This window comes from Phodopus roborovskii, unplaced genomic scaffold, assembly GCF_943737965.1.
Source record: "Phodopus roborovskii unplaced genomic scaffold, PHOROB, whole genome shotgun sequence".
In the NCBI taxonomy this organism is placed as follows: Eukaryota; Metazoa; Chordata; class Mammalia; order Rodentia; family Cricetidae; genus Phodopus; species Phodopus roborovskii.
Window position 1 is genome coordinate 16,803,409 of NW_026126558.1, and position 61,549 is coordinate 16,864,957.

At 42.3% G+C, this 61,549-nt stretch overlaps 3 protein-coding genes across 4 annotated transcripts; 2 read left to right on the forward strand and 1 right to left on the reverse strand.

The window, feature by feature from the left end:
- Window positions 1–15,918: 15,918 nt before the first annotated feature.
- On the forward strand, window positions 15,919–23,713 carry Duxb (double homeobox B). Its single transcript, XM_051201802.1, has 4 exons — window positions 15,919–15,937; window positions 18,799–19,071; window positions 22,362–22,498; window positions 23,213–23,713. Exons 1-4 carry the CDS (start codon window positions 15,919–15,921, stop codon window positions 23,711–23,713), a joined length of 930 nt encoding a protein of 309 aa, XP_051057759.1.
- Window positions 23,714–32,907: 9,194 nt separating this feature from the next.
- Window positions 32,908–39,930, reverse strand: Terf2ip (TERF2 interacting protein). The gene is made up of 3 exons (XM_051201766.1): window positions 39,230–39,930; window positions 36,866–36,990; window positions 32,908–34,195 (listed from the first exon to the last, which is right to left on the reverse strand). Exons 1-3 carry the CDS (start codon window positions 39,888–39,890, stop codon window positions 33,800–33,802), a joined length of 1,182 nt encoding a protein of 393 aa, XP_051057723.1. The 5' UTR covers window positions 39,891–39,930; the 3' UTR covers window positions 32,908–33,799.
- Window positions 39,931–40,054: 124 nt separating this feature from the next.
- Kars1 (lysyl-tRNA synthetase 1) lies at window positions 40,055–60,529 on the forward strand. 2 transcript variants are annotated; one of them, XM_051201758.1, is made up of 15 exons: window positions 40,076–40,166; window positions 42,864–43,038; window positions 45,789–45,945; window positions 47,833–47,998; window positions 51,964–52,057; window positions 52,389–52,575; window positions 52,675–52,800; window positions 55,440–55,559; window positions 55,927–56,089; window positions 56,179–56,352; window positions 56,503–56,588; window positions 57,383–57,468; window positions 58,052–58,178; window positions 59,724–59,867; window positions 60,267–60,529. In XM_051201758.1, exons 2-15 carry the CDS (start codon window positions 42,893–42,895, stop codon window positions 60,363–60,365), a joined length of 1,875 nt encoding a protein of 624 aa, XP_051057715.1. In that variant the 5' UTR covers window positions 40,076–40,166; window positions 42,864–42,892; the 3' UTR covers window positions 60,366–60,529. The 2 variants fall into 2 exon arrangements, with proteins under 2 accessions (XP_051057716.1, XP_051057715.1); XM_051201759.1 differs by lacking the exon at window positions 42,864–43,038 and having other exon boundaries at window positions 40,055–40,166.
- The last annotated feature ends 1,020 nt before the right edge of the window (window positions 60,530–61,549 follow it).

A 61,549-nucleotide genomic window follows, 5' to 3' on the forward strand; every position in this document is an offset into this window, starting at 1 on the left:
ATATCTACTGTCATTTTTGCTCCAAATAAAGTTACTTTGCTACTTGACAAAAGAAAACTTCTGACAAATGCTTGGGGCTCTATATCACATGAATACAGGATAGTACACACACTGCAGAGATCTAGAAAAGTCACCAAGGTTTCATCTGTGGTTTATATTGCCTCGGTGTATTTAACAAACTGCCTACTAGGTTTTATGGGGTTGGGGGGTCCTTAATCAGGTTTTCAGTTGGTCAGTTGATTGGTTCATTGGGTTCTTGATCAGTGTGTAGCCAAAGGTTTCTGTCCTGCCAGGTACCACAGCTTTTAATCCCAAATAAACACACAGAGGCTTATATTAATTATAAACTGTTTGGCCAATGGCTCAGGCTTCTTACTGCCTAGCTCTCTCTTAATTATTAACCCATTTCTATTAATCTATGTATCTCCACATGGTCTTGGCTTACCTGGTATTGCCTGAACCTGTTGCTTTCTAGGCAGCTACATGGCATCTCCTTGACCCTGCCTACTACCTTTCTCTATCCCTGTTTGTATTTTTTACTGGCTAAATACTGCCTTTCCAAGGAAGTCAAACTGTCTCTATTTGTAGATGATATGATAGTTTACATAAGCAACCCAATAAACTCTACCAAGGAACTCCTACAGCTGATAAACCTTCAGCAAACTAGCAGGATACAAGATAAATTCAAAAAAATCAGTAGCCCTACTTTTTTCAGACGACAAAGAGACAGAGAAAGAAATCAGAGAAACATCACCCTTTACAATAGCCACAAGCAACATAAAGTATCTTGGTGTAATGCTTACCAAACAAGTAAAAGACCTATATGATAAAAACTTTGTGACTCTAAAGAAAGAAATTAAAGAAGATACCAGAAAATGGAAAGATCTCCCATGCTCTTGGTTAGGTAGGATTAACATAGTAAAAATGGCAATCTTACCAAAAGCAATCTACAGATTCAATGCAATCCCCATTAAAATCCCACAATTCTTCACCGACCTTGAAAGGATATTAATCAACTTTATATGGAAAAACAAAAGACCCAGGATAGTCAAAACAACACTATACAATAAAAGAACTTCAGGAGGCATCACCATTCCTGACTTTAAGCTCTACTACAGAGCTATAGTTCTGAAAATAGCCTGGTATTGGCATAAAAATAGACAGGTAGACCAATGGAATCGAATTGAAAATCCTGATATTAATCCACGCACCTATGAACACCTGATTTTCGACAAAACAGCTAAAATTATACAATGGGGCGAGGACAGCATCTTCAACAAATGGTGCTGGCACAATTGGATGAGGGTGTGTAGAAGACTGCAGATAGACCCATGTCTGTCGCCATGCACAAAACTCAAGTCCAAATGGATCAAAGACCTCAACATCAATCCAGCCACATTGAACCTCTTAGAAGAGAAAGTAGGAGGTACCCTTGAACAAATTGGTATAGGAGACCGCTTCTTGAACATAACTCCAGGGGCACAGACACTGAAAGAAACAATTAATAAATGGGACCTCTTCAAACTTAGAAGCTTCTGTAAGGCAAAGGACACAGTGGACAAGACCAAACGGCAGCCCACAGACTGGGAAAAGATTTTCACCAACCCTATATCCGACAAAGGGCTGATCTCCAAAATACACAAAGAACTCAAGAAACTAGTCAACAAAACACCAAATAACCCTATTAAAAAATGGGGTATAGAACTGAAGAAAGAATTCTCAATGGAGGAAATCAAAAAGGCTGAAAGACACTTAAGAAAATGCTCCACATCCTTAGCTATCAGGGAAATGCAAATCAAAACAACTTTGAGATACCATCTTACCCCTGCCAGAATGGCTAAAATTAGAAACACCAGTGATGACTTATGTTGGAGAGGATGTGGAGAAAGTGGAACACTCCTCCACTGCTGGTGGGAGTGCAAACTCATACAGCCATTTTGGAGATCAGTATGGCGGTTCCTCAGGAAAATGGGAATTAGTTTACCACAGGACCCGGCAATCCCCCTCTTAGGTATATACCCAAAGGATTCACATCCATGCAACAAAGACATCTGTTCAACTATGTTCATAGCAGCACTATTTGTAATAGCAAGAACCTGGAAGCAACCTAGATGCCCCTCAATTGAAGAATGGTTAATGAAGATGTGGCACATCTACACAATGGAATACTACTCTGAAGAAAAAAATAATGGTATCTTGAAATTTGCAGGCAAGTGGATGGCACTTGAAGAAACCATCCTGAATGAGGTAACCCAGTCACAAAAAGAGGAACACAGTATGTACTCACTCATATATGGATTTTAGACCTAGATCAAATGATCACCAGCCTATAATTCACATCACCAGACGAACTAGGATACAAGGTGTATTCTAAGAGATTCATATAAAGTCCCTCACAGAACTGGGAAGGGACAAGTCCCCCAGAGCTCAGGTGAAGTGGGGGAGGACAGCGAATGGAGAGAGAAGTAGAAAACGAAGGGGAGGAAAGGAAAACATGTGCAACCAGGAAGATTGAGCCTGGTTAGGAATAGAAGATAGGAAAGAGAAAGAGAGAGACAGAGACAGAGAACATAAAAGAGGGAGCCAATATTGGTTTGAAGATAAAATTGAACACAAAGAAAGGTCTAGAGAACTACAAGACTGCTCCCAACTAACAATCTCAGCTTCCATGGAAAGGCTATCATAAATGCCCTTCCCGGAGAGTGAGATCAACAACTAACTTCTCCATGGAGCCCTCATCTAATGCCTGTTGAAAATAGGAGCAAACACCCATACATAAACACTGAGTCGAACTAGAACCCAGAAGCAGATGGAGAGAACAAGACCATGTGGCAGAAGCACATAGAGACAGCTTACCTGAACAAGGAGGAGCTAATGGCCACTAGACTGATAGCTGGGAAGCCAGCATGGGACTGACTCAGGCCCCCCTGAATATGGGTCTCAGCCAGAAGGACTGAGCAGTCTAAGAGACATTGGAGCCAGGATGTATCCCTGGTGCACAAAAGGACTTTGCAAACATATCCCCCATGGAGGGATAACTGCCTTAATCTAGAGACAGGAGAGAAGCCCTAGTCCCTACTTCACAGGACCTGTCAGTTCTACATGACCCCAAATGGATGGCATTCCCCTACATATGGAATTGGGGTGGGGGGATGGGAGGGGAGGGTGTTTAGAGTGCCTGTGAGAGGGCAGAGAGCGTAAAAGGGAGGGAGGGAGGGAGGGAGGGAGGGAGGGAGGGAGGGAGGGAGGGAGAGGGAACTGGGATCGACATGTAAAATAATAAATTAAATTTAAAAAATGCTTTGACTCCAAATTTTAAGTTGAAGGACAAGTTACTGGGAAAAAAGGATTTCTATTTTTGTTTCCACAGAAAATGAAAAGATGTGAATTCCTTCCAGACTAATGTGGTTTGATCATGCCAGACCGCCTGAAACAGAGTACAAGCTGATCCTACATTCAAAACAGCTGGACAAAACAGCCCTACAGACTACAGCCAGGATATCTGAATCTTCTTCGAATCCCCCATGACAGCGCCCCTTATCAGCAGGAAGTAGTTTGGAAAGAACGACGCCCAAATTCCCAAATATTGTGTATAAATGTTTGTTTTCATTTAATTGGACTTTGTTATATAAAATAAAATAAAATAAAATAAAAAATTATGGACACTACCCAAAGTGAACAAAACGGCGAGATAGAAAAGCCAACAGATGGCAGAAAGAAGGTAAGAGGAAGACCAAGCAGTAAATTTCATTAAATCAGCAGAAATAATATAGAAGATTGGAGATGTTCAAGATTTTAGACTCTAATTGCACTATTTCTTTACTTAGGAATTTGCTAACCTACCTTAGCTGTAGCTGACCCAGCCCTAGAAGTCATCCTCCAAGTCATAGTACACTCCACTCTCCACAGCTCAGACTCTGATATTTCTCTACTCACATTCAATAGACTCTTTTCCTTAAGTTGGTGCTGAAAAAGTTTATCCATGTTTCATGAACATAAAACAGTAGTTGGAAAATAAACTTATTTATTGACTGTGGGTGTAACTAGTTCAGAAAGAATTGTCCTGCGTTTCCATTATGAAGTACACTTTCCACTTGACTGAGAAATAAAAAATGTGATTCACAAAAAAAAAAAAATAATAATACTGCCTTTCCATTGGCCAAAATAGTTTTATTCATTAATCAACAAGAGAAATATATATTCACAGCATACAGAAGGACACCCCCATCGTCAGTGAGCCAGTTGGGTTTTGTTGGGTTTTTGTTTGTTTGCTTGTTTGTTTGTTTTTTGAGACAGCATTTCTCTGTATTGTTTTGGAACTTCCTGGAACTCAAGCTGGAGACCAGGCCTACCTCTACCTTCTGAGTGCTGGGATTAAAGGTGTGTGCCACCAGCACCCAGCTTGATCTAGTTTTTCTGAAAAAGTTTCTTCTGTGCAGTACAGGCTGGCCTATCATCTATTATATAGCCCAGGCTAGCCTCCAACTTGTGCTTCTCCTGGCTCAGCCTCCAGAGTGACCAGACAAAAGGCATGTTGTAACATGATAAATAAAAGCCCTAGAAACATATATTGAGGTTCAAGGTTCAAGCTGAAGATCAGAAAAGCAAAGCAGCCAAGCCACTAGCTCTTACCTCTACCTCAGCTCACACCAAAGGGGCAATCCTCAGACTGCTCCTGACTTCACGGCTCTTCAGATTCAATCAGACTGCTATGCTGTCTTCATTGTGACTAAATACTCCTGAGATTTAATGCCTCTGTCTTTTATACCTCTCAAATCCTGGGATTGAAGGTGTGAACTCTGATTCTCCAGTAGCCCAGGGTGGTCTTGGACTCATAGATCCATCTGCCTTTCTCCTCAGTCCTGGGATTAAAGGTGTGTACCACCACTGTTTAGTTTTCATAGCTAACTTGTGTGGCTGGGTTTGCAAAATTGATCTCCAGTGGCTTTGTTAGATCATCAATAACATATCACACAGCATACATTATCATGTCCATCTTGGTTTTGAATATGACTCAACATCCACACAGAGCCCTGAAAAAAAGATATGCTAGTTCCAGGCCTTTCAAGAAACTTGTTTAATAATCAGGTGACTATTAAGCATATTACTGAGCAGAGACACCATTGCATACATGTTGAGTCAACAGACTTGGTGGCTCATGCCTGTAATGCCAGCACTGAGGAGGATGAGGCAGAAAGATCCCAAGTTTGAAGCCAGCCTGGCTTCATTGTGTGTGAGAGCCTGTCTCCAATCAACAACAAAAACTCAGTCGACTCACTTTGGGTCCCTCTCATTTGTACACAGTGGGTTTGGCATGGGTAGACAGGAACTGGAATGATGAAACAGAAATTTCACTCAGAGTTGTGACCTTATCTGGGTACAAACAGCATGGCTTCCTAATGCATTCCATCATGCTCTGCAGAAACACCTAAACAGTGCAGGGAACTCAGGGCTTCAAGGTTCAGCCAGAGTTTTCACTACCATCTCATTGTAGCTGCCATTTGATGAACAGGCCTGTTCTCAAACCACCATTGTTGGTCCTGAAAGTTCTATGTTTGGTCAACCCACTCCCTTCCTCATGTTGGCAACAGTCTCCTAATTCCCAGAAAACCCCACCATTGTGTACAGAGATTTACGTAAGATTTTCCTTCATCTCATAAAAACCCCAGGTCCCTAAGAATTGGGGATCTTGGCTACACAGCAGATTGCCCTCTCCCCAACCCCTCTTCTGTCTTCCTGGGGTACCAGGCCCCCATGTGATGCAATACAGGCACAAAAAAATACATATGCATTAAATAAATAAAAGTTTTTAGAAAAATTACCTTTTGTCTTGGCCACAGTGTTGATGCATTCTTAAGAGTTCTCAGAACAATACAGGTGGAGTTTATTTTGTAGGATTGAGTTAGGGAGAAGAGTAATGGAACCTCGTTGTAACTGTCCTTTACCATTTATATGAAACCTGTTATTTCCTATGCCCTTGTTCCTGCTCTGATAATCTGCAAATTCTGTTGTTCTTTTATTCTGTGTTAGCCACAAAGCCTGCGGTGTGGGAGAGGATATAGCAGTGTGTTCATAGCCTAGCACATACTATAGTTACTAAACAAAATTGCTGGAGACAGAAAATAATTACCTCCCCTCCCTACACCCCCTTCAGGGGGGGGACATGTTAGCAACCACTAAAGCAAGTGTATGCTTCCTCTGATGTAAAGCGGGAATATAAGGCTATTTATTTTATGTTACTAAGTCTAAATTATCAAGTTTAGAAATAATATTACATCAAAGGCTGATTTTGCAATTGTATGGCTCATTTCATAGAGAACCAGGGGACTGGAACTAAAATATAAATGAGCTTCTTAATCCGAATGTCATACCTCGACAAGCCAAGTAGAAACGCAAAGCTTCTCATGTCCAAGGAACACAAGGAACAAAAAAAAAAAAAGTGTATTTTCAACTCAAACTCAGGAACCGTCAGCCAGTATTTGTTATGTTGTGCTCACTCACTCCAGGAAAATACTCCTCCTTGGCTCTGCTTCCAAGAACAGCTAAAATTCACAGGACCTGGCTGGCAATATGGTACAGCCAGTACAGGTGCTTGACACCAAGCCTGACTATGTGAGTTCGATCCTCCAGGAATCCACATGGTAGAAGGAGAAAACTGACTCCTACAAGTTGTCCTCTGACCTCCACACACAAGCTGTGGCATGCAAATAAATAAATAAATGGTTTTAAAGTTTAATTACACAGGCTAGGTTGAAGAAGGGTAAGAACATTTGCTGAGTCAGCTATAGCCAGGGGACCCTGTAACTCCAGCACAATGGGGGATCAGATACAGGGACATTACTGGGTGTTGTGCGGCCAGCCTAGTTCCAGGTTCAGTGAGAAACCTAGGCAGAGAGTGCTGGAGCAGGCCATTCTACATCCTCCTCTGGCCTCTGCCCACATGCACAGGCACATGCATAGGAAATATGTGTGCACATATAGCACACACAGAGAAAGTATAACAAATAAATTACACATGCCAATTAAAGGGACTGGGCTGTATGTAGCTTCTTGAGATAAAACAATTCCAGAAACAAACGGTGACTCGGTGTTAGTGTTGTCATTGGGCACACTATATTGTGTCACCATTCCATTGGCTACCAGGAGTTTAGTTTTTAAAAACTGTCAAAAGCAGGTATGATAATGTATACATGTAATCTCAGCACACAGAAGGCTGAATGAAGCAAGAGGACTGCTGGGAGTCTGGAGCCATCCTAGGATACTTAGTAAGCACCAGGGTAGCCTGGGCTACATAGTAATACCCTGTCTCAAAAAAAAAAAATGTGAAAATGGAAACATCTCATCAATGCGTGCAATTTTTTACAAATAAATTTAATGGAAAAAACGTTAATTTTTTTAAAAATGTTTTTCCCCCTTACTTCCTGGCCCAAATCCCCCCTCCCCCACAATTCTGTCCTTTGAGTCCCTCTACCCTGAAAAAGCTAAATTTGTAAATGTCAAAAATCACTTTTGGAGGCCAGGTATTGATGGGAGATGCCATTATGTATATACGTTTCTCATACTGGTTAATAATAAAGCACTGTTGGCCAATAGGAAAGGAAGATAGGAGGGACTAGGAGACAAGGAGGAAATAGGAAGAAAGTAAGGAGGAGTCAAGATGGAGAGTCTGAAGAAAGCAGTATGCCGCCGGCTCCCCGGTAAGAGAAAAACATAGATCAGCAGAAATGGGTTAATAATTAAGACAGAGCTAGCCGATAACAAACTAGTAACTGGCCAACATATAATATCTAATACAGAGTCTCTGTGTGTTATTTTGGGGCTGGCTTGGTGGCAGAACAAGAGCCGGCGGCAGGCGGATAAACCATACTCATTACAAATGGCGGGCTGGCGGCGCAGCAGCAGGACTAGACCTGGCGGCGGAGGGGGGAGGAAAAACCTCTTCTCTCGTTACAAATGGGGCCCACGTGGTTAATAAGAACTTCCACTTAAAATTTAACAAAAGCTTAAAAAAGGGTTTTAGAAACAAAAGAACAGAGATAAGCAAGGTTTCTTGGTAAAAGCATTTTTCCCGGTGGGCCCTGTTTTTGCCCCCCGAGAGACAAGCATGATATTTGCGCGGCTCCTTTAAGGGAAGATTCCTGACTCAGCATAAGCGCCGGCAAAACCGCACAGCTTTTAAATAACTCTGCTAACAATTTATTGGTGTGTGTGAGAGATGGCAATGGGTGTGACCACATTTTTACGGGGGGGGGGTGTGCAGGCCAAGGCAGTGAGGGCAGCTTTCAGTGCTGGCGGTAAAATAGCAGCCGCCAACTTTTATAAACCTCTGCAGAAACAACAAAGACTTTCATTTTAACAATGTTGTTGTTTAACAGATAAAGACTTGTGGCCAGATAAAGATAAAAATTTACAGTAAAGACAGATTCATATTAAGAAAAACCTCTAAAGGTTTACAGTGTGTTTTAAAATATACGTAGACAAAGAAAAAAAAAAAATGGTTTTAAAGAGACAAAGAGAAACTGGGTGTTGTAGCACACGCCTTTAATCCCCGCACTCAAGAGACAGAGGCAAACAACCTCGGTGAACCCCAACAAATAAAAAGTAAAAGAAACAGAGTAATAATAAAGCCACATAAAGATGAAAAGCCCAAAAAAAAACTGGTTACTGTATGCTTTTGTGTTGTCTCTGCATTCTTTGACTACTGAGAAAATAACAACAATTGATAAAGGAAATGTTGCTGGATTAATTCAATTTATATATTTTAAAAATGCTTTGACTCCAACATTTAAGTTTAAGGACAAGTTACTGGGGAAAAGGATTTCTATTTTTGTTTCCACAGAAAATAAAAAGCTGTGGATTCCTTCCAGACTTGTGTGGTTTGATCAAGCCAGACCCCCTGAAACAGAGGACCAGGTGATCCTACATTCAAAATAGCTGAACAAAGCAGCCTTGCAGACTACAGCCAAGATTTCTGTGCCTTCTCATGATCCCCCATGACAGTGCCCCCGTCAGGAGTAGATGGGTAGAAAGTTTGGAGCACGATGTCCACAATTCCCATTATATTTATAAATGTTTGTTTTCATTTAAATGGACTTGGCGGTATAAATGGTTAATGATCACAGCCAGTTCTTTTTAAAGGTAAAAAGGGAATTATGGTATAGATATGAATACTTTGTTTTGGAATGGATTTTCATTTATTGATACAATTTAAGGTCAATAAGGTGATATGTATATTTCTCCTCTTGTTTAGGTATTGTGTTTATTGAGCTCAGTTAGAAATGTAATGTATAATGTAGTATAGATTATAGATAGTTACCTATGATAGTTAGAACTTATAGTTAAGTTAGTTAGTATTTCTAGATATACAGACATATATTTGAGATGGATAGGCATTCTTCAAACCTTTCAAAGACCTACAGAATATGGCATCTACAATGATTTAGGGTTTTACTTGACAATGAGACATAAATGCTCCTGGTAACACCACCTGCGTCAAAAAGGAAGATGGACATTAAAGAAACACGTTTTGGTTTTTTATTTGACCAATATGGCAAGACTAGCCATTTGGACAAGATACTCCTCTTGTCTGGACTGTTTGACTTTGTGATGTATAAACTGGACATGCAGGACCCCCAGGAAAGTGACTTCTGATTCAAGATGGACATTGCTAACAGAGATCCTGCTTCATGGAAGAGTCTGCGGGGGGGCGGGGGGGGCACAGACAAAAGTGACTGACAAACTGCCAATACAAGAAGACAGTTTAAAGTTTCCTGCTTTGCTGAAGAGTCTGGCAGACACACTATGGCCTATGGGCTGAAGATAGATTACAGAAGAACGTCAGGTGACTGACAAAGGCAAGATGTCTCTGTCATTTCTAGAGTTTAAATATTATCCTTCTGTGGTCTTTGAGGGAGTTGAAGACAGATAGTTAAGGTTATAGTTTTATTAAAGATAAGTTAGACTTTAGACACAAAGATGGGATAGATGATGGAATGTTTTCTTAAATCTTGCTAAATGTTAATGGACTAAATAATGTTAACTGTGATTCTTATTTGATAACTGTTATGTGATATATTTTGCTATGTTAAGGTTAAAACCCTTCTTTTTATTTAAACAGAAAAGAGGAGATGATGGGAGATGCCATTATGTATATACGTTTCTCATATTGTTTATTTAATAAAGCACTGTTGGCCAATAGGAAAGGAAGATAGGAGGGACTAGGAGACAAGGAGGAAATAGGAAGTAGTAAGGAGGAGTCAAGATGGAGAGTCTGAAGAAAGCAGTATGCCGCCGGCTCCCCGGTAGAGAGAAAAACATAGATCAGCAGAAATGGGTTAATAATTAAGACAGAGCTAGCCAGGGCTAACAAACTAGTAACTGGCCAACATATAATATCTAATACAGAGTCTCTGTGTGTTATTTTGGGGCTGGCTTGGTGGCAGAACAAGAGCTGGCGGCGGGTAGAAAAACCCATTCTCCTTACAAGGTATTGGTGGCACACACCTTTAATCCTAGCTGTTGGTAAGCAGAGCTGAATTCAAGGCCAGGCTGGTCTACAGAACTAATTCCAGAACAGCTAGGTCTGTTACACAGAGAAACCCTGGCTCAAAATACAAAACAAAACAAAAAAATAAATTCACTGTGGGGCAGGCTGGAGAGATGGTTCCGTGGCTATGAGCACTGGCTGTTCTTCCAGAGGATCTGAGTTCAATTCCCAGCACCCACATGGTGCCTCACAACCATCTGTGACCTTCAGGCCTACATACAGATAGAGCACTATATACATAATAAATAAATACATCTTTTTTTTAAAAAAAAAAATCACTTTTGAAAAAAATACTGTTGTACCCCAGTCTCAAAGATCCCCAAAGTCCATCAGGAAGACAGACTCAGTGATGCAAATGCACAGGTTTATTGTCTGCAGGACCCCCACAGGAGGCCCCAGAGACAGCAGCCCCCAGAGGGGGTCCTGGCGACTGCTTGGTTTTTTAAAGGAAAAAAACTGCAGAGTTTCATCAGCTGAAGGGAGAGGTTCCTGATTGGTTGATATTTGGGGAACAATTAGGGAAATTCTTCAAAGTCATATTTTGGCATGAAATACCTGTGTGTCGATTATTCTCATTGGTGGGTGCTGAGGGGGAACATTCTGTGGTTTCTATGGCTTTGTCTTGTTACTGACAGATGGCCTGTTGTACATAGATACCAATAGTTTTCAGAACTGAATATCCTGGAGACTACAGGGAGGTTTTGGTCTCTCCTGGATTTCCTTTGTGGTCAAACACAGTTTCCAGAAACTAAACTAAGTGTTCAGGAGGCTGGGGGGGTTCTGGGGTTTCTTTGGCTTTAGGCTCCAGAAAGCTAGGGAGAAGGATTTGGTATGGAGTTTTTGGCCCTTCAAATACATTTTGATGTTCCTCTGACTTCCCACTTTAAATAATCGAAAACCTAAAATAACAAAATGGTTCTTTGGGTACAGGCACGTGCTGCCAAGCCTGATGACCAGAGTCCCATATGAGTTCAATCCCGAGGACTAACACAGTGAATGGGAGAGCTGACTCTGAAAGTTGTTCTCTGACCCCCATTGCATGTCCACACTGCCGTAAGCATCCCATACATATGCACACATTAGTAACAAAACAGACCCACACTGTCAAATATTGCTTCATATTGCAGGTAATTTTTAACTCTGTTAATAGTAATACCATCTGTTTGTTTCATTGAAAGAGATCCAGCTTCCACAAACAGTGCATTTGTTTGCACACGTCTGACCATCAGGTGGCGCTAATACACTATGAGTGCATCAAGGAAAAGCCATCCGAGCAGAACCAAGACCCCACAAGAGCACAGAAGCTCCAGCGTGCCTGTCAGCTGTATGAAACTCTCCCCAGCTGGGCATGGTCTTGTGACCTTGGGTGGTATTCGAGGATATAGAGTGAGGAAGGTTAACTGAAGAGGGGACTCCATCTGGGCCTCTTCAGGGAGGAGACTGTCCGTGATGTGGTTCTTTGGCAACACCATATTTGGTAAGCAGACCTGATGGGGGATGTCCTTCTGTATATATGTTTATCTTATTGGTTGATGAATAAAACACTAATTGTCCAGTAGCCAGACAGGAAGTATAGGCGGGGCTACCAGGAGAGGAGAATTCTGGGGAGGGGGCGGGGCGAGTTTAGCTGCCAGAGAGACGCCATGTAGCTTCAGAGAAAGGGGACTGGCCACAGAAAATGAAAAGATGTGGATTCCTTCCAGACTAATGTTTGATCAAGCCAGACCGCCTGAAACAGAGTACCAGGTGATCCTACATTCAAAACAGCTGGACAAAGCAGCCTTACAGACTACAGCCAGGATTTCTGAATCTTCTTCGAATCCCCCATGACAGCACCCCTTGCCAGCAAGAAGTAGTTTGGAAAGGACGACGCCCAAATTCCCAAATATTGTCTATAAATGTTTGTTTTCATTTAAATGGACTTGGTTATATAAAATAAATTTAAAAAAAAAAAAAGAAAGGGGACTGGCATCACCAGGAAATACATAAATTAATAGAAATTAATAATTAAGAAAGAAGTAACCAATAAGAAGCCTGAGCCATTGGCCAAACAGTGTATAATTAATATAAGCCTCTGTGTGTTTGCTTGAGACTAAACAGCTGTCGGACCAGACAGGACAGAAAACTCTGTCTAGTAAACTTATAAATAAACTTTATACCCACATCATTGGCCTTCTACATAACTGGTTCACTTGGCAGCCTCATCTGCTGTTAATCCAAGACTCAGCAGAGGCTGTCTAGTGGCAATACTAAGCCAAGGACCACCAGGGCCCTTGTTCCATGCTAACACAATCATACAGATATATAACATATGATTTAAATCACATTCATGTTTAAGGAAATAAACCTGTATCGCCAAGTGTGGTGGTACATGCCCGCAACCCTAGTGCTCAGAAAGTAACAAGGATAAGATGTTCAAGGCCAGCTTTGACCACATAGAGACTCCGAGGCCAGACTATGCTCCATGAGACCTTGTTGCAAACAAAACAAGTAAAAGTAAAATAATCTACATCTAGAAGATATTTTTTTTTCTTTTTTGTGTGTTTGTTTTTGCTTTTGAGACAGGGTTTCTCTGTGTAACAGCCTTAGCTACTGTGGAACTAGCTATGTAGACCAGGCTAACCTCAAACCCACAGAGAACTACCTGCCTCTGCCTCCACCACCCGCTCATAGCTCAGCCATTAAGGCTAGGCTCAAGTCATGAGGATCCCCAGAAATCACCAGGAAGAGACAGACCCACCAATGCAAATGCATAAGGTTTATTGTTCATCCAATCATGACAGGGACCTCAGCTAGCTGGCTGATGCAGCACCCACCAGAGGAAGTTAGTTCATTTTCTACTATCTGGTGTTTAAAGGCAAAAATCACAGGATTACATCTGTAGGTACGGGTTGGTTTCTGGTTAGTTGACATTTGGGAAGCAATTGGGAATTTCTCAAAGTCATATTTTGGCATGAAACACCTGTACACCAGTTATTCTCATGGGTCGGTGCTGAGAGGGAACATTCTGTGGTTTCTATGTTTTTGTTTTGTCCATAGATACCAATAGTTTTCAGAACTGTGTCCTGGAGACTATAGGGAAGGTTTTGGTCTCCCCAGGAGTTTCTTTTGTGGCCAAACAGTTCCCGGGAACCAAGTATCTAGGAGGCCAGAGGGGTTCTGGAGTTTCTTTGTGTTCAGTTTTGGCCCTAGGCTCCGGAGGCCAGGGGATCAGAAGTTTCTTTGTGTCATGTGCTGAGTCAGAGACCTACGTGTCTTTTCTGTAGCGTGGTGTCATGGCTGCTAAAGCAGGGGGCTGAGTGAGGGTCTGGTGCTTTATTAGTTTACCCCCTTCAGTAAGATACTTTTCTTATAGAACTATATCCAAATGAGTGTGTCTGTCGGGGTTCAGATAAAGAAGCAAAATCAACAGTGTTATAAGGGGAAAATGTGTGTGTGTGTGTGTGTGTGTGTGTGTGTGTGTGTGTGTGTGTGTATGTGTGTGTGTTTCTTTAAGCAAGGGTATTATGGATCTGTCCTAGTCTTATTTTTATTCCTATGATAAAATTCCCCAACTAAAAGCAACTTAAGGGAGAAAAGCTATGGTCATCATTGCTGGGAAGTCAAGGCAGGAACTCAAGAAGGTTAGGCATATCACACAAGAGCAGAGAGAGAATAAATTCATACATGCTAAGTACTCCACTTGCTTTTTCCACTCTTGCACCTCCCAGGCCCCAAACCAGGGAACAGTGCTGCCCACTTTCAGGTTAGGTCTTTTCCACCTCAATCAACACAATTAGGGGAAACTAAATCCCTCCCAAGAAAGTCCCCAGGCCAACTTGAACTAAGGTCATTCTATATGGAAACTCTCTTACTCCCCTGTATTATAGAGTCAGAATGACCTTGAACTTCTGATCTTGCTATCCCCACCTTCTGAGAACTGGGATTATGGGCGTAGGCTGCCACACCTGGATTTGTGGCTAACTGTGTATAGAACATATATACATGTGTATATATAAGGGAGTCACTCACACTCTGTTGGGAAAGTCAAGACAGGGCAGTCATGGTGACAGGGACTACAATCAAAGTCAGGAATCAGAGAAAGTGAGTGTTTGCCTGCTGCTCAACTCACTCTCTCCATTGCATACAGTTTACGGTCCGTCCCCCCCCTCAATGGTCTTGCCACAAGTGAAGTGGGTCTCCCCACATGAAGTAATGTAAGCAAACTAAGACTGCACCGGCACGCCCAGACACCCATCTCCCAGTGATTCTAGGTTCTGCCAGGATAATGAATGTTCCTTCTAGTTTTTGTTTGTTTGTTTTTCTGTTACTGTAATGAACACCATGACAAAAAACAACAAAGGAGAGAAAAGTTTATTTTGGTTTACATAGTCAATCATTGGGGACAGCAGGGGCAGAAACTAAAGCAGACACCATGTAGGAATGCTTCCTTGCTCACTGGCTCATGCTCAGTAACTATTGCATACTGCCCAGACCACTTGCCTGGCTGAAAAAAAGAAAAAAGGAAAAGAAAAGTACTGGTCCTATGTATGGTGGAGAAGAAAGTTTATTATAGATATGTGGGAAAACCCAGGCAGAGGCAGAGACATCTGGGAGAATCCAGAGTAGACATGAACCTGAGCCATTCAAGGACAGTCAGGAGGGGAGGGGGACCAGGTACAGCAGTCAGTGGGGCCCAAAAGAGAGCAGGATAACCAAAATGGTTGGATTAAATAGGGAAGGGCAGTTATAGGAGAGGGGAGTCCAGCCCAAAACCTGGACTGAAGAAGTTTAGGGTTGTTGTGTGATAATTTATGTTCTGACAAATGCAGCTTGCCTGGAGATCAGAGAGCAAAGCTAGTTGCTCTAGTTAACTAGTTGCTAGTTGCTAGGGTTAACTAGTTAACCATAGAGGTCAGGCAGTGGTAACACAGACCTTTAATCCCAGCTCTTGGCAGGAGGAAACCGGAAGATTAGGAATTCCAAACCAACCAGGGCTACTCGAGATTGAACCAGTCCAAAGAAGAAACCGATCAGGGTGGTCTTGGCTCACACCTTTGATCCCAGCATTTGGGATCTCAAGCCTTTAATCCCAGCTCTTGGCAGGAGAAATCAGGAAGATTAGGAATTCCAAACCAACCTGGGCTACTGGAGATTGAACCAGTCCAAAGAAGAAACCAATCAGGGTGGTCTTAGCTCACATCTTTGATCCCAGCATTTGGGATCTCAAGCCTTTAATCCCACTGTTTAGGAGGCACACGCCTTTAATTCCAGCACAATGGAGGTGGAGACAGGATATAAGGTGGGTGGAAACAGCACCTTGACCCCATTCAGTCTGAGGATTCCCAGAGGCAGGATCTTGCCCATTCAGTCCGAGAATTCATAGAGACAAGATGACAGCCCCACCTTCAGGTATGAGACTCCGCAGTGGTAAGACGTCTCTGCTTCTCTGATTTTTTTTTTTCAGCTTTCACCGTAATATCTGACTCTAGGTTTTTATTGTTGACACTCATTTGGATTGTGCTTAATAGGGTACAGGGTACGAGGCATGCTATGTCAGCCAAGAGGACCCTATATTAGGTAGCAACTGAGGGATACTGAGAGAACCTGGTAGCTAGAACCACTTTAATATATATCAAATATGCACCTCAGCCATTTGTCCCAGCTTACAAGACTTAATAACCAAGATAGTGATGAACGCTAACCACCACAAGCTGCTGTAGTAACATTTTTATGTTTTTATGATTTATGTTATGTGTATTTGTGTTTTGCCTGAGTGTAAATCTCTGCACTATGTGTATGCCTGGTGCCAACAAAGGGTGTAGGATCCTTTGGAACTGAAACTTCAGGCAGTTGTAAGCCACCATGTGAGTGCCATAAATGGAACCCAGGTCCTCTGCATGAGCAGAGGTGAGATAGTTTATTCTAAAGCCAAATATGAGTGACAATGGCCCAGGAACACAGATTTAGGTTACTCCAAATTTTACACTCCAACATGGTGACAATTTCATGAAGTTGTTATAATAACGGAACAAAGAAAGTCCGTTTTCAAATATTTCAAATATTGGTAGAAACATCAGGGGACTGGTATGGTTCTTTAAGAGAAAATGAACCCGACAGGCTCATGGGGAGTGGCACTATTTTGTTGTCGTTGCAACAAACACAGGGTTTTTCTGTGTGGCTTTGGAGCCTGTCCTGGCACTTGCTCTGTAGACCAGGCTGGCCTCGAACTCACATAGATTCTCCAGAGTGCTGGGATTAAAGGTGTGCACCACCCCGCCTGGTGGGAGTAGCACGATTATGAGATGTGGCGTTGTTCTCACTGTGATAACAATGGATTAAACTTCTGAACTGTAAGCCAGCCCCAGTTAAATGTTTTCCTATAAGAGTTGCCATGGTCATAATATCTCTTCACAGCTATATAAACCTAAAACCATGTGGATTGCAGCAAATCAGAAACCTCTGTTGTAGGTCTCAGATCCTATGGGAAGACATTCTTAGCTTTTAAGTTGGCAACAGCTAAATTTTAAGTAATTTTTAATAAAACTAGACTTGGGCCTTTAATCCCAGCACTCCAGGGGCTTAGGCAGTCAAATCTCCCTGAGTTCAAGGCCAACCTGGTCTACAGAGTGAGTTCCTGGATAATCTCAAAGCAATATAGAGAAACCCTATCTTGGAAAAACAAAACAAAAAGTTAAAACTAACTTTTAACTTTGTTACCAGTTACACCTTTAACAGTGTTAGAAAGGAAGGAAGTGTCTACTAAGTAAATTTCAAAGGAACTCTCTATGAAGGTCACACACACAGAGAAGTTGGCTGTAGTTGTGAAAGAGGCTGTGGTGATCAAGATTATTTGTATAGTCAGGCATCAGACCTACAACATTCCAGCCTCTCCACAATAAACGGTGTTCTAATCAGTCAGTCAGCCCTTGCAGAAGGTTCTGTGTGCAGGATTTTAGTTCACAAGATCACAACATGACATTTGTTTGTTTGTGTGAGACAAGTTCTCACTATGTAGACCAGGCTGACCTCAAACTTCCAGAGATCTGCCTGCCTCTGCCTCTGAAATGCTGGGATGTGAGGCTAGAGGGCCTTATAAACAGAAAGATTTCCCACGGTGCCGGAGAGTGGAATTCCGACAGACTCCATGTGTTGAGTTCTCACTTTATAACAAGCCCTTTTCTCTATCTGGGCATAGTGGCACACTGTTGGAATTCTAATAATCAAAAGGCAGTAACATTACTGAATATCCAAAGCCAACCTGGTCTTCGTAACAACTTCCAGGCCAGCCAAGGGTGTACAAGGAGACCCTGTGGTTACCTTTTCCCAGCAGAAAGTTCTCTTTAGCCTGCTAGCTTCTACTTAACCAAGGGTAGGAAGGGGGCTCTACCTTCTGGTCTTCCAGTACCCCACCCCTTTATCTTCCCCAACTTCCTCTCTGGATTTGTCTCTTTCCCTTTCGTTTTTATTAGTATCACTTCTTGCTTTTCATTAATTTTCCTCTTGCCTATTGTTCCCTTGGGATTTATTTGTAATTTAGTGTGCTTCCTAAATCCTTGTCGTTTGGTTTTTCAAGACAGGGTTTCTCTGTGCAGCATTGGCTGTCCCAGAACTCACTCTGTAGACCAGGCTGGCCTCGAACTAACTCTTACTATCAAGTACTGGGATTAAAGGTGTGTGCCACCACTCCAAGCTCACTTAATCTTCTTATTTGAATAGCTCTACAGAAAAGGAATTTGGAAGCTGGAGATATGACTCCGCAGTAAAGCACTTACTGCTCTTACAGAGAGCCTGAGTGCAGTTTCCAGCATCTACATGGGGTGGCTCCACATGGTCTCTAGTTCTGCTTCCAGAACCCTCTTCTAACCCCTGAAGACATCCACATCCACATGCACACACACTCACACTCACACACACTCACACACACCACACACAAATAAAAAGCAAACCTCCTTTTTAAAAAGGGCTATTGTATTTATGTAGTCTTCAGAACAAAATTTATTAGAACCAAATTCTCAACTCCACTAGCAAGAGACCTGTATCTTCTTAATCTCCCATCTTCCTTTCCTGCCTCACTTTATATATATTTAAATATGTCTATGTTCAACAGGACTTAACCATATGTCTAAAGTGAAAATAGAAAGCAAGATAATTGAACCTAAGGTGGTTTGGCTGGTGTTTTGAGACCAAGACTCACTATATATCCAGGTGAGCCTAGAACTTACTGTGTAACACAGGCTGACCTCAAATATCATATCCCCATGTCTTCCAAGAGCTAGATTTGTATTCAGACACAACACCTGGGTGGATCTATAGGCTTTCAATCTGGAGTCAGTATTCATACTGTGATTTTTCACTCATATTTTCTTTGCACTTCTCCCCAACTCTCTGTTCTTTGTCTGGTATACTACAAAAAGAATCCTTGCAACAAAGAGTGACTTACACCCAGAGCCAAAAGAATATCCTCCAAGAATGGTATGAACACAACCCATATCCTGATGCAGATACCCTGGAACAACTGGCCAAAATTCTTCATGTTCCAGGATGTAAAATAAAGGTAGGAAGCCAAGCAAGATGATGGTATATGACAGTAATGTCCACGTTTGGAATGCTGGAGCAGGAGTTAGGAACTCATCGCTGAGTTCTAGATCACTTAGGGCTGGCTACACAGTGAGTTCCAGACTAGCCTGGTCTACAGAGGAAGGCCCTGCCTTTAAAATGACACAAAGTCAGCCGGGCGCTGGTGGTGCATGCCTTTAGTCCCAGCACTCTGGAGGCAGAGGCCATCCTGGGCTATACAATGAGAACTTATCTCAAGGCATAAATTAATTAATTAGTTCAGGTAGACAGTCAATCTCTGTTGTCAGAATCAACATAAAGACAAAGGTTGAGCTCAGAAAAAGGTGGTGTCTAATGTCTAGACTTCACTGAGCAGACTTCCAGTTAGCTGGAATTAAAACAACCTGCTTCCTTCACCAGTGATGTGTTTGTGTTGAGGATAAAGGCAAGCTACACTGGCTCAGGCTGGCTCAATTAGATCATATTTTGGCATAGCGAAATATGTCTTAAGATTTAGCAAATACAGGAAATTTGCTCACCCATAATGAAAATGGCATATTAAAGTAATAGAATACATACTGCAGAATAAAGGCTTAATACCTAACTACAAGGGAACTGTGAGCTAATGACTTGTACACACTCCTAATTTGGGGGAGGGGAGGCATGTTTCAAGGCAGGGTTTCTCTGTGTAGCCCTGGCTGTCCTGGAACTCACTCTGTACATCAGGCTGGCCTGGAACTCACAGAGCTCCACCTGCCTCTGCTTTTTGAGTGTTTTTTGTTGTTTATTTATTGTTTTGTTTTCAATTACATATATGTGTGTGTTTGTATGTTATGTGCACCTGACTGCAATGCCTGCTAAGGCCAGAATGAGGCCCCAGTTTTGCAGGACATGGGTGCTGGGAACTGAACTCAGCAGGTTTTGTGCAAGATCAGTATCCACTGTTAACTATGGAGCCATCTCTCCATCCTGTGAGTGTGTATTTGTGGTTTGTTTGTTTGTTTGTTTGTTTGTTTTGACACTGGGACTCAAGTAGTCCAGTCAGATCTTGAACGTTTTAAGTAGCCTTGGACATCTCTGGTCATCCTCCCTCCCCCTCCTCAGAGCTGAGAGAATAGGCATATATCACCTTGCCCCTTTTTTGTGTACTGGGGATTGAACCCAGGACCTTATGCATGGTAGGTATGTATTCTACCAAGTGAACTATAACCCCACCCTAAATTACTAGTTCTCAAACTAGTGGCTTTTTTTTCTTTTCAATATCCCAAATGTAATTCATACACATATGCAATTACTTTGATAAGACTTATGTGAAAATGAAACTAAGTTAAATTTCTTCACTTATCAAAAAGAACATAATTAGGTGCAAAAGTGATGACTCAGCCATTAAAAAAAGCATACTGCTCCTGAAGAAAAACCCAAATGTAGGAGCAGACACTCCCTTTTTTGGCATGAGCACCAACACAGGTGCACATACCAATACACATAATTACATATAATTAAAAATCTTCTTGAGGGCCTGGAGAGATGGATGGTTCAGCAATTAAGAGCAGTAGCTGCTCTTCCAGAGGACCTGAGTTCAATTTCCAGTAACCACATGATGGCTCACAACCATCTGTAATGGGATCTGATGCCCTCTTCTGTCATGCAGCCATACATGCAAATGGAACACTCATATACATAAAACACATAAATTAATGTTTTAAATTTTTTTGAAAAGAATGTAAGTATATCAGGTGAGAATAGTAATATCATTCAAGAAAAAAATGTGGCTTTGAAAGAAAATACTAATGGGTGTGTGGGTGTGTGTGTGGGGAGTGCCCATAGAGGCAAAAAGGGGACATTGGATCCCTGGGAGCTGGAATTACAGGCATTTGTGAGCCGCCCAGTGTGAGTGCTAGTTTCCAAATTTTGGTCTTCATGATTGAGCAGCGAGCCCTGTTGACTAGTGTAACTACCTTTTCTTTCACAGTTCCATACACATACATGAGTTCTGGTTTATATGTTAACTGCATGGTTTCAGACTGAGTGTTCGGCTTTGGTCCAAGTGATATAAGAGAGATAATATACTTATCTCATGTATCTATACTGATTTATTATACAATTTACTCAAATTGCAGCAATAAAAAGTACATTCTATAGGAATATCTGGTGACTGGTTTAGACAAGAGGGTTTCATGGATTTGAACTAGCAGTAAGGACGCTAATTCTAAAAAAAAAAAAAAAAAAAAAAAAAAAACCCACAAGGCTCTGCCAGGATTTGAATTTTCAGGTTCCAGCTCTGCTTATGGCATCTTACTTAAACATTTTGATAAATTCACCTAGCAAAGAAGGTAGAACCTTTCAGTATAATTTCTAGATTGTCGTTAACAGCCTAAGTCTTCTCAAGTATCAAGGTATCAGGCCAGGTTCAACTGGTAGAGTCCTTGCCTAGCATACACAAAGCCTCAAATTCAGTCCCCAGCAATGCATTAAACTGAGCTTGCTGTTACAGGCCTTGAGGAGTGGAGGCAGGAAGATCAGAAGTTCAAGTTCATACCCCTGCTACAAAGAGATTTCGAGGCCAGAGTAGGCTATATATGATTCTGTCTTGAAAAGTACCACATTACCAAAATAAAACCTTTGACTCCAGTAACAAAGCAATCAACAAAGAGGTCACTGTGTAGGGATAGAGCAAGGTGTCTAGTCTCATCTACTGCAGACTCTGAAATAAAAACAGCCAGCTCACATCTTTTTTTTTCTACTTAGATTTGGTTTAAAAACAACAGAAAGAAACAGAAGGTCTTAGAGCAAGCCCATCCTGAAGGTAAGAATTCGATGGACAAGCACAGTCCCAAGTATCCCACTGAGAGTAAAAATAACTCTGTCATCTAATTCTCCTAAATATTTCTCCATTCAAGAGCTTGTCACAGCTTGCTCTGGGCTCTGGAGTTTCAAAGAAAACATTTATTGTGGGGCATGGCAGCTCACACCTTTAATTGTGGCATTCCTGCATCTCTGTGTGAGTTCAACCACAGCCTGGTCCATGTAGCAAGTTCCTAACCAGCCAGGATTACAAAGTTAAGGCCCCCACCTCAAGAGAAAAAGAAAAAGAAAAATTCCCAAACGATGTTCCCCAGTAGTCTGGAACAGGCAGATTCTTAGCAAACACAGCTTTGGATTACCGAAGAAGCCTTCTTTTCTACCACCCCAGGGAGACTCAGGGGGTAACTGTTGTGAGCATGTTCCAGTATGAACAGGAAACTGAAAATCCCCTTTTTGTTCCTGTAATCTTAAGCCAGACCACACCGAAGGCCCTTCACAAGAGATCAAGTGGGCTTCCTAAGGAAGGCCTTTCAGAAGAACAGGCTCCCTGACCGTGATGCCAGGGAAATAATGGCTATGAAAATAGGTACCGAGGAATCAAGAATTCAAGTAAGTTACAGTCAAGTAAGCGGTACTGAGTCACTGTTGTAAGTAACATTGCTCCTAAAGACGTAACTGAAGCTTTGGCCTATCTTGGGTGTACACAGAGAGGGCAAGGTTCTGGGTGGTAAACACATAGTAATAAATGTCACATCCCAGCAAAGGAAGAATTTTCGAAACTGAAATGCATCCATACAGAATCACAAGCAAGGAAGCTGGAAAATGTGTAATTTAAATCTCTCCCTAATTCTTTTTTTCTTGCCAGTAACTTTCTTTTGAAGGTTTCTATTGTAGGATATTATTTTAACTAGGCAAAGATGTGTTACATTTATTTATGCTGAAGAATATTACTTTAACTGTGCAAAGGTGTGTTACTTTTGTTATGCTGGCATAATATATATGAAAAGTACTTTTAAAGCTAAAAAAAAAATTGTCCTAACAAAATATTCTGAGACAAAGAACCTACAAGAATGCCACTGAACTCACTATGTGCAGGCCATCGACTGCTGGGCATGGCGCCTGTTCTTAAGAGTGGTTTGTATCCCCAGTGAGACTCAGGTTGAAGAAAACTAAGTTTTCATCTGTGAGTAATTATGAATTGGAGATAGCTTGTGGGTTAGGCATCCTCCAGTCCTGAAGATGGTGACTTCTGTGCTTGTGGGATAGAATTTTGCAACTGTTAAAATCACTTGTTTTATGATGTTTATATCTTGTTTTCCTCAGACATGGTTTGAGAAGCAAAGAATTCTAAATCCTGAGCATAGAGAAGAACTCGTGAATTTATCATACGGGACAAATGGAGGACCCCATTTCGCTGCTCAGCCACAGTACCTCCATTTGCTCCCTCTCCCAGCCTGTTGTTTTCCTTCCTCTAATCCCTGCTGCAAAGACCAGATTTATGTACCTGCCCCACTGGAATCCCAGGGATTTGTTGGAGTCTTTGGGAGCCCGGGACCAGGCACTATGACCCTACAGGCCACAGAAGCTGTACAGGAAGGACAGAACCTTGATGCCCCTCTGACTTACATGAGTCACTCGCCAGAGTGGCCAATTATAGGACAGGGTTTCTCAGATACCCAGGCTCCTTTTTGTTCTCAGCCTAATGCAGACCATGAGAAACAACCTGAGGACCCAGAATACACGGACATATCTTATATTATGCAATGGTGGGACAAGGGCCGCCTGGATCTCATTGCAAAATGGGAACCTCAGAAAGAGGTATAGTTTGTTCTGTGAGGTTCAACAAAGCCTTAAACTCCTGCAGGTCCTTTCTGTATGTGTAACCCCACAACACCTGAGAGGTATCTATGTTAGCTCCACAAAGAGGGCCTGATTATTACTATAAATGTTTGTACACAAGTGTTTACATGGATATGTTTTATTATTTTTTTATTATTGTTATTATCAGATATATGTAACCAGAAGTATAAATGTTGGGTCTTGTGGTAATTTGGTATGTGTTACTGAGGGCTGCTGGGATTATGGATATATATCATTATATTGTGCTCTTAACTTAATCTTTTACTGTTTGAAAATTGCATACATGTATGTGTTTTGATCAAGTCCAACCCCTACTCCCCTCCAATAATGAATTATTTTTAACAAATGTTATTTTTTTCCCTTCCTGAAAAACACAAATGATACATTTTATTATTTAAGAATAGTAATCAACTAGCTGGGTAGTGGTGGTGGCAGCGAACACCTTTGATTCCATGCCTCCACTCTGGAGGCAGAGGCAGGTGGATTTCTGTGAGTTCAAGGCCAGCCTGGTAGACAGAGCAAGTTCCAAGACAGCTAGGACTACACAGAAAAACCCTGTCTCAAAAAACTAAGAACAAAAGAATAGTAATTGAAAGCTTTTCTCACTGGGTATTGGTGGCTCTAGCCCATATCTCAGCATTCTGGAGATTGAAGCAGGAATATTGCAAAAATAGTGCTAGTTTGGCTACACCGTTCAAAGGCAACGGGGATGCACAGCAAGACGCTGTCTCATACCTATAAAGTCAATACTTGTGAGGTGGAGATAGGAAAATTAGGTCATATTTTGTTTATGATATAACAAATAAAGCTTGTCTGAATATCAGAGTGCAAAACTAACCATAGTCACAGGGACCAGCCAGTGATAGTACACACTTTAATCCCAGGATATAGGAGACAAAGGCAGATAGATCTCTGTGAGTTCAAAGCTACCCTGGACTACACGAGAGTGAATCAGTCTGAAAGAGAAACAGAGCTCACACAAAGGTGACCTCAGCACTTGGGATCCCACACTTTAACCCCAGCACTAGAGAGGAACACAAGACAGGAGGAGACAGGAGCTGAGGGAAGTCGAGGTGCTGTGGAACACCCCTTCAGTCTGAGCATTGGTAGAGGTGAGAACTCCCTAGTGGCTGGTTGGTTTGCTTATCTGATCTTCAGGCAAGCTACATTTGTTGGATTATAAAATATCACCACAAAGACCAGCCTTGGATACATGAAACCCAGTCCCAACCAAACAATACTAATGTAAAGCAATAATGAACTTTGGGCTCCAGAAGGTTTGGGCAGCCCCATTCCTCCATCCCTGCTACCTGTAGCTCACACAACTCTCTCAGGCTTAGGTCATTTCTGTCCACACCTACACCTTGGTGGTCAGATGTGCCATGGTCCAGCTCTTCATTGCAACTAAGCCTCCTTTTGACAGTGGATAGCCTCTTAGAGCTTCCAGCTCTACCACATGGTACCCTGTCTCAGTAGTTCTCCATGACATCCTCAGTCTTACATCTTTCAAGCTTTTAAGATCAGTCTCCTACAGACAATGCTTAAGACGTTGCCAGATCCTGCTACCAGCTGGAAATGTAGCTCAGCCCTCTTGTGCCACAGCTACATCAGCTTCTGTGTGCTGACTAGGGAAACACTTTGCTATGTAGTTGCTTCTGTAGAACAGTGAAACCCATTCATTAGCTTAGGATCTCCATTAAGTGGAACCTCCAAAGAGTGAGGTCTTGCCTCGGGGCATCCTTTATTTGGTTCCAGTGTAGCAGGGACATTTTACTTCAATTGTGCCAATCTCTGCCGGCCTGAATGCCAAACAAACTAGTGTATCATATCTCAATTCAACTTTACTTAGTTTTTCAGGACACAGGCAGAACAAAGCCAGATACTTTCCTAGAGTATCACACAAATTCACACTCTAACCCAGTTCCTGATAGAGCCCCGTTTCTTTCACAGCAACGACCCTACTTCTGGTAGCAATTTCTGCCTGAGTTTTATTTCTGTTGCAGTGAAAAAAATATTCTGACAGGAAAAGGCTTAGGAGAAAAGGGAGTTATGGAGGCTTAGGAGGAAAGGGGGCTATGCTTGTCCACCATTCATCATAGCAGAGAAGTCACAATAGCAGAAGCTTGAGCTAGTTCTATCACTTGAAAATAAAAATAGAAACTGTATGTGTAGCTGAGAGATGGACATATGAACTAATTTATTTTTATTTTATTTTATTTTTTTTTTTTTTTTGAGATTAGATCTCTTGTACACTAGGCTGGCCTTAATCTCAAGAAGTAGCTGAAGATAATCTTGAATTCCTGATCCCTCTGCTTCTACCTCCTGGGATTCTACCTCTACTGGGATTACAGGGTTAGCACCAACCATACCAGGTTTACTTGATGCTGATGATTGAACCCAGGGTCTCATGTATTCTGGGCAACCACTCTACTATGAGCTACATCCTCAGTCATATGGCCTAATTCTTCCCCACCCCCAAAACAGGGTTCTCTGTGTAGCAGCCCTGGCTGTCCAGAGATCTGCCTTCCTTCAATTTAGGGATTAAAGATGAGAGCCACTACACCTGGCTGATATGGCCTAATTATTGATGAAAAGCCCAATTAAAACATAAGTGGCTAAATAATAAATTAAAAAAAAAAAAAAACCGCTTTGACTCCAAAATTTAAGTTGAAGAACAAGTTACTGGGGAAAAGTATTTCTATTTTTGTTTCCACAGAAAATGAAAAGATGTGGATTCCTTCCAGACTAATGTGGTTTGATCACACCAGACCGCCTGAAACAGAGTACAAGCTGATCCTACATTCCAAACAGCTGGACAAAACAGCCCTACAGACTACAGCTAGGATATCTGAATCTTCTTCGAATCCCCCAAGACAGCGCCCCTTACCAGCAGGAAGTAGTTTGGAAAGAACGATGCCCAAATTCCCAAATATTGTGTATAAATGTTTGTTTTCATTTAATTGGACTTTGTTATATAAAATTAAATAAATAAAAAGAAAAAAAAAGAAAAAAAAAAAAGAATGGTTACTTCGAATAAAGAAACAAGTTGCTTCCAAAAATCCTAGTTGTTAGATTAGGAGTGATTTCAAATAGTAAGTGCATTTTGAATGTGGGCCTGTCTTTGCTATTTGCTTTTCTCAAAGACCCTTGTAGATGTGGCGTAGAACCACATGCCAATATTAGAGGCATTTGAGGTTTAGGTTACCTGTTTGGCACTGTAGAGTTAAGAATATTAGGATAAGTTATGAATACATGCATGTTCCCAGGGTGATACATTTAATCATTATAATGTTTGAAACCTTGGAGATTATGAGTACATTCATCTTTGCACAAATCCATTAACTAATCTATGTGGTGCTGGGGACCAGACACACTTAACAAAGAAAACAAAAAAAAAAAAAAAAAAAAAAACGTAAGTGGCTGAGTGTGGTGGCACTGCCTTTAATCCCAGCACTAAGGAAGCAGAGGTAAGATGATCTCTGTGAGTTTGAGGTCAGTCTAGTCTACAGAGTGAGTTCTAGGATATCAAGGGATATTACCCAGAGAAATCCTGTCTCAAAAACAACCCCAAAAAAGATATTGTGTCTTAGTTATTTTTCTATTGCTATGACAAAACACCATAGCCAAGACAGCTTATAAAAGTGATTTTTAGGAAAGAAAAACATTTAGTTTGATTTACAGTTTCAGAAGGTTAGAATCCAAGATGGTGGAGTGAATGTATAGCTGAGAACTTAAATCTGTTTTTCCAGACTGTTTTTCCAGACAGTGTTTCTATGTGTAGCTTTGGAGCCTGTCCTGGAACTAGCTCTTGTAGACCAGGCTAGCCTCGAATTCACAGAGATCCCCCTGCCTCTGCCTCCCATGTGCTGGGATTAAAGGCAGGTGTGTGCCACCACCTCCTGGCTGAGAACTTAAATCTTAAACGCAGCCACAAGGCAGAGACATGGAAGTGTTACAAGTCTTTTGAAACCATGAAACCTCCCTACTGACACCTAATCCAACAAGGCCCCACCTCCTAATCCTTCCTAAACAGTTCCACCTAGGGACCAAGAACTCACATATGTGAGATCATGGAGACCGTTCTCATTCGAACCACCACATGTGGTGAAGAGAGCAGCTTTGTCTGCACCGGACTGTAGAGGTACTGAGCAATCAGGCACGGTCTCTCCTGCCCCATCTTGCTCGAGGCCCAGTTTCTCCTTCACTTGCAGTGACATCAGAGATCTGACTCCATAGCTCTAGCAGAGTTCTGTATTGACAGGTCAATGTCAAGGGCCAACAAGCAAGTGAGCCTTCCCATATGCAAGTCTACTTGAACCCTTAGGTGACTGACTGTCTTTGCCTGTACATCTGGGAATCAGTTCTCTCACCATATGGGTCCCAGGGATCAAAATCAGGTCATCAGGCTTGACAGTAAGCAGAATTATTAGGGTAAAATGGGATGTCCAAGGATGACAGTGGACCTTAGCATAGGGGTTACCATGGAGGAAAACATTCTCACTGTGTGGGATTGTCTGTGTCGAAGTCTGTTGGCCACCAGTCCACAAGAACAACAAGACAGAAACAGCTACAGAAAGCTTTGAATGGCCTGTAAGCAGGGTAGAAGCGGTGACAGAGCTTTGTACAGCCTGTGAACGTGACAGAAACAGCTTCAGTGAGAAAGCTCAAGTGTGGTGATTTTGGGTTCATTAAAGCTTGCCTGGGGATTCAGAAAGCAAAGTCAGCCACAATCCATAGAAGCCAGACACACACCTGTAATCCCAGCAGCCAAAACTAGGCAGTGGTGGTGCATACCTTTAATCCTAGGACTCAGGATTAAGAGGGAGACAGATCTCTATGAGTCCAAGGACACCCAGATCTACACAAGAGTGATCCAATCCTAAAGAGAAACAGCTCACACAAAGATGATCTCAGCACCTGGGATCACATGCCTTTATTCCCAGCACTAGAGGGAGCAGGATCTTCAGTAGTCAGTAGCAACATTCATTTTCCAGCCACACTGGGGATAGGAAGACATTCAGTCTCAGGATTCTCCAGCCACACTGAGAGGCAGCAGGATCAGCCCATTCAGCCTGAGGTAGTACAAGAGCTAGTGGCCAGCTACTTTGCCTTTTTAATCTTCAGCTTGAAGTTTGAGCCCCAATGTCATCAGCTCTGGGTCTTTTATTTATTTGTGCTACACTCAACTTTATTCCAGAGTGAAGGGGAATAAATGATGGGGTCAGAGGCTGGTACATCACCTAAGTGCATTTAACAGCACGTTCCTATCATAGGACTCCTAGTACAAATCTAATTGCCATGGGCAGCAAGGGCAAAGCTTCTGCAGGGGACGGTGTCAAGGGTCACAATAGAAACAAATCAGGCATCTGGGCCTAGAGACATTCTCCAGAAAGTGACCTTTCTGATAAAGAGTAGGGAGTCCTCCATGCTAAACTCGGAGAGAGCTGCCAGACCCTGCAGACTGCAACCTCTGACCAGCAGGGCCTCCCAACAGGAGTGGTCAATGACCATAGACACTATAGCGCCAATCTACCTTTTCAGGCAGGTTTTCTTTTTTGTGAGTATTGGTGTTTGCCTACATATATGTCTATGCTATGTCTGTGCACCACATGTGTGCCTAGTGCTTGCACAGGCCAGAAGACCCCACTGGATCCCCTGGAACTGCAGTGACAGATGGTTGTGAACCACCATGTGAGTGTTGAGATTGAATCTCAGTCCCCTGGAAAAGTAGCCAATGCTATTAACTGCTAGTGTGTGTGTGTGTGTGTGTGTGTGAGAGAGAGAGAGAGAGAGAGAGAGAGAGAGAGAGAGAGAGCGAACTCGTGATCAGAAGACAACTTTAGAAAACTGGTTCTCTCCTTCCACCATTTGTGTTCCACGTATCAAAATCAGGTCGCCAGGCTTGGCAGCAAGCCCCTTTATCCACTGAGCCATCTTACCCTCCTCAAGCCAGCTAATGTCCAACCAGCTATCTAACAGTAGCACGGGAGCTTTGAGGTACATGTGGATAGGACTTCCTGGGAGAGTGGGAGAAGCTGACAGTCAAAGATTCTTCTGGGGTACAGTACTGGGGCACTGCAGAGGAAGGCTTGGTCAGGCACCCAACAGCAGACTCCCAGTGTCCTTCCTCAAATTCCTCTAATTAGGAGGTTTGCATGAGCAGTCCCCACGTCTGGGACACAAGCTCTGGGGAATAGGTATTTAGTGAAGAGCTTAGCAAAGCAAGGAACTAGTACACTTCAGACTGCATTTTGGTTTAGCTAATTAAGTTGGGCATTGTTCCTTACTAACCAAGTCCTTGCTTTATATATGCAAATAGTAGAGGGTGTGGTGTTGGAATTCAGAGTAATCCAATTCATCTACATAACCATCTCCACTCACCAGAAGATCCAGATTCCCCAAGGCTTCTATTGTTTCTATTGTTGTGATAAACACCATAAACAAAAGCAACTTGGAAGAATGGGTTTATTTTAGTTTACATCATCCATGGAGGTGGAGGTCAGGGCTGGAAAAGGATGCAGGAACTGATGCAGAGACAATAAAGGAATGCTGCCTACTGGCTTGCTCAGCCTGCTTTCTTGTACCATCCTAGACCTGCCCAGTGTGTGGTACCTCCCACATCAATCATTAATCAAAGACGTCCAACAGAGTTGCCTACAAGGCCAGTCTGATGGAGGCATTTTCTCAATTAAGATTCCCTTTTAACAGATATGTCTAGGTTGTGTCAAGTTGACAAAAGGTATCTGGCACACCAGGAGACCCAACAAATTCTTTCTGGCTGCTTCCTCATAACTCTGGTGCCTCGGAAGCAGAGATCTGAAGAATCAAGAATGAGGTCCATAATTTGGTGGGCTAGTTCCAGTCCTAGTCATGTGAGTTGTGGAGTGACACTAATGGCAACCAAGGGGATTTAAACATCAGATTAAACCCCCATATTGGCCCTTGGAGAAATGTTATGGCCTCAATTATGCCTCTACTCCCTATTCATCTGTTGAAAACCCTTCGGACCTCCAAATGTCATTGTATTGTATTTAAAGTGGTAAATAATGTAAAACAGCCATTAAGGTAGGTTCTATTCCAACCTAACAGTTGTCCTTAAAAGTAGCCACTAAAAGGAGGAGGAGAAGAAATCAGAGCATACTAGGAGACAAAGCTAGTGGGCATCTAACAAACAGTTCAGAGAAGAAACCAAATTCTTCACAACATGATGCTGGACGTCTAGCCTCCAGAACTGAGAAAACAAATTTCCACTATTTATTCAATCTAATCTGTAGTAATTTAGGCATCACTAACAAGCTAAGGCAAGGGGGAGTGGTAGGCAACATCAAAAGACAGACTACAGGTTAAGGAGAAAGACTGGTAGTGGTGGGCTAATTACTGATGGGAGAGTTTCCACCGTATTCCTAGAGGAAGGAAGGACATAAGCAGAAATCCAGCCTGTACTAATCAGGGTTCTCCAGAGGAACAGAACCAGTAGGATGAGTGTGTATTATATAAGGTAATGTATTTAGGCTGACTTACACAATAGGGGCTGGATAATCCAATGCCCAGAACCCTGTAGCTAGCTGCTCAGTCCATAAACCTGGATGTCTCAGCAGTCCCAGTCTGAAGCTGAAGGCCTGGAGGATTCCTTGAGGAGCTGGTGGTCTTTAGTCCATCTTGGAAGGCTAAAGTGCTGAGTTCTTGTGGCAGCAACAATGGGGTAGATTCACTCACCAGCAAGAAGCCAAGGTGGGCTAATAAGTAGCACTGCTCGTCTTCTCCTCAAACCTCTTTATATTCCGGCCACTGTGGGGAATGGTTTACCCACTCTTAGGGCCTTTTCCCTTCAGTTAATCCTTCCTGGAAATGACCTTACAAACCAACCCAGAGGCATGTCTCTTAGTTGATTACAGATGCAACTAAGTTGACAATCCAGATACACTGTCATAATATATAATATATAGTAAGCTGCAAACTGCTTTGTGTTTCTGCTTAAGACTCAGGGTATAACATTAGATCTCTGCATATTTAACAAAGCTGGGATTCTAGCTCTGTAAAACTAGTAGATGACAACTTTACTAAGGTATTGACATCCCAAATGACATATCTAAAGCAGTAACGTTTTACCATTTTAGAGTACTAGTAAGAGAGTATATATAGGGGTTGGAGAGATGGCTCAGTGGTTAAGTACTAGCTACTTTTCCAGAGGACCTGAGTTCAATTCCCAGCAACCACACAGTGACTCACAACCATCTGTAATGACATCTGGTGCCCTCTTCTGGCCTGAAGGTGTACATGCAGGCAGAACACTCTACATAATAAATATTGAACTTTTAAAAAAGAGAGTATACATTTTAAATAAATCCTATCATATAACTGCTCTTAATTGCCATCTAACAGTCACTACTGTAGTGAGAATTATATTCCTGGAAGCATGCCATAGGCCTGAAACATCTTCAGAAGGAGGTTAAGGTTAAACAGTTCGTTTATACCATATTCTACCAGAAGTAAGCCACTGTATGGAAAGTATTTGAGACATAAGCTTCTCTTAAAAAAAAAAAAAAAAAAAAAAAAAATCACACACACTTTTTTCAGTGATGCTGATTGCAAAATACATCTAGGTGGTAAACAGAGTGAGACCAAGCTGAGTATACCACCATCTTCTGATGGCCAGCCATGTGACTATTCCCAAGTACATTATTAACTCTACAATGCTTAAAGTAGACAGGATCATGCAGATACGGACTCCTGTTGGTGGAGGGCGCTGGAAGTATGAGTGTCCAGAGAGCAATAGACAGGGCTCTCACACCTGCTATACACACCTCTGGTTCTCTTCCTTTTGACTCTCAGTATTTCAACAAATCCTGCCACTCTCCATAGTTCTAATGCATGTCTCCCCTTAACTCCATCCAGAAGGATCATCTTTTCATGGTTCATTAATTCTAAGTGAAAATTTACCTGAACTATTTCTTGTATAATATCTAATGAAACACTTGTTGATAAGACTCCACACAAGCCAGGCATTGATATTGATCCCAGCACTTGGGAGGTGGAGGCAGAAGCAGACAGAGGCAGAGAGATCTCTGGAAGTTCAAGGCCAGTCTGATCTACAGAGTGAATTCCAGGACAGTCAGGTCTACATAGAAAAAAACCTGTCTTGAAAAACAAAACAAAACTCAAGTACAAAATTCTATTTATTTTGAATGCTAAAAGCAACACAAAAGTGGACCAACCTACTAAATTTTAAGTCTAGCATAATTTTCAACAGAAAACTTATGTTTGATAAAATTTAAAAACAACACATCACAATTAACAGTATCTAACCAGCAGCCTCCATGTGGCTGAGGATAGCTACAGAGTCATAAACTGATAGCACAGAGGTTTTTTGAGATGTTTTTACATGTGTGTAATTTGATTTTTTTCTTTGATTCTTGACTAAAGTTTGTATATGACATCTGTTATAATGTCAAAAGACTGGACACGCCCACAAGTCTAGAGTTTTAGTGTTACACAAAATGTAAGCAAATACATACTAGAGACTTGACTGAGAGCTCAAAAAGCAACAGCCATGGGAGGAGCAGCGTTTACAAATACTCTTAGCAAGCTGAATATGGGATTTTTCAACACAGTAGAAATCAGAGCTTCCTGGGATAGAGAGGATGGTTTAGAGCAGTCCATGTAATAAGCTTTGCAATTAAATCTTATTTCTAGACTCTTGGTTTGGGACTCTTCGTCTAAAATGACTTCTGCCGAAAGACAGAGTGAAAAGATCCATGCCTTTTCATTTCCAACTTTTTGTCACCAGGCTCCTGTCACAATAAAACAGGGGTTGCCTTCCAACAAAGAATTGCTACTGTATAGACAAACCTCTCTGGTTTAGATTTCCCTATCACAAACAGAGATACTTGCCATGGACCACTCTAGATCCAGTTTCTTTGTTTCATTCTGCTACAAAACACTGCTTGGCTACAAAATCTGGGGCTCACAGAACAGCAGTACTGCTCGGTTTCCATGGTCACAAGATATTGATATCTTCATCGGCCACACCTTTTTTCATTATCTTGTCCATTATTTCTTTCGGAATTCAATCCTCCGAGCAACATTCTGAGCTCCAAATTTTTTGATCAATGCATTTCTAGTGTCTTCATCATCCTTTTGCAAATCTAAGTCATCTTGCCGGGACCAAATTGGATAACCATCAGACCTTTGACCAGACTCTAAGAAGGAGGAAGTGGCCTCCAGCTCACCACTGTTTTTCAGGAAAGCCTGTGTAACTGTTGATAGATCCAAGTTAAACTTTTCCATTAGTTGCCGGATGATTTTGATGGCAGTTCCCACTTCTTGTGTAGAAACTTTTGGCTCCTCTTCCTCCTCATCTGGCTGTGTTTCAGAATCTTCCTCAGGTGTGGGAGGATCATCATCACACATGGTTATATGTATTTCAAAGTCAGGACTCTCACCCACCTATAAAGATGGAGTAAAGAGACCAGTTTGCATTTATTTAGCCTTGAACTCTTACAATATGTATCTTCCTGACTACCATTCCCTGGCTCTTCACACAACATCACACAGGCCTGCTCCCTTCAGTTCCTCTCATACATCTTTATTTATGTTGACTTGTGCACATACATATATAGGCGGACAAGATATAGATGAAATGTTGTACACATCTATACATATATATTTAACTGATTAAAATAAGGAATGTGTGAGAGACAGCATGTGTAACCTGTATGATAGTAGATCACTTGTTAAATGCCTGACTTTGCTTAGAGATGGGTGTGGTGCTATGTCCCTATAACCCCAGCATTCCTGACAGAAGAATCCCCCATAAATTCAGGGCAGTTTTGGCTATACAGTGAGACAGTGTTTCATGTAGTCAGTCCAATTGGCCTTGAATTTACTATTACTTTTAACTTCTTTTTATAATTTGAGACAAAGTACCCCAGGGTAGCTTCAGAAATAATATAGCCAAGGGTAAATCATAGCCATGTCCTTACTTTTGTTTTGTTTTGTTTTTCTCACTATGTAGCTCTGGCTATCCTTGTACTCACTATGTAGACCAAGCTAGCCTGGAACACACAGAGATCTGTGTGCCCTTTCTTTCCATAACCACTTTCTTTTGTGTTAATAAGGCAGCTTAATTCAGGGCCAGCAAGATGGTTGGGCAGGTTAAAACACTTGCTGCCAATCCGGACACCTGAGTTCAGTCTCCGGGAGCTACTGGCCTAGCGCCATACCAGGCCATGCCGCGCTGCACTGCACCATGACGCTCAGCTCCACTCTTGACTACCAGAAATCACTCAAGGCAGCCCACTAAAAATAATCTTTCTCCTACTCACATGACAAAAGCTAGCCCCAATCTCAACTTTCTTTCAAATTCACAAATTTATTAATCTAGATCTACTAATTGCATCATCCTGAGTCTCAGTTTTAATTGGAGCGTGAAATGGGCTTAACCAACACAAACCCGAAACATTATGGTCTATTCATCTATTGCCCACATAGGGTGAATAGTCTCCATCTTACCCTATAACCTATCACTCGCCATAATTAACCTTTTCATCTACATTGTATTAACACTAGCTATACTCTCAATCCTCCATCCACACTCTCTCATCTCAATCTACGAAATAAAATGCCCATTATACTTCCCTCAATATCCCTATTTCTGCTATCCACGGGAGGACTTCCACCACTAACAGGGTTTTCACCCAAATGACTTATCATTACAGAACTTTCAAAAAAATAATAACCACATTCTAGCTACATTAATAGCAATTATACCTCTAATCAACCTATTCATCTGTACATGCCTAATCTACTCCACCCCACTAACCACATTTCCAACAAACAATTCAAAATATTTTCCCACCAAATAATTATAAAAAAAATGTATTTCTTTATCATCTATAATTATCCTCAGCTACATAGAAGAAGGAGAGGACAGAATTACTATCCAATAAATAAAACTATAATAAAATTTTTAAATGTTTGTTTTGCTTTGGGTTTTTTTTTTTGGTTATTGCTGTAGACAGAGCACTACTACCACCTGGCTTAAATGTTTTTAAAAAGTTAATTCACAAGATCTTTATTCCACACAAATACAATTTGTATTAAGAAAATAAATTAGTCATCATCATTATTTTGCCATACCTGCCTTTCTCAAAATCTGTTATTGTGGGATTCCAATAGAGTAATCAAAGACAAACTGAATATAAAAGAACAAAAATATTTCCAAAGAGCAAGGCAGTGGTGGCACACACCTTTAATCTGAGCACTCATGAGACAGAGGCAGGTGGATCTCTGAGTTTGAGGCAGCCTGGTCTACAGCGGGAGTTTTGGATGGTCAAGGCTACACAGAGAAACCCTGTCTTGAAAAACAAAAGAAAATTTTCTTTGGAAACCTAAATGTTTAAACAAAACTACTACAAATTTTTTGAAATTTAGCCTCATGCTCCCAAGATGCATAGGAACATTCTAAATGGACAAAAAACTGTTGTACCTTTGAAAAGCACATGCTGAGATCAAAGCATAATACTTTACACTGTTAAAACACAACCATTCCAGCTGGGCAGTGGTGGCACATGCCTTTAATCCCAGCACTTGGGAGGCAGAGTCAGGCGGATCTCTGTGGGTTCTGAGGCCAGCCTGGTCTACAGAGTGAGTGCCAGGATAGGCTCCAAAGCTACACAGAGAAACCCTGTCTCAAAAAAACAAAACAAAACAAGACAAACAACAACAACAACAAAAAAAAAAACCCACAACATTCCTTGGCACATGTCTTTTGATCCCAGCACTCAGAAGGGAGAGTCAGTTCCAGATAGCCTGGTCAACATAGCAAATTATAAGCCATCAATGGCTACATAGTGATACCCTATCTCAAAGAAAAACAAAAGAAAAAAACAAAAATAACTATCCCTATTCATGTGATTTTTTTTCCCCTCTGCCACTCATATCCTCCAAATACTAAAAGCTTTGTGAAGCCTAAAGCCAGATCACATCTCTTTTCTCTCCTGTTTTATCTTGAACTTCTCTCTTAAGTTCTTAGTCTCAGGTGAATGAAAAGCATAGTTTAATAACCAAACACAAATGGAGGCAAGAGGGAAAAATGAGTAAATTGAGCTAATATACCACAGCTTCTTCAAACTCCCGAGTGGCTTCCTCAAAGAGTTTTTTGACTGATTCATCATTCTCCTTGGTCTCTCCCTTCACACACTCTTCTTCAGGCAAGTCTGGTGTTCTCTTGTTTTGTGGTTCTAGTAAAGAAAAGAACAGGAGGTCAGCATGGCTCATCTGCACCAATCATATCTATCAGTTCTGTGCATGCAGATTTTCTTCTTTTAGAAAATACCTGTTTATTACTGGGTGGTGGTGGCACAGAGGCAGGTGAATCTCTGTAAGTTCGAGACCAGCGTGGTCTACAAAAGCTAGTTCCAGTATAGCCTCCAAAGCAACAGAGAAACCCTGTCTCAAAAAACCAAAAACAAGTTTGGTGCAGTGCAGTGACGCATGCCTTTAATCCCAGCACTCACCAACAAGAGGCAGTGGAAGCAGGAGATAAACATGTTGAGCTGAAAAAAGGTACTGCCTTGTGGTAGAGTGTAGATAAAAACATGGGTTTCAGGCATTGGTGGCGCATACCTTTAACCCCAGCACTTGGGAGGAAGAGGCAAGTGGATCTCTGTGAGTTCAAGGCCAGCCTGATCTACTCTACAAAGCTAGTTCCAGGACAGGCTCTAAAGTAATACGAGAAACCCTTTCTAGAAAGAAAAAAAAAAAAAAAAAGGAAGGAAGGAAGAAATATGAGTTAATTTAAGTTGTAAGAGCTAATTAGTAACAAGCCTAAGCTATCAGATGAGTATTTATAATAAGTCTCTGTGTGGTTATTTGGGAGCCAGCTGGTGAGACAGAAAAGTCTGCCTACAAAGATGCATCTATATATCTAAGTCTGAGGATAGCCTGGTCAATATAGCTAATTCTAGGTCAGCCAGGGCTACATAATGACACTCTGTCTTGAAACAGAGAGAGTGAGCAGGAAGCAAGCTGTAAAACAAACTGTTGCAAACAAATTGATATCTAGTTGTTAGTATTATTACTATGAGCAAAGGGGACAAACAAGACAGACAAGAGACAACAGCAGCTACTCCCAGGACAGAAGCCAGGAGAAAAGTATTTAGCAGGAGACTAATTTCACTATGCACTGTTTAGAATAAATTCCTCAAAGCACAAATGCCATTTAAGAAAACATTTTTTAGCTAGTTGGTGGTGGCTCACACCTTTAATCCCAGCACTTGGGAGGCAGAGGCCAGCCAAGTCTACAAAGTAAGTTCCAGGACAGCCATGGCTATACAGAGAAAAAACAAAAAACAAAAAAAAAAAAAAAAAAGAGAGAGAGAGAGAGAGAAAAGAGAGACAGAACATTTTAAATGTCAGGTACTGTCAAAGTGTCCAGCAAAAAAAAAAAAAAAAAAAAAAAAAACTGTATAAAGTCCCTTCTATTAACAACGCAGAAATACACTTGTTTTCTCGGATCTTACTAGCTTACGATATTACTAATTCTGATTTTTTAAAAACAATTTTATAGATAAAAACATCAAAATTCCTTGCTATGACTTATTTATTTATTTATTTATTCATTCATTCATTTATTTATTTATTTATTTCAAGACAGGGTTCTCTGTGTAACTGCCCTGGCTGTCTTGGAACTCACTCTGTAGACCAGGTTGGCCTCAAATTCACAGAGATCCACCTAGCTCTGCTTCCTGAGTGCTGGGACTAAAGATATGTGTTGCCACCACCCAGCTTCAATTTTCCTTTTTTTCTTTAAACAACCCCCAAACATCTTTTTCTTTGGGGGGGAGGGTTACTCAAGACAGGATTTCTCTGGGTAGCCCTGGCTGACCTGGAATTTCCTATGTAGAACAGGCTGGCCTCAAGCTCAGACATTCACCTGCCTCCGCCTCCTGAGTACTGGGATTAAAGGTGTGTACCTCCACCCCAGCTAAGTGATTTTTAATAAAAGGGTCCTAAATGATAACCACCCATATACATGGCCCTAACCTCATAACTAGAAGTATCTTTTAAGTCATTCCAACCAAGCTATTTAATACTCCGTGGCCCAGCCACATTCACACATCAGGGCCCTTGCACTCGCTATTTCTTTTGTTTGAAATCCTCTTCCCACTGTCCGGTAGTCCCAGCCTCTCCGGAGGCTGACACAGAAAGATAATTTCAACCACAGAGTTTGGGGACCGCAGGAGCAACACAGCGAGACCTCAAGTTCCCTGCTCTCCCGAATCCAAACCAATCAACAAATAACACCCAGTCAATGGGAAGGAAAAGTTAGTGAGAACGTAAAACCAGAGAGCAAGGGATTAAGAGAAAATGATGCACTTTCACCTGGACCTCAACAAAGAAGGGACTGAGTTATGCCAGTGGCGCCAAAACGGATGCTGACGGACAGGCAGCCCAGGTCCCAGGTAGTTCAAACCTCACCTCCGCTATCCGCAGCCTCGGGGTCCTGTTCAGCCTTCCGCTTGAGCTTCTGGGAGGACGGGCTGACCGGGGCGTCTCCCAACAGGTACTTGTGCTCCTGGCCCCGCAGGTGCTTGAGATAGCGGTCCTTGAGCGACTGCCAGGAGTGCTGCGTGAGCGAGCTCTTCTCCATCGCTTTCCACAAGGCGTTGCCTGTGACCGAGTTGGGCGAGCGGGCGTTTTCCTTCACGTAGGTCAGGATGGCCACGTCGTCCGCGTCCGTGAAGGCGAGGCGCCCGGTCAGAGGCTGCGGCTCCAGCTCCGTGGAGCCGTCGGTGGAAGCCCCGGGCTTTGTGTCTGGAGCCTGCTCCGTCAGTCCCAGCCGGTATGCCTCCAGCTCCAGCCTCTCGTTGCGCTCCACGCAGTCTAGTATATACTGCGTGGAGATGAAGTCGCCCGAGGCCTCGGCCAGCGCCTCCCCGGGCTGGGCCAGCAGCACGGCCCCGGGCTCCTGCACCCGGCACACGGTTCCGCCACCGTGCAGGATTAGCGTCGACAGCCGGCGCTTGGCGGGGCTGGGCCGCACGTAAAACGACATAGAGCTCCCGTCTCCCCTCATGAACAGAGTGGAGGAATGAGTGTGCCCATTGGGGTCTTTACCCAGATCCATTGCCTCCGCCATACCTGTCACTCCGCTACACAACAGCCGGTCAAAGATTGCGCTCCGAGAACGCCGAGGAAGAGATTGACACTTTGGCGGCAGAGTCCAGCAGTGCGCCTGCGCGGCGAGAGCCCGCCCTCTTCCCCGGAAGAGGCGGGACTTCGGGCCCTGACCTGGAAGTTCTAGCTTTACGCTGGTCATCTTTTTTTTTTTTTTTTTAGGCCGGGTGGTGGGGAAGATGGCCACGCTGCAGGAGAGTGAAGTAAAAGTGGATGGCGAGCCGAAACTAAGCAAGAAGTAAGTGTCGCTGAAGTGTGTCTGTCGCAGTGGCCCGATGGGAAGGAGTCTCTTCCCCAAGGCAACTGTGCCAGGGGCCTCTCTTCCTTCTCCGGTAGGTGAGCACATGTTGGGACAGAGATGCAGTGCCCTGGAAACTACAGCCTGCTGGATGCCCTGGGGGGCAACTGTCCTGGCTGGTGGGTTCCCTGATCCTAACTATAGGGACGAACTTGCGGAGGGGAAGCTGGCACAGAAACTGGGAGATGACAGGAAAGAAAAGTGAAACTAACTTTTCCTCTACCTTTTAAGAAACGCTTTTTAAAATTGAACCACTCCCCCTCCCCCGCCCTCCCATGAATAGATCAGAACATGGCCAAATATCTTAGATCTTCAAAGAAGAACCTGTCGGGTGTTCGGTTCACGAGGGTCTGTGGAAGAGACAGGGCGGCCGTGGGGGAGTCAGCTTCTGGTGAACTGACTGTAGCTCCTCAAAAGGCTTTTTTATTGTTATACAATTTAATCCTAGCAAGTCAGTTTCCGCATACCACAACCTCTTATCTGAAGCTCCCCCAAAAGACAAATGCCAAAAGCGATTCCCGGTCACAAGACATCTCAGTTTTTTGTGTCCTCCCACAACCAAGTTTTGCATAGGCTCGAAACCTTTTGGGAAGCACTTTACATACTTCAAACGGGAATCAGACCAGCTGCAATGCTCTGCGGGAACTCCTGTTCCAAGAACCTTGAAATTTTTTTCCTGGCCTCGCTAAGGTATTCTGCACCTTATTTGTTAAAAAGGGGTCCATTCTGAAACGGTGGTGCATCTACAAGTGAGCAAATGGTCCTATTCAGCGGGATACACCGGGCTCCCCTTTGCAACGCTGGCTGTAGCTTCATAAACCACTCCAGATCTGAGAGTTATGTAGGTGAATGTGGACAGACAGATCAACCTCCCTTTAACTGACTGTTTATAGAATCTAAATGTTACACTTTCTCTAGTCCAGGGTTCCTCACTTGAACCACAGAACATAAGCAGTGGCTTGACTGTCTACCTGGAAGAACTATGCAGTTAGTGCCCTCCAGAACTGTAGGACATAGTATAGGCTATTACATACTATGGCTGCTTTAGTTACTGCACTAGCAATCAATCCTCATATTGAGCCCTGAGGGAAATACTAGAGACGTTCTACTTAAGAACTGATTTTGTTTTCCTTCTACTTTGTGTATTTTAGAAGGATTTTAAGGGAAATGCTTAAATTTATAGGTTGCTAGCTCCCTTATAGGCTGTTGAGAATGATTAGATGGCTTCCTTAGAGGAAGTTGGATGGGGTTTATTAAATCATAGTTGAAATTTTGAGCAATTGATGAATGAAAGTACCTCAGTTAAGAAAGCCTTACAGCTCTTTTCAAATGACTTTTCCTTGTGTTTTGGGGCACATTTACCTGTTAAACACCATGCTGGGACTATACAAACTGTCTACTCTCATCTCAGTAGTGATCTTGCAAGAGAAATATTAATGCCCACTTTTCAAATTCACAAATGATGGCCCTGGGTGATTATTTTTATGTAAAAATGTATGTTACTAGAGGTTGGGGGTGGGATGGCTTAGTGGTAAAATGATTGCTTCCATGCACAATGTCCTAATAATAAAAGTGTATGTTCTTGACATGTCTTCTAGCACTGATCTGAAGCACTGGAATAGAAATCTAAATTGATGTCTATGTCAAGTTTGATCCTCAATTGTCTAAAATAAATCAGGTGTATTTTGTGTATTTTGAGATAGGGTTTCTCTGGGTAGCCCTGGGTGTCCTGAAACTTGCACTGTAGATCAGGTTGGCCTTGAAATCAGGATCTGCCTGCCTCTGCCACCACTGCCTAGCAAAATAAACCAGTTTTGCTGTATATTCCTGGAATTATCATGGGCTGAAATAATTTTGTGATTAACATTTCTTCTTTTTCCTTAATTGTTCTTGTAATTTCTTGGTCTGAAATCTTTACTTAGGGCCATTTTATGCCTGATATTGTCCCCAAAGTTAAACAGTGTATTGGCTCTCTGCTCAAAGCATTCATTCTCAAATGAAAGATTCCTCTTCAAATTACTTAAACACAGTAGAGTGTAGTCCTGATAGATCTGATGCCATCTAGTGTTAATGATACATAAATGTGCTCTTGACTAAGGGCTTATCCTTTCTTCCCTCTTTGTTCCTAAAACTCCACACCGATCTTTCCTTTGACTCAGAGATGCTTTCTTTCATGTCGCTAGTGTTTGTGTGGTTTATTTATTTTCTGGGATGGGATTTCACTATTTGCTAGGCTGTTCTCAAACTCTTAGTTTCAAATGATCCTTCTCATGCCAAGTAGCTGGGACTGTCTAAAATTTGCATTTGATGTTTACATTGTCATCCAGTAGCCAATGTTCCGTCGTAAGGAGAGAAACCGTACCTCTGAACCCACATTTTGCCTTCTATACTAAGGATGTTGTGAGCATTTTTAAATATAAGCTATTATTGGCTTGCCTTTGAGTTTTTAATCCCAGGTAGAAGCTTTCCGTTTTCCATAGTCAGGACTGAGAACATTGCACATGTCAGTCAGGAGGGGCTGAAGTTCAGAGGAACATTGAACATTAGTACAAATCATGGCTCCCCTCCTCAGGAGTACAGATTAAGTGGGTGTATACTGCTTGTCCCCTCTGACTACACATCTCTGTTTCCTGCTAGGTGGTGGTAATCATTAGTTCCAGGGAGCCATGTTGATGCAAGCTGCTGTCAGGCTTGTTAGGGGGTCCCTGCGCCAAACCTCGTGGGCAGAATGGGGTCAGAGGGAACTTCGACTGGGTCAACTGGCTCCTTTCACAACGTTCCACAAGGACAAGCCACTTTCTGATAGAAGAAGGTTGGTGCCATTGCCTTCTTTATTGCTCTGGGAGCAGAATCTTTCCTTAGATGTCTATAGCTGGCTAAGTCTTTGGACATGTTAAGGAGACAGATCTCAATTGCCCAAGCCAAGAATCCCTTCCTACTTTACAGGTTCAGAGTCCCTCTCCTTGTAGTCCCTTCTCCTTTCTTTTTCCTCTTTACTCCTTTGACTATTTTTTGTTTATTGAGACAGGGTGTTATTTTATAGGCCAGGCTGTCCTTAAACTCACTGTGTAATGAAGGCTGGCCTTAAACTAATGGTCTTTCTGCGTTCTAGTCCCATTACAGGATTACGGGCATGTGCTATATCACCCTGCATTAAATAAGGAATTTCCAATGCTGGTTATTCTCCCTTTCTTTCTGGGGTTTGTTTATCAACTTTGTCCTAGTTTTGGTGCTACCATTAGGATCTTTTTTGGGTTGTCCTTAGAATCTACAAGAGCAAAAGCTGAATGAAGTAGAAAACAGATTTATCTTAATATTGGGGGAGGGGAGCAGATAGTAGTCTTGCTCAATGAATTACAGAATGATAGACCTAGCATATTGTGAGCAAGAAAACAACTTACAAGACTCATTGTATCTAGAAAGAGTTGTCTATTTTCAAACCAGCACAATTATTTTGCTCTTATAAGTTCTAACCCCTTTCCCCCAGACAGGGTTTCTCTGTGTAGTCTTGGCTGTTGTGGACCAGGGTGGCCTCAAACTCAGAAATCCACCTGCCTCTGCTTCTCTCTCTCTCTCTCTCTCTCCCTCTCTCTCTCTCTCTCCCCCCCCCCCCCCCCCCCCCCCCCTCTCCCTCTCCCTCTCCCTCTCCCTCTCCCTCTCCCTCTTCCCCCCACTAAATCCATATTGAAAATAACAGTGGTACATATCTATAATCCTTGGAACTCAGGAGGCTGAGAGAGAAGGGTTGCAAGTTCAAGTCCAATTAATTTAGCAGTCCTATTTCAAAATTAAAGAGGAGCTTGGGGGTATTCAGTGTTAGACCTTTTGCTTGGCACACTTGGAGCCCTGGGTTTAACCTCTAGTACTACAAAATAAACAAAAGAAAGTGAAGGGTGTATTTTAAAGCCAGACTCCTGGCCATTTTGGTGCACTACTTGGGAGGTAGAGGCAGGCAGATCTCTGTGAGTTCAGGGCCATCCTGATCTACAAAGTTCCAGCACAGCCAAGCTACACAGAGAAACCCTATTTTGATGAACAAACCAGCAACAACAACAAATAAAGCCAGATAATATTCAAGCATGACTTAGAATCTTTTGACATGATTCACACTATTAAAGAGTTATTGGTTGGAAAGAATGATCCATGAATTCTCTTTGAATAACGAAGATTTTCATGTCTATTCAAGTAAGGTTTTTCTTCCTGGATTTAGATAGCAAGTTCGGATCATAAGGGTCACAGAGTTTCCCCATTGTTTTAGATTTTGAGTTTCACATAACATGTATGAAATTTAGATAATGAGAGACTTGATGAGAAATACATCCATATTTGTCTGGCTTCTGTCCTGGAGGCAGAATGTGAAGAGTTAGGTAGTAAAAGATTCCAGAATTCACTTTTGAGTGCTAACTAAGCTCTGGGACCTGATTGTTCCTTTATAACATCTCAGGCCTCACAACTAGTGAGAGGACATCTTATTTCCTTTTTCTAGATGATAAGGAGTCATTTGCTCAAGGCCACTTAAGTGGTTAGTGTGTTAGAATTTAGTGAGAGGCTGTTTGACTATAAACATGGCATGATAGTCACTATACAATGCTGCTTTGTATAGTATTCCATTCTGGTTTTAGAGTCAGCAGTTTTGGTTTTTGTTGTTGTTTTGTTTTGGGCTGAGTCTCAGAATGGCCTCTAATTCTCTAGGTAGCAGCAGATGACCTTAAACTTGTGATCTCCTACCTCTGCCTCCTAAGTACTGGGTTACAGATGTGCAGCATCACATCTGCAGTGCTAGGGACCAAACCCAGTGCTGGGCAAGCACTGCTCCAACCAAGCCACACCCCAGCTTCCAGACCAGTCTTTGACAGCTGCTCTGAGTGAAATTGTCACTAGGGAATCTCTTCAAGCTCTGAAGACCAGCTCTCTCCACAGCCTAATTCCCTTCTCTGGAACAGCTGTGGGCTGACAGTGGCTGGAGATATCACCTTCTCACGGCCTTGACTGGTGCTGTAGGGACTTCATTTTCTTCCAAGGATATCAGACTACCAAGATGAAGCTTCTGGTGTTAGGGAGATTAAAAATGTATGCTGCAGACTTCGTGGGAAATCTGTTCCAGGACTAACCATTAGCTGTTACATCTGGGCCTCTTACGCATCTGGGTTCTAGTTGGTTTCTGATACCAAGCAGAGATTAGAAATGACCTGTTGCATCTTTGTTCAAAGCTTAGGTTTTTCTCTTTGTTTTTGTTTTTCAAGACAGGTTCTCTAGCCTTAGCTGTCCTGGAACTCACTCTGTAGACGAGGCTGGTCTCGAACTCACAGAGATCCACCTGCCTCTACCTCCTGAGTGCTAGGATTAAAGGCATGTGCCACCACCTGGCCAAATTTTCATTTTCTCTTGTTCACATACCTAAGTTTAGTGACTAAGAGTTGGGGAATGACGTTATTTAGGAGTGTGGGACCAAGCAAGAACATTTTCCACAGGCTGTTGAATCTTTTGAAAAGTGGCAGTGGAGCTTCTGATAGAGGGCTCTTTGGGCAACTTTCACATTGGGCGCTGTCATCTTCCCAACAGTGAATTAAAGAGACGTCTGAAAGCTGAGAAGAAAGTGGCAGAGAAAGAGGCCAAGCAGAAAGAGCTCAGTGAAAAACAGCTAAGCCAGGCTGCTGCTGCTACCAACCACACTGCTGACAATGGTGTGGGTGCTGAGGAGGAGACTCTGGACCCAAATGTGAGTTCCCCTGGGCCACTGCTGTGACTGAACACAGGAAAGCTTCTGAGAGGCAAGAGAGACCAAGTGACTAATAAGACAAATAAGAACTTGAACCAGTTGCTGGGTGTTGGTGGTGAGGCAGGTGGATCTCTGAGTTTGAGGCCAGCTTGGTCTACAGAGCTAGTTCCAGGACAGCCTCCAAAGCTACACAGAGAAACCCTATCTAGAAAAAAACAACCCCCCCCCCAAAAAAAAAAGGGAATTTAAACAAGGGTTACTGCCAGTGGAGGGCAGTGTCTACCCTTTTAATTGGTTAAAGACATAGGCTTCAAATAGACAATTTGGAGAGGCCAATAGTCCTGAGTAACTGCTTAATATCTTCTTGGAAGTAGCTGAGCCTGTAGCAACATCAGAGGATTGATCTTCCCATAGGATAGACTAGGGCATACATTAGTTGGCAAAATACATTCCACATGCCAAATCCACATTTCCACTCTCATTCCTCCCTTCCTGGTTTCGTACATAAACACAGGCATGCCCATTTGTAACACTCTAAGGTTAATTTTTCACTATTAATAGTAGAGTTGGGGGGACTGGAGAAATTGGCTCATTAGACCCGGGTTCAATTCCCAGCAGCTCACAACTGTCTATAACTCTAGTTCCAGAAGATCCAGCATCCAGAAGATGCAGACATATATGCATGCAAACACCAATGCACATAAAATAAAAATAATAATAATAAATAACTATTTTTTAAAAACCTAGTAGAGTTAGAAAGTTGCATCAAGAACAAGGTTGCCAGCAGCTGGAGAGATGTCTCAGTGGTTAAGAGTGTATAATGCTGTCCCAAGGGAACGCCCACATCAGGTTGCTTCAACCACCTATTACTCCAGCTCCAAAGGATCCAACTTCCTCCCTGGCCTCCACAGGCACCAGCACAATTGTGCATACAGATACACACACACACACACACACACACATGATTAAAAATAAATCTTATAGGAAGCTAGAAAGATGTCTCAGAGGTTAAAAGCACCTGCTGCTCTTCCAGAGGTTCTGAGTTCAATTTCTAGCAACCACATGATAGCTCACAACCATCTCCAGTAGGATCTGATGCCCTTTTCTGACATAAAGTTGTACTTGCAGATAGAGCACTTACACATTTAAAAAAAAAAAAAAAACTTCTAAAAGAAAGATTGCCAACCCGTTTGGTAAAATACTCCAGATTTGTACCATACAGGTTCCATGAGACTGCCCAAGTGAAGAGTCTAATGTGTGGCCAGAAGAGTAGTTAAAAAAGCCACTTCACCATGCAAATGCAGTTCACAAAAGAGACCACCTGTAACAATTAACTTTTATTATTTTAGATGAACCCCCACTTTTTTTCCATTCTGTTGAATCTTGTATTTTGAATTCATTTTGTGGTTCTACATATTTTTCATAGAAATCCCATTCCATAGTCAGTCCTATTTCAGTGAAGTACAGGGCTTGGTCAGTGTTACGGTTGTGTCCCTGCAGGCTCACATGTTCTCTAGTCCCTAGATGGTGTTGCTGCTTTGGAAGGTTGTGGAAGCTTTAGGAGTTGGAGCCTACTGGAGGAGGTGGTTGCTGGTGGTGGGTCTTAATGGGTTATGGCTCAGCCCCATTCATCCCAGCCTTCTTGTCTGTCTTGCCTGACGTACAGAGATGAAGTTGTTCCGTAAGTCTATGGTGGCCTGAACAAGCTACTCCAGCGGCCATGCCTTCTCTGCTTAACCATATCTTCTTAAACTAGAATAACACCTCCTTCCTCCCTTGTTCTGTAAGGTGTTCTGTTACAGGGAAAGTCACAAATACAGTATTCAGCAAGAGAGACCACAACCTGCCATATTCCGCTTCTGAGGACTGCCTCTCTTTTTTTAACAGCAATACTACAAGATCCGTAGTCAAGCAGTCCACCAGCTGAAGGTCAGTGGGGAGGACCCGTACCCACACAAGTTCCATGTGGACATCTCACTCACTCAGTTCATCCAAGAATACAGTTATTTGCAGCCTGGGGACCATCTGACTGACATCACCTTAAAAGTGGCAGGTAGGAAGATCCCCCAACAGTTCACTTGCCATTCTCATCTCACGACAGACAAGACTTCTTTGCTAACACAAAGGAGGGCCTTGGTTGATCTTGTTCTCTCTGCCCCTTTTGGTTTTTGGTGTTAAGATCTTGCTGTACACCCTAGGCTGGCCTTGAACTTGGATCCCCCTGCCATGCCGGTTGGTGTTGAATCTGCTCTGCTGGAAACAGTGCCTTTATATCCACTCACAGGAATCAGATGGGTCACATCCTAGATAAAGCAATACTTGTATGGAAGGGATGATCTCTGAGGGACGTCTGGCTGGATACTGCTTTTAGTCTATAATCCTAGAATTTCCTTTCATCCCCCAGGCCATTTCATTTTTTGTCTCTACTCTCAGACATTTATTTCTAGAACATTATTTATGGATTTGTGAGATATTTTAGAAGTCTCTTGCCTTCTCCCCAAAATAGTAAAATTACTAGTTGGAGAAAATGTAGGACATTCATAGAAAATAGAAAGGGGGATAAAATTACCTATAACCCTACTACATAGGTAGAAAATTTGCAGTACCTAAATGTCAAAGGCCCATTAGTTTTCCTAACGTGTCTCTGTGTGTCTGTCCATGTGTTCAGCTCATGTGTACACATGCATGGAGAGGTCAAGGGACAACTTCCAGTGTCATTCCTCAGGCTCAGGTACCATCCACATTTTTATTGAGATAAGGCCTCTCACTGGCTTAAAGCTTGTTGAGTAGGCTAAGTTGACTGACTGGCTCTCTGTCTCCTCAACATGGATTATGAGTGAGTGCCATACCTAGTATTTTTTAAATTAATTTTTAAGACTTATTTTTTGTATGTGTGTATGTCAGTATTTGTGCAGGTGCCCTCAGGGCCTAAAAGAGTGTCAGATCCCCTGCAGCTGGGATCCAGGTAGTCATGAGCCACCCAGTATGCGTGCTGAGAACTAAACTTAGGTCCTAGAAGAGCAGTGAGCCTTTGTAACTGCTGAGCATCTCTCTAGTGTACCCTTCCCTACTCTAATGTGATTTCTAAGTATTGAATTCAGGTCCTCATGCTTATAAGGCAAGTACTTTGTAATCTAAGCTTTCTGTCTCCTTAGGCTCTGATACTGTGTTTTTTGATTTTTGAAATGGGGTCTCATGTAGCTCAGGCTAGCTTTGAACTTCTGTTAAGTGCTGGGATTATAGGTGTCACTACCATACCCACCAAAGCTTTTTTTTTTTTTTTTTTTTTTGATGTTAGTTGTTCTGGTTAAGTATTTATATGAATGTGCTTTTAGACTAGACAGATGATTTTCAAATTGTTTTGTTTCTACATTTATTTTATGGTTATGAATTGTTATGAGCAGTGTTCCCTCCAGCCTGGTCCCACAGACACGTCAGCCCCAAATAACACACCGAGACTCTGTATTTGATATAATGCTGTTGGCCTGTTACTAGTGTTTCTTATTGGCTAGTTCTGTCTTAAATATTAACCCATTTCTATTAATCCAAGTATTTCCACATGGTCTTGGCTTACCGGAGAAAGTGTCTCTTGGTCCTACATTTTGACTCTCCTCCTACCTCTCCTGGAATCCTCCCTTTTTTTTTTTTTTTTTTTTTTTTTTTATTATTTATTTTATATAACAAAGTCCATTTAAATGAAAACAAACATTTATAGACAATATTTGGGAATTTGGGCGTTGTTCTTTCCAAACTACTTCCTGCTGGTAAGGGGTGCTGTCATGGGGGATTCGAAGAAGATTCAGAAATCCTGGCTGTAGTCTGTAAGGCTGCTTTGTCCAGCTGTTTTAAATGTAGGATCCCCTCGTACTCTGTTTCAGGCGGTCTGGCTTGATCAAACCACATTAGTGTGGAAGGAATCCTGGAATCCTCTTTGTCTCCTAGTCCCACCTATCTTGCTTTCCTATTGGCCAACAGTGCTTTATTCGTTAACCAATATGAGAAACATATTTACAGAATGACATCTCCCATCATCTCCTCTTTTCTGTCTAAAATAAAAAGGTTTTTAGCCTTAACATAGCAAAATATATAACAAAACAGTTATCAAATGAGAACCACAGTTAACAATACTTAGTCCATTAACATTTAGCAAGATTTAAAGAAATATTTTATCTATCCTATCTTTGTGAGTCTAAAGTCCTATATGTAACTTACCTTTAATCCTAACTAAGGAAAACTATAACCCTAATTATCTGTCTTTAACTCCTTTAAAGACCACAGAAGGATACTATGTAAACTCTAGAAATGACAGAGACATCTTGCTACCTGTAGATCAGTCACCTGAAGTTCTTCTGTAATGTTCCATCTTCAGCCTATAGGACATAGTGTGTCTGGCAGACTCCTCAGCAAAGCAGACTTTAAACTGTCCACCTATATTGGCAGTTTGTCAGTCACTTTTCTCTGTGTCCTGCAGACTGTCTGGCAGACTCTTCCATGAAGCAGGAACCCTGTAGCGCTGTCCATCTTGTTTCAGTTCAGTAGTCACTTTTCTGTGCATCCTGCATGTCCAGTTTATACAGCATAAAGTCAAACATTCCAGACAAGAGCAGCGTCTCGCCCAAATGGCTAGGCTAGTCTTGTCATATTGAAAGCAAACTCCATAACGAGCTTCTTTGATGTCCATCTTCCTTTGTGATATAGGTGGTGTTGCCAGGAGCAGTTGTGCCTCACTGTTAAGAAAAACCCTAAACCATTTAAAATGTCATATTCTGTAGGCCTTTGAAAGGTTTGAAGAATATTTATCCATCTCAAATATATCTCTGTATATCTAGAAAACCTAACTAACTTAACTCTAAGTTTTGACTATCATAGGTAACTATAATCTGAGCTAAATTGTACATTACATTTCTAAATGAACTATATAAACACAATAACTAAACGAAGAGAAATATATATATCATAAAATTGACCTTAATTGACCTTAAATGAAAATCCAGTCCAAAACAAAGTATTCATTTCTAGACCATAATCCCCTTTTTACCTTTAAAAAGGATTGGTTGTGGTCATTAATCATTTATAACCAATCCCACTTAGATGAAAACAAACATTTATAGACAATATTTGGGCATTCTTTCCAAACTGCTTCCTGGTAGTAGGGGGTGCTGTCATGGGGATCCTAAGAAGACACAGAAGTCCTGGCTGTAGTGGTCTGCAAGGCTGCCTTGTCCCAGCTGTTTTGAATGTTGTTGTTTTGCCTGCATGTATGTGTGTGCATGTGTGTTGCTTGCAGAGGTCAGAAGAGAGTCAGTTCACCGGGAACTGGAGGTACAGATGGTTGTAAACCATCATGTGGGTACTGGGAACCAAACCCAGTCCTCTGGAAGAGCACAGGTGCTCTCATTGCTGACCCATCTCCCTGGCATTCTTGTATTCACCCCCTTTTTTACTTCAGATATTTTCTTGGATATAATTTTTGGGTTTTTTATTTGTGTATTTGCTTCTTTGGATTTCTTTTGAGACTCTATGGGTTGTTGGTTCTTTAAAGTAATTGTGGTTTATTTCATTTCATGTGTGTGAGAGTAAAGCAGTGCTCAGAGTCAGAGGATGCCTTTTCTGGAGTCTCTTCTTTCCTTCCCTGTTTTGAGACACGGCCTCCCTTATTTCTTTCACTGCACTGTTTGCTCCCAGCCTGCTGATCCACAGGCTTCTGTCAGACTCTCCTACCTCTGCTGTCTCCCATTAAGCCACCAAATCCTGCTTTTTATGAGGGATCCTGGGATCAGATTCATACCACCACCTTGGCATGCTGAGGTGTTGTCACTACTATCAGCCAAGAATCCTCTGACCATCTTTAAAGTGAGGTCTTCCTGTACAACCTTGACTGGTTTTAATAAAATCACTGACATGTAGAAGAGGGAGAACACAGACCTTGGGTCACACTCAGATTATTGTGATTGGTATTGCTCAGGAAGCTTAAAGGACTTCTCATTCTGTTGGGATCTTTGCTATTTTCTTTTCTAGGTCGGATCCATGCCAAGAGAGCATCTGGGGGAAAGCTTATCTTCTATGACCTTCGAGGAGAGGGGGTCAAGTTACAAGTTATGGCCAACTCAAGGTACATAGAAATATCCAGTTAAAGAAGAGTAACAGGGGGACAGTTGAAGGCACAAGCCAGTGTGATCCTCTTTTCCCATTGCTATTTCTAGAGTTAAGGTAGCAAGGAGTGGGACATGGCTGGGTAGGGTGGAGTACAAGATGGAAAGGCCTAGAAATGAATGACTGTTCTTTGTTGTAGGACAGTAAGCATAAAAGGACTCCAGCAGTTGTCCCTGAAACAGGAACTCCTCTTGGGCTCATAGTAACAGTTAGTGAAGGTTTCCTGAGTAAGCCAGTACTCTATATTAATTTGAAGAACTGTACACTAAGTTACTTTTCCTTTCATTCAGGAATTATAAATCAGAGGAAGAATTTGTTCGTATCAATAACAAACTGCGAAGGGGAGATATAATTGGAGTTCAGGGGAATCCTGGGAAAACCAAGAAGGGTGAGCTGAGCATCATCCCCTATGAAATCACACTCTTGTCTCCCTGCTTGCATATGTTGCCTCATCTTCACTTTGGCCTCAAAGACAAGGTAAGTTCTGCAGTTGTACAAGCTGTTCTCTAAGATGCATGCCACTGTTGTATCATGCTGTCACATAAAACTGATTTCTAATTGCTGCTTCTGGTTTAGGAGACAAGGTATCGTCAGAGGTACTTGGACTTGATATTGAATGACTTTGTGAGGCAGAAATTTATTGTCCGCTCTAAGATCATCACATATATAAGAAGTTTCCTGGATGAGCTGGGATTTCTAGAGGTAACCAGGGTTTTGTTTTGTTTTGTTTGCCTTGGGCAAACACTGCCTTGTCAAGTGTTTTTGTTCCATCTTTTTTAGTGCTTCCTAAACAGTGTACTACCCATGTGCTAATGATGCCATTTTCCATAAAAATAATCTTTAGAAGCCAGGTATGGTGGCACACACTTAATCCAAGCACTTAGGCAGGCAGATTTCTGAGTTTAAGGCCTGCCAGGGATACATAATGAGACCTGTCTCAACCCAATCCCCTAAAATTCTTTAGAGTCTAGTCATGGTAAGAGTACATCTTTAATCCTAGCATGGGAGCCAGAGGCAGGCTGATCTCTGAATTCAAATCCAGCTTGGTCTACATAGTGACCTCCAGGCAAGCCAGGGCTATATAGTAAGGCCATGTTTCTCTCTTTCTCTCTCTCTCTCTCTCTCTCTCTCTCTCTCTCTCTCTCTCTCTCTCCAGGCAAGCCAGGGCTATATAGTAAGGCCATGTTTCTCTCTCTCTCTCTCTCTCTCTCTCTCTCACACACACACACACACACACACACACACACACACACACACACACCTTTTAGTTGTATGCAAAATAAAAAATGCAAGTACATGTAGTACACAGACTCCAGTTAGAAAAAAAATAAATACAAACAAAACTGAAAGCACTGTGCTTTTTTCACCTGACTTCTAAATTAGAATTTGATGTATGCCCTCCCTCACTATGTACTATACACATATATACACACACAAATGCACTGCATACATATGTATGCTTGCTATATGTAAATGTTTTAGAGAAGTTTTATTTTATAAAAATTGTAGTCATGCTATGTGTACTGTGACGCTGCTGCTTTTTTTGACATATTCTGGAGTCACAGGTATTTTGTATTTTGTTTTTGTCAATGTTTTTGTGGTGTGTGTGTTTGTATGTGTCTTTATTGTGTATGCACATGTGTGTGCAGGTACATGCATCTATGTAGAGAAGGGTGCCCAGTGTCCTCTATAACTCCTGGCCAGTTTTTGTCTTTTTTTTTTTTTTTTCAAGGGGGAGGGTTTTTGTTTTGTTTTTTGTTTTTTTAATTGTGGGTATGTGAAGGTATCTGTGCATGAGTGTCAGTGCCTTTGGAAGCCAGAGAACTGGGATCCCCATAAAGCTGCAGTTAAAACAGGTTATAAGCTACCTGATTTGGGTCCTCTGGAAGAGCAGCCAGTGCTCTTAACTTCATCCCTCCAGCTCCCTCTACTGCTTCTTAAAGAGTGTGTTTGTTTCCTGTATTGATATTTTGGATTATTTCTGATTCTCTTTTTGTAATATTTCAGTGAATAGCATACATGTAGGCTAATATTTTTAACTTGGATTTCTATGTTTGTTTTTCAGACAAAGTCTTACTATATAGCCCTGTCTGTCCTGGAACTAGCTCTGTAGACCAGGCTGGCCTTGAACTCACAGAGATCTGACTGCCTCTGCCTCCTGGGATTAAAGGCAAGTGTCACCACACCTGGCTTATAGTTTTAATTTCTGAACATAGAATAAGTTAAAGGATGTAAATATTAAATACTGTAAACATCTTAGGTACTGTTCTATTGCTGAGAAGACACACTGTGACCAAGGCAACTCTTATAAAAGAAATTATTTAATTGGTGGCTTTCTTACAGCTTCCTCATGGCAGGAAGCATGGCAGCAGGGAGGCAGACTGGTTTGGGGCTGAGAACTTACATCCAGATCCACAAGTTGAAGGCAGCACAGACACACTAACTCTGGGCCTGGAATAGACCTTTTTTTTTTTTTTAAGACAGAGTTTCTCTGTGGCTTTGGAGACTGTCCTGGAACTAGCTCTTGTAGACTGGGCTGGTCTCGAACTCACAGAGATCCGCCTGCCTCTGCATCCCTAGTGCTGGGATTAAAGGTATGTGCTACCACTGCCCAGCTCTGGCATAGATTTTTGAAACCTCAAAATGCACCCTCAGTGACACATCTCCAACAAGGCCACACCTACACCAAAGGGTTACACCTCCTAATCCTTCCCAAGCAGTACTTAAGTATATGAACCTATGGGGTCTATTATCATTCAGACTATCACAGTAACTTATCTGTTTATAGCTTGTCAGCATTTACAGTACAGTTTGTTTTTTCATTTGTTTCATTTTGTTGTTTTGCTTTTTGAGACATGGTTTCTCTGTGTAGTCATGGCTGTTCTAGAACTTGCTCTGTAAACTAGGCTGGCCTTGAACTCATAGAGACCCACCTGCGTCTGACTCCCAAGTACTGGAATTAAAGGTGTGTGCCACCACCACACAATGTGAATGCTGTGTTATTAATAAAATTGGAGGTGCAGTTCTAGAAAGTCAAGCACTTATTTTTTGTTTTGGGGTTTGTTTGTTTTTTGCTTTTCAAGACAAAGTTTCTCTGTATTGCTTTGGAAGCTGTTCTGGAACTCGCTCTGTAGATCAGATTGGCCTTGAACTCACAGACATCTGCCTGCCTCTGCCTCCTGAGTGCTGGGATTAAAGGTGTGTACCACCAATGTCCTGCTTGTCAAGCACCTATATTAGGAAGCTTTACTTTGGTATGACAGGCCTAGACTATGTTACATGCAAAGAATGAACTGTTCTCAAAGCCTCGGTTATCTGAGAACTGTTTCTTTCTGTTTTAGATTGAAACTCCCATGATGAACATCATTCCAGGGGGAGCTGTGGCCAAGCCTTTCATCACCTATCACAATGAGCTGGACATGAACTTATATATGAGAATTGCTCCAGAACTCTACCATAAGGTAGTCACTAATCACATACCCCATTTCCTTCCAGTAGCGGGAGGCCAGAAGAACCAATGGCTAGCCTAATACAGTCAGAAATCAGGAACATCAAAGACAGAGCAGCTGGGACATTGTGATTCTTGGAGAATCTCCTTATAAGCAGCTGAGGAGTGACAACATTATACAAGTGTACCCACATTTCTCCTTTGGTTCCCCTAAGAGCTTTAACTTCAGTCTTCCTTGGATTAGATCTAATTTTACTTGTATTGTCACATTTTGTTTTTCTTCTTCTGAAGACATCAGGGTACTAGCTATGAAAACCACTTAGTGCTCAGGAGCTTATCAGGACTGTTAACACATGACTATGGCCCTGTGTTTTTGGTAGATGCTGGTGGTTGGTGGCATTGACCGGGTTTATGAAATTGGGCGCCAGTTCCGGAACGAAGGAATTGATTTGACTCACAATCCTGAGTTCACCACCTGTGAGTTCTACATGGCCTATGCAGACTATCATGACCTCATGGAGATCACAGAGAAGATGCTATCAGGTGAGTCCTACTGGCCGCAGCTCATGTCTGCTGCGTTCAGAGGAGAGCTTCCTGCTTTCAGTCCCTGAGATGGCTGCTTTTTCTCCCAGGGATGGTGAAAAGCATTACAGGCAGTTACAAGATCAGCTACCACCCAGATGGGCCAGAAGGCCAAGCCTATGAGATTGACTTCACCCCACCTTTCCGAAGAATCAGCATGGTAGAAGAGCTTGAGAAAACCCTGGGTGTGAAGCTGCCAGAAACCAGCCTCTTTGAAACTGAAGGTAAAATACTGCACTCTACTGTGTGGCCTTCCTTCCTGTCAGCTCTGAATTTGTTGGGTCAGAGCTAAAATGTCCCACATATTGTGTTTATAGACATTTCCCTAGACCACAGTGAGGTTCCCTGTCCTAACTTGTATATTTCTGTCACAGAAACTCGAAAAATTCTTGATGATATTTGTGTTGCAAAAGCTGTTGAATGCCCCCCACCTCGGACCACAGCCAGGCTCCTTGACAAGGTGAGACACACACTTGTGCCATTCCGTGCTGACCAGTACCCTGAACCCTAGGAATGGGTCCCATTGAGTGCCCCGACCTGCGGGGCACTCAATGATGAACTGGGAAACACCTAGGGGAATCGAAGGGCAAGGGATACAAAAAGGATGGCAGCTAGACAGTATTCTGATAAAGCTGCCAAATTTTATTTTCTCAGGGGAGGCTTATATAGGACCATGGGCAGGATGTGAGCGGGGGTTTGCAAGTGGGTAGGAAGAAGGGAAGGGGTCAGTAGTAGGAATGCCCTGATCTAATCTTTAACTGGCTGTAAAACTGTAGCAGGAGGAGTATCCTGAGGTATTCTTTAACTGGTTGTAAAACCACAAACCTGTATCTAGGAATGCTCTGCTGAACATTCTGCTTACTTCTTAAGAGATAGTAATTTTCTATCTCAGAGGCCTGAGGTAGTGAGGATGGTGATGGTCTCCAACAACTAAGGAGAATTCTTTCCTACAGCTTCACAGGAAAACCTTACAGAGGAACAGAATTAAGAAACTTTGAACTGGGATTGGGAAATGTAGTTCAGTGGTAGAATCCTCACCTTGCAAGTCAGGACCTGGGAAGGGGCTGGTTCACTCTCCAGCCCCATGAAATACAAGCAGAAAGAAACACTGAACTGTAATATGCTCTGTGCCCAATAGTTTTGTCTTAGTTAATACTCTGTCCCATCTGCACCGGAGCTAAGGCCTTCCCTTGGGCTGGGACTGTCAGTGATATTCAGATGCCATGTCTAGTTCTGCTTTGTTTTCTCACTAAGCTTGTTGGTGAGTTCCTCGAAGTGACATGCATCAATCCTACATTCATCTGCGATCACCCACAGATTATGAGCCCTCTGGCCAAATGGTAAGATACAGTTTGTTGCTGCATAAAAACCCCTCAAGTAGGGATGGAGCTGCTGAGGCTGTACCTGCACAGTAGAACATTTAGCTAACATGCATCAGGACCCGAGATTCAGTCTTCAGTACTGCTGTTCCGAAACAAAAACAGAAGTGAATTGTGGGAAGTGACAGTTTATTATGATGCTCTGCATTGACTAGCAGTCTTTCTGCACCATGTATTAACACAGTAACTCAGGTGGGAATTCTGCCAGGGCCTCTTCACATGATTTCTCTGGCCACAGTCTGGCTTTTATCTACATAGTGGTTGGCATTCTAAAAGAAAAAGTCTCAACAAACAAACATGCTAGACCTTCGCTGGTACCTCCTTGACCAAAGCAAGTGGGTGCCTGGTGTATGAGGACAAAGCAGAAGGCCTGATTTCAGTCAGCTGCCCTGCTTGTTAGGAGTATAACCAAATCTTCTGGCCTCTCATCCTGGTTCCCATGATTGGTGCTGAGCATTGATGAGGCTTCACGTTTCAATTTTTGAGTCAGGTATTACGTTATGAGAGCCTGGAATATTCATCCTCTGTGGTCTCCTGTTTCCAGGCACCGCTCCAAAGAGGGTCTAACTGAACGCTTTGAGCTGTTTGTCATGAAGAAGGAGATCTGTAATGCCTACACTGAGCTGAATGATCCCATGCGGCAGCGACAGCTGTTTGAAGAACAGGCCAAGGTAAAGAAGGAAAATGAGCGATTGCATGTGTCTCATCACTGAGCTCATGCACCAGGAAGTATTGGCCTTAACCCTGTGTTGATGTACACTTTCTTAGCATATTAACCAAAGCCAAAGAGGGTTTTTTTTTTTTATTTTGTTTTATGTATATGGGTATTTTGCCAGCATGTGTATCCCTATACCACATGCACACAGTGCTCAAGAAGGGTAGAGAAGGGATATTTGTGAGCCACCATGTGGGTGCTGGGAATTGAACCTGGGTCCTCTGGAAGAGGATCTCTTAACTACTGAACCACCCCAGACATAAAGAGGGAAAAAGTATTTTGAGCCAGCATGTGCAGGTAGCCAAGGCTGCTTTTGAATTCCTTGATCCTCTTGTCTCTACCTTTAAGGGTTGGATTAGCGCAAAACACACCAGCTGAACGGGCCTGGTTATATGATCTAAAATGAGTTAAGTGCCTCTATGGGGGGCACCAAACCAAAAACACACCCCCGCTCTCTCAAGTCCTGGCTATCCTGGTCCCCCCTCCCTCTCTCTCTCTCCCCCTCTCCATATATATAGATAGATAGATAGATAGATAGATAGATAGATAGATAGATAGATAGATAGATAGATATAGATAGTTGTTTTTGAAACTCAGAAGGATCCCCAGCCTTTGTCTCCCAAGTGCTGGGACTAATGGTGTGTCCTAGCACATCTGGTATATATTGCACCTTTATTGAGGTGATTTGAGAATGAGCTACACATAAAGATTGAAAAGACGGTGGTGCCAAAACCTACCTTTACTACATTTACCACTGGTGGTGGTTTCAGGAAATGAAAGATTCTTTACTATCATCCTATACTGAGAACTTGTCTATTTAGAGTTCCAGATCCACAAGCAGAAGAATTTGCCTACATTCTGAGACAAAAAAAATAAAGTTTTTTTTTAATTGCTGTATATTATTTCTGTAAAATAATGAAGGATATCTACCCCCTGTTGACTTTTTGAGACAAGATCTCACTGTTTAGCCCTGGTTGGCTTGGAATTAGTTATGTAAACCATACTTTTCTCCAACTCTTGTCAATCCTTCAAGGTCTCAGTGTTTCAAATGTTGGGACTACAGATATATACAATCACATTCAATTTAAAATAATAGCTTTCATCTCTGAGGTAGGTTTCTTCAGTCCTAGCCTCCAGCTCTCTGGAAGAAGTAGCTAAATGCTAGAATTACTGGGAAATCAATCCCCAACGAGTCTTGAATGTCAGGAGCATCTTTGGTACCTCTTTTGAAAGTTTTAATGTGTCTATGTGGATGCTGAGATGACCTGGAATAGCAGATTTCCACCTGTGGGTTGCAACTCCTTTTGGGGGGGGTCACATATCAGATGCTTACATTACGGTTTATAATAGTAGCAAAGTTATAGTTATAAAGTAGCAATGAAAATTATTTTATGGCTGGGGGTCAACCACAACTTGAGGAACTGTATTAAAGGGATGCAGCATAAGGAAGGCTGAGAACCACTGTCTAGAAGATTATTACATTTGACTCTATTTATTCTAGGCCAAGGCTGCTGGTGATGATGAAGCAATGTTCATAGATGAGAACTTCTGTACTGCCCTGGAATATGGGCTGCCCCCAACAGCTGGCTGGGGCATGGGTATTGATCGAGTCACCATGTTTCTAACAGATTCTAACAATATCAAGGTATGCGTAGACTTCCCAGTACTCCACTGCACTGGAGGCAGAGCATGGAGGGCCTGGGAAATAAACTAATAGTTTGCTTTTCTTTAATATCCAGGGAAATAATAAGTCCTTTCAAATGTATTGCCTCATACCAGTCAGTTCTGGCTTTTTGGGTTGTTTTTGTGGTTTTTCAAGACAGGGTTTCTCTGTATTGGAGCCTGTCCTAGAACTAACTCTGTAGACCAGGCTGGCCTTGAACTCACGGAGATCCACCTGCCTCTGCCTCCCAAGTGCTGGGACTAAAGGCATGTGCCTCCAATGCCCTGCTATCAGTCAGTTCTGTAACATGTGAAAAACTTGTGCTACTATACCAAACTTATGATGCCTCTTTATTTCAAAGTATGTTTTGCTCTTCTATAGGAAGTACTTCTGTTTCCTGCCATGAAGCCTGAAGACAAGAAGGAAACTGCAGCAGCCACTGAAACGCTAGAAAGCACAACAGCCGGCCCCTCTGTCTAGGAGATAATGAAACTCAGGCTTCTCTGCATTGCAGCAGAGAGTCTGGCCTAAGGGGTTCATGTGTGTTGCCGACCATCTGGCCACTGCAGTCCAACCACAGAAGAGAGAAGAATTAAAGAAATTCTTTTTATTCCTTATTACCAAATAAACCATTTCTCTCTTTACCTATGTAATGTTACTTTCTCCTCCCCCCCCAAACTGCTGGTCTAATGAATGTTTAAAACTCTGTTTTTATAAATTTGTTTTGTTTTGATCAGTTCATTTTGGTTTTTTGAGACAGCATTTCTCTGTGTAAGAACTCTGGCTGTCTTGGAACTGGCTTTGTAGACCAGGCTGGCCATGAACTCACAGATCCATCCACCTGCCTCTGCCTTCTGAGTGCTGGGATTAAAGGCCTTCACCCCACTGCCCAGCTTGTAATTTATTTTTTAAGATTTATTCTTATTTTTAATTATGTGTGTGTGTGCATTATATTATAGTGCACTCAGGTGCCCTCTGAGGCCAGAGATGTTGGATCCCCTGGAGCTGGAGTTTCATGCATTTGTAAGCTGCCCAACATGGATGCTGAGAACCAAAGCCCAGTTCTGCAAGAGCAAGATGTGCTCTAAATGCTGAGCCAACTCTCTGCCCATCTGCAGTTGTAGTCTTTGAACAAATTTATATTGTCAGTTCAATACTAGGCATTGTTCTGAAATATTGGAAATAGCAAACAAAAAGCAAATCACTACTTCCGTGAAAATTACTTTCATTTAGGGCTTGAGAGGGAAGTTGAGGGGGGAACAAGACAAGGTCAAGTACATGTTCTTTTTTGTTGGAGGCAAACACCAAGAAAAGCAGGAAGTAAGAGGACTGCGGTGCTATTTTACACAATAGACAAAGGTCAAGATATGTATTCATGTATGCATATAGGGTAACAAGGGATGTTACCCCTGAAGAGGAATGTGAGCCATGTCAGTCATACAGGATTTGTTATGAGTGAGGTGGGAAGTGGTCAGAGAATCTGATCATAGTCCTGTTCAAAAATCTGAGGTAAGTCGGATTTTGAAACCTTAACCTCCCTGCAGTCAGGCTTTCCTCCTCTCTTCTGCACATCTTGACTTGGCCCATTCCCACCAAAGGACTACAAAGACCAGCACGCTTCGCGGGCGGAGTTTGAGCAAAGCCGTCGTTTAGCGTCACTTCCG

Coding starts and splice junctions, on each gene's coding strand:
- Duxb (XM_051201802.1), top strand. Junction 19,072..22,361: donor AATTCTTCATGTTCCAGGAT/GTAAAATAAAGG, acceptor TGTAATCTTAAG/CCAGACCACACCGAAGGCCC. Junction 22,499..23,212: donor CCGAGGAATCAAGAATTCAA/GTAAGTTACAGT, acceptor TGTTTTCCTCAG/ACATGGTTTGAGAAGCAAAG.
- Terf2ip (XM_051201766.1), bottom strand. CDS start 39,890: ATGGCGGAGGCAATGGATCTGGGTAAAGACCCCAATGGGCACACTCAT. Junction 36,991..39,229: donor CGAGGCTGCGGATAGCGGAG/GTGAGGTTTGAA, acceptor TTTCTTTACTAG/AACCACAAAACAAGAGAACA. Junction 34,196..36,865: donor GGGAGTTTGAAGAAGCTGTG/GTATATTAGCTC, acceptor CCATCTTTATAG/GTGGGTGAGAGTCCTGACTT.
- Kars1 (XM_051201758.1), top strand. CDS start 42,893: ATGTTGATGCAAGCTGCTGTCAGGCTTGTTAGGGGGTCCCTGCGCCAA. Junction 56,353..56,502: donor CAGCCTCTTTGAAACTGAAG/GTAAAATACTGC, acceptor TTTCTGTCACAG/AAACTCGAAAAATTCTTGAT. Junction 58,179..59,723: donor TGTTTGAAGAACAGGCCAAG/GTAAAGAAGGAA, acceptor TATTTATTCTAG/GCCAAGGCTGCTGGTGATGA.